This window comes from Euphorbia lathyris, chromosome 10, assembly GCF_963576675.1.
Source record: "Euphorbia lathyris chromosome 10, ddEupLath1.1, whole genome shotgun sequence".
In the NCBI taxonomy this organism is placed as follows: domain Eukaryota; kingdom Viridiplantae; phylum Streptophyta; class Magnoliopsida; order Malpighiales; family Euphorbiaceae; genus Euphorbia; species Euphorbia lathyris.
Window position 1 is genome coordinate 69,589,590 of NC_088919.1, and position 72,089 is coordinate 69,661,678.

General features: G+C 37.3%; 1 non-coding gene across 1 annotated transcript; it reads left to right on the forward strand.

Moving 5' to 3' along the window:
• Positions 1-17,068: 17,068 nt before the first annotated feature.
• Positions 17,069-17,175, forward strand: LOC136210057 (small nucleolar RNA R71). The gene has a single exon (XR_010677768.1). It is a non-coding gene; the product is annotated as a small nucleolar RNA R71 (small nucleolar RNA).
• Positions 17,176-72,089: the final 54,914 nt, after the last annotated feature.

Genomic DNA, 72,089 nt, shown 5'->3' on the forward strand with positions numbered 1-72,089 from the left:
TTTGGGAGAAAGAGGAATCGAATGGTTGACGACGTTCTTCAACAAAATTTGGAGAAACAATAAGATGCCATCAGAATGGAGGAAAAGTATCTTAATACCTTTGTATAAGAACAAAGGCGATGTCCAAGATTGTGCCAACTACCGGGGAATCAAATTAATGAGTCACACTATGAAACTTTGGGAGCGAGTGATCGAACAAAGACTAAGGAGGACGGTGAAGATCTCGGAAAACCAGTTTGGCTTTATGCGGGGAAGATCAACTATGGAAGCCATCCATCTAATGAAACAATTAATGGAGCACTATCGAAATAAGAAGAAAGACTTGCATATGGTTTTCATTAACTTGGAGAAAGCATATGATAAGTTACCAAGGGAAGTACTTTGGTGGGCCTTGATAAGGAAAGGCATTTCGCGGAAATATATTGACATCATAAAGGACATGTATGAGGGAGCATGAATGAGTGTACGTACTAGTGTTAGGAAGACTGAAGAGTTTCCTATTACGATTGGAGTGCATCAAGGTTCCGCACTAAGCCCATTTCTTTTTGCCATCGTTATGGATGAACTAACAAGTTCACTTCAAGATGGTATACCATGGTGCATGCTGTTTGCAGATGATATTGTGTTGGTTGATGAGACGAAAAAAGGAGTGGAGAGGAAGTTGGAACTATGGAGACAAACTCTAGAATCAAGAGGCTTTAAGTTGAGCCGAAGTAAGACAGAATATTTGGAGTGTAAGTTTAGCGGCCATAGGAGTAGGGAGGCAGAGACAATCACCCTAGATGGGAGAGTTATTCAGGCCTCGGATTGCTTCCGGTATTTAGGATCTATTATCCAAACGGATGGAGAAGTAGATGGAGATGTTGCTCATAGGATTAAAGCTGGTTGGTCGAAGTGGAAGAGTGCTACGGGTTTCCTTTGTGACCCCGGTATGCCTAATAGATTGAAGGGAAAATTCTACGGGACGGCAATTAGACCAGCATTGTTATATGGTACGGAGTGTTGGGCAGTGAAACACTGCCACATCCATAAGATGTTGGTGGCGGAGATGCGTATGTTGAGATGGATGTGTGGTCATACGAGAACAGATCAGGTGAGCAATGAAATAATTAGGACAAAAGTAGGGGTCACATCTATTGAGAATAAAATCAGAGAAAACCGACTAAGGTGGTTTGACCATGTGAGACGTAGAGCGCTTGATGCGCCGGTTAGGAGAACCGAAGAGTGTCAAAGGGATGTAGTGGTGAGGGGTAGGGGAAGACCTAAGCAAACTTAGAGGAGGGTGCTCGAGAGTGATATGAGTTTACTGGGAATTGAGGAAAATATGGTAGTGGATAGGACGGAGTGGAGGGAGCGAATTTGTATCGCTGACACGACTTGATTTCACGGTTTTATATGATGGTTCATATTAGCCGATCCCGAATCATTTTGGGACTAAGGCTTTGTTGTTGTTGTATACTTTTTCAACAAAACAAAGACAAAGAGAAACCAAAACCATTAATTTTAAGAACAAAGCATGTAGTCTAACTAGACTAGACTAGGAAATAACAGTCATTGTCTAATAAGGAAGTACGACCTTATCAAAATTGATCTAAATTTGAAGTTTATAACATTATGTCCAAGTTTGGATCCCATGTGATCTCCACCTAAAACTAGTACTTTCTATAAACATGCAACAACACAGTGGCTTTATAACATTTAGAGAGAGGTATCAAAATAGGTCTATGATTTTTAAGAAAGCATCAATTTAGGTTCCACTATCAAATAGTACTAATATAGGCTTAATGTTTAAAAAATGGAATTAATTTAGGCCTTGAGAACGGATTGAACACTACGTTCCTATTACTGCTTTAAGTTCTGATTTCTCATTCCATCCACAATTGATAGAACTTAAAGGAGTAAGATCAATGATGTACGTTCAAAGTTCAGTTTGATTCATATTCTTTCTTATGCAGAACCTAACCTTGTCGGCTCTCTGATGCTTTGGGCACTTGAATTTTTATTTATATGAGTATAATAGCACCTTACAAAATAAATGTGTGAAATTCGTTGAGGTTTTTTAAACTCAATTTAAAGCCTTCAAAACAAGAATCAATTCATTTGTGAAATTTTCTCCCATTCCTTTAGATGAATTTTCTTCTTTGAACAAGTGTTTCAAGATGAACAAAGCCGTGTCGAAATCCCTCTTGCAATTTCTTTAGGCATTCCAGTTTGCCTTTTGAAGGAACAAACAAACTGATAAGCTTTTACCTAACACACTGTAATTCTTATCCGAGATTAATATAAAAACGGTAAATAATTTATTAATCCTCTACTTTTTACCTAACACACTAGCTTTTGTCAATATTAAGCTTTTATTTCAATTGGTTGCTTGATATGGTATCAGAACCATAATATTCCATGTTGATGCTGCTGCTCCTATTAGTGTCACCTACCAAATTATTTCTGCCTCAGAGGATGTGTTAAACATCTCATAACTGCTTCTAAACCTGCTTCTTTCTAATTATTTAACTTGTGTCCTTTTATAGAAGACATTAACTTATGTAAATATTCCTTTTCACCCAGATCACAAGTCACGGAAATAATTATATAGAACACATTAACTTATGCAAGAAACTCCAACAATATTATGAAAACAAAACATAACATTTCCTTTAGGAGGATGATTTTGAAGACAAAAACATTGAATAACAAAACAAAAACAACATGATATGAGAAAAATCCAGATAAGCCCTCATCATAATATAGCTATTCATGGAGAGAAATTTGGTGGCCATGGAAACCCGGCCAGCTCACTTCCAGAAGGGAAAAATCCAGAAAATCCTTCCTCAGTTGCACTTGAAGAAATGGTGGTAGGAAGTTGAATTGGTTCAAACCCTAACGGATTTACATTGGAAGAACTACCTTCAAAATCTCTAGAAGTAACCCCGATTCCAAAATTTGGTGGCCATGGAAGCTTGGCTACCTCACTTCTAGAAGGGAAAAATCCAGATAACCCTTCCTCAGTTGCACTCGAGGAAACGATGGTAGGAAGCTGAATTGGTTCAAACCCTAACGGATTTACATTGGAAGAACTACCTCCAAAATCTCTAGGAGTAACCCCAATTCCAAAATTTGGAAGCCGGGCCACCTCACTTCCAGAAGGGAAAAATCCAGATAACCCTTCCTCAGTTGCTCTCGAGGAAATGGTCGTCGGAAGCTGAATTGGTTCAAACCCTAACGGATTTACATTGGAAGTACTACCTCCAAAAATTTTAGGAGTAACCCCAATTCCAAAATTTGGTGGCCGTCCAAGCCTGGCCACCTCACTTCCTGAAGGGAAAAATCCAGATAACCCTTGCTGAGTTGTGCTTGAGGAAACGACCCTAGGAAGCTGAATTGGTTCAAACCCTAACCGATTTACATTGGAAGAACTACCTCCAAAATCTCTAGGAGTAACCCCAATTCCAAATTTTGGTAGCCATGGAAGCTTGGCCACCTCACTTCCAGAAGGGAAAAATTCAGATAACCCTTCCTCAGTTGCACTTGGGGAAAGGGTCGTAGGAAGTTGAATTGGTTCAAACCCTAAGGGATTTACATTGGAAGAACTACCTCCAAAATCTCCAGGAGTAAGCCCAATTCCAAAAGGGTTCGGATTAGGTGGAGTCATAATTGGAAGATCCAAATAAAAATTTCCTCCAGAGAGTCCAGGACCAAGAGCTCCCACATCACCTCCTCCGCCTCCAAAACACGGCGGAGGTGGAGGAGGAGTACGAGGAGGAGCCCTAGAACCCGAACCACTTCCTCTAGCAACACTATTACTATTTCGCAGCATATCCAAAAACCACTGATCCCACATCATGGAATCAGTAGGGTTAGCCCTAATTACACCACTTCCTCCTTGTTGAACACTCTCAAAGCTAGGAGGCAGCGGCGGCAGCAGCGGTGGAGGAGACCTAAATACACCAGCTCCTTGTTGAGCCCTCTCTTCAAGGCTAGGAGGCGGCAGAGCCAGCTCAGTCCCTGGCTACACCACCGGAACAAGAGGAATGGTTTGTTGAACATAACAAAATCTCTTCTTAATGTCTTCCATTCTTTCCTCAATTAACCGAGTTAAATACAAAGTTTCATCAAGCTGTAAACAGTTATAATCAAATTCTTGGAGATTCAGCTTATTCATGAGAAAAGACAATTCACCTTCTCTATTCTTCTTGGCATCCTTGTCTATAAGTTCCCCAATTTTTCCCATTCTCTCCTTCAAGAAACTTTCTTGGTTCATCATTTTTTTGCACCTCTCCAATTCAGGGATGCTTAGGAACTTTGCTAAGATCTCCTTCAGCTCCAGCCGGGACGGCCAAATCATCGGCTGAGTTTCATCTGGGCTGTAAATAATCATACATGCTTTTACACCACAAAGAGTGGTTAGCTCCTCTACTTTCTTACACGCCCCCACGCTTCTGTTCTTCAGGAAAGTTTTTCTTGCTCTGGCATTAGCTATCCACGTTAGCTTCACCTTCTTTCTTGTCATTGTTGATATGCTCTCTATTTTCTAATTACTTCACTTTCTTCTGTGCACACTGAAACCTAGCTTTGGTTATTGTTATACTAGAATGAAGATAATGACTCTAATAAAATATTATTTTTTTAGGGAAATTCAGTTAGAAAATCTCTGTCAACATTCAGACACATTTGGCCTCTTTTTGGTATGTAAGGTTTTATCTTTCTGGATTACATTACAGATTCTTTAGTCAAACAATGTTTATTTTTGGCAATGATACTTGAGTAATTTGTGTTTTTACTAGCTGGGACAGATCTGATGCTTTAATTGCTAGCTGGGCTGCCATTTGATGTATGTTTCCAGATAATTTCTGCAAACCAGTTCCAGTTCAAGGTCAGATCCCAAAGGAGCTAGCAGACCCTCCTTCTAGGGGTAGGCGAACCCATTGAACCACTCATTCTGTGTTTTACTCTATCGTATGCAGTTCGATTTAAAAATTTGCCGAGCTTAAACACGGCGAAACTTAGCTCGAAAGCTCATGAACTGGCTCAGTATAAGGTAATGAACCAGCTCGTAAATAAGCTTGGTTTGGATTTTTTTTAATAATAATATTTTTATGAAGAGGAATATAAAACAATGTAGTTTTATGTAAATTTTAGTTTTGTAGGTTCCAAAACTATATGGTTTTGTATTAAAAAAAATGTCAAATGAATATAATCAATTAAAATAATTAATGAGTTGTTCTTGGCGAATCATGAACAAAAGTTCATGAATAAACTCATACCCAGCTCACGAATTGGATGTTGAGCTTGTCAATAATAATTGAGTAATATTTACTTATGTTTTTTTAGTGAAACAATATTATCATTTGCCAATAATAATTGAGTAATATTTACGTATGTTTTTTTACAATTTTTAAGTTGAAATAATGTTATCCTATTCCAATTGTAATTTAGAAATTCTATTACAGTGGTAATACATCTATTGATGAATTGGTGTCATTTCTTTTAACACAAGGTGGTATATGCATCTCCCTTTTTGTTAGTTGTGTGTATTGTACAAGGAATACAATAGAAGGTCTCTTGAAAATTAGAGAAACTTTATTATCACTTAGTGGCGTAACAATAACGTGTGGCAGAGCTGGGATTGAGATTAGGAGAAGGGGCTCTGATCCTCTAATCATTCGATTGTTTCCGTCATCGAACATGTCACGTATTTAGAATTTGGGATTTATAATTTATATTTTGGAATTTAGAATTTTATTTAAATAAATAATTGAAAATATATAATTAATAAATTACACATGGTAATATTAGTATTTAAAATATTTCTGATAATTATGAAAAATAATAGTTTACATTTTTGCTGTTATCTAAAGAGAACGGTAAAAATCCATGGACATGTATGAGGACGGTAAAAATTGAGAGCCTCCCATTAGAGGAAGTAAAATATTAGTATTTAATATCAATCATCTTCTAATGGGGTTGTATATATCTATTTTTTTTTGGTTGAGTGTATTGCACAAGGAGTACAATAAAAGGTCTCGTGAGAATTAGAGAAACTTTAGTATCAACTGAGCAGCGTAACAATGACATGCGACCGAGCTGGGATTTGAGATTAGGAGGCTCCAATCCTCTAATCATTACGTATTTTTTGTCATGGAACACGTCACATATTTTAGAATTTAGGATTTATAATGTATATTTTAGAATTTAGAATTTTATTTCAATAATTAATTGACAAATGTGTAATTCATAAATTACACATAATAATATTTTATTTAAAATCTTTCTGATAATTATGAAAATTAATAGTTTGGATTTTTGGTATTATGTGAAGAGAACCAGCTATTTATCTAGGATAGGTGAAAGTCTATAATATTATATTTTACATTGAAAATTTTATTTAAAAGGTTATTTTCATATGTTTTTGTTTATTGATTTTTATTTCTCACACGTTGAAGATATTCCATTTATGCATAATATAAATATAAAATTAATATTAATATTAAAAACAAAATAAGAACTAATCCTACTAAATCTGTGGTATTAATATTTTCCTAATATATAACTCATCATTTCCTATAATTTATGCACTCAACCTAACATAAGCTAAAAAAAATTCATATATATTAATATTAAAAAGTTCATAATGGTAAGAAATCAAGAAGTTGGCATTTTGTTTTTTTTAATAATAAAAATTTACTATAATAAAAAATAATAATAATAAATTACAATATCTGTGTTTCTCACATTTATTTATATGGCTTAATACATTACGAGCTTTCTGAACTTGACCAAAATAATAGATTCGCTCTCTGAACTTTGCAAGTGTCTCACCAGCTCATTAAACTTGCTTATTTCATATCACATGCTCCCTAAACTTGTCCATAAAAGTAGATTAGCTCCTTAAACTTTGCAAGTGTCTCACCAACTCCATAAACTTGCTTATTCTATAACAACTAAATAAAAAAACTTATTAAACTTAAATTCTAAAAATACGTCTTCATGTATTCGAGAGGTAATTTTTTTTCGGTTCTCCTACCTTTCAACCTATTATAAGAGTTAGTGTTGCAGGTTTGAAACATTGAATGGATGAGGATCGAGAGTTAGTATTATGATTTTTGTACTTAGTTTTTACATAATAAGCAAGTTTGGGGAGTTGGTGAGACACTTGCAATGTTTAGGGAGCTAATCTACTTTTGTAGACAAGTTTAGGGAGCTAGTGATACGAAATAAGCAAGGAGCTGGTGAGACACTTGCAAATTTGAAGGAGCCAATCTACTATTTTAGACAAGAGCAGAGAGCTCGTTATGTATTATGCCTATTTATAATTTACCATCTTATCATATGAAGTATCATATTAATGTAAAGATAAATTAATTTATTCATTTTTTAGGTCAATCTATTATGTTGTCGGTATCGATAGATTCATTTTTTTTAAAAGATTGTTAATATAATTAAAATATTTTTTTCGTTATGTGCACGTATTATACACATACCTGTTTTATATTTGACCTTTTAAGAAAATAAATATTAATATTTATAATTATGTACATATACCATTCAAATATGATTTTTTATTTCTATTTTCAAGAAAAAGTATTAACTATAAATAATGTACTATATAATATGCAGTATTATATTTGAGAAAAGATAAATACGTTTTTCAAATTTATAAGATTGATTAATGATATTGTCGTTGATAGATTCACTTTTTAAGACGTCATAAATAAAATTAAAATGTTGTCGTTATATTTACACATATCATACAAATAATTTCACACCTTTTAAGAAAAACAAATATTACATCTTATCTTTTTGTACATGTATGAATGCAAATATAATATGAAGTATTATATTAGTAAAAAGATATATCATGAAGCATTTTAATTATTTTTAAGAAACATTGTAAACTACTAAATTTAATTAGCAGAGTTGAGAAAGGTGTATAATGTAAAGTATGAAAATATGGATTGTTGGGATTTTGCAGACTAATATATATAGATCCAACTGAAGCGATGAGCCCAACTGCAGCGATCCACCTTTTTGGGCAATTAGGGTTTCAGACACTTAGGGTTTCTTGAGCAGTATAATGTAACCTCTTTTTCTGTAATCCGTATCTCTTTCATTATAGTGAAATATCCTAGCTTGGTGGTGCCCCCAGACGTAGTCATTCATATTGAGTGGCGAACTGGGTAAACAATTCTTGTGTGATTGCTTTTGTTTTTTGTTTATCGTAATCATATTTTATTCCTAACAATCTTATAACATTTCTTCTATTTGTCCATGTGGCATAACCTTTATATACCGTCATTCACCTTGATTTAGAGGCCTTACTCGTGACACATGTCCTACCCCCCCCCCCCCTCTCAATTTCCTAATTTCTTTAAGGCTTCATTCAGTTGGGAAGCTCTCAAGTTGAAAATCGAGTAAAGATTGTTGATCATTCTAGTGAGGATCGGAGTAGAAACAAATAACTGAAGCCAAATCCTTAATGATGACATAGATATGATGGCATGTGTATTACTTGATCTCTTCTCTATGGTAGGTGATAAGTCCATTAGTACCATAATGACTTAATTTTAGAAATGTGGAATTCTTTTTAGATGTCCCTTCCGGACACCATGGTTCTCATTAGATATGATGCCATGTATTGATTGAAAATATATTTTTTTTTTATGAGGAGCACATAAATGAAGGGATTTCGGTTTACAAGTGGTGCCCTTTTAATAACTCTAATTCAATTAGTACCACAACCTCGTTATATTTTGGGTCGACATACTTTTTCAACAAAACAAAACAAAGATAAAGACAAACCAAAACCATTAATTTTAAGGACAAAGAATGTAGTCTAACTAGACTAGACTAGGAAATAACAGTCATTGTCTAATAAGGAAGTACGGCCTTATCAAAATTGATCTAAATTTGAAGTTTATAACATTATGTCCAAGTTTGGATCCCATGTGATCTCCACCTAAAACTAATACTTTCTATAAACATGCAACAACACAGTGGCTTTATACTTTCTATAAACATGTATCAAATAGTAGTAATATAGGTTTAATCTTTAAAAAATGGTATTAATTTAGGCCTCGAGAACTGATTGAACACTACATTCCTATTACTGCTTTAGGTTCTGATTTCTCATTCCATCTACAATTGATAGAACTTAAAGGAGTAAGATCAATGATATATCTTGTTCGGTTATCGAGACCTAAATTGGTACATTTTTTAAACCTTAAACCTGTATTAATGCTATTTTATAAGTGGAACCTAAATTAATATTTCCCTAAAAACTATAAGCCTATTTTGATACCTTATCCCTAACGTTTCTTATGTTCATTTTCTGAATTTGGAAATATCAAATTCAGTTTGATTCATATTCTTTCTTATGCAGAACCTAACCTTGTGGGCTGTCTGAAGCTTTGGGCAATTGAATTTTTATTTATATGAGTATAATAGCACCTTACAAAATAAATGTGTGAAATTTGTTGAGGTTTTTTAAACTCAATTTACAAGAATCAATTCATTTGCCAAATTTGCTCCCACTCATAGTGTCGAAATCCCTCTTGCAATTTCTTTAGGCATTCCAGTTTGCCTTTTGAAGGAACAAACAAACTGATAAGTTTATCTACCATCCATACACTGTAATTCTTATCGGAGATTAATATAAAAACGGTAAATAATTTATTAATCCCCTACTTTTTACCTAACACACTAGCTTTTGTCGATATTAAGCTTTTATTTCAATTGGTTGCTTGATATGGTATCAGAACCATGATATTCCATGTTGATGCTGCTGCTCGTATTAGTGTCACATACCAAATTATTTGTGCCTCAGAGGATGTGTTAAACATCTCATAACTGCTTCTAAACCTGCTGGAACTTAGTTGTATCTTTCTAATTATTTAACTTGTGTCCTTTTATAGCACATAAGGCGAAAAGAACTATATAGAAGACATTAACTTATGTAAATATTCCTTTTCACCCAGATCACAAGTCACGGAAATAATTATATAGAACACATTAACTTATGCAAGAAACTCCAACAATATTATGAAAACAAAACATAGCATTTCCTTTAGGAGGATGATTTTGAAGACAAAAACATTGAATAACAAAACAAAAACAACATGATATGAGAAAAATCCAGATAAGCCCTGATCATAATATAGGTATTCATGGAGAGAAATTTGGTGGCCATGGAAACCCGGCCAGCTCACTTCCAGAAGGGAAAAATCCAGAAAATCCTTCCTCTGTTGCACTCGAAGAAATGGTGGTAGGAAGCTGAATTGGTTCAAACCCTAAGGGATTTACATTGGAAGAACTACCTCCAAAATCTGTAGAAGTAACCCCAATTCCAAAATTTGGTGGCCATGGAAGCCTGGCTACCTCACTTCCAGAAGGGAAAAATCCAGATAACCCTTCCTCAGCTGCACTCGAGGAAACGGTGGTAGGAAGATGAATTGGTTCAAACCGTAACGGATTTAAATTGGAAGAACTACCTCCCAAATCTCTAGGAGTAACCCCAATTCCAAAATTTGGAAGCCTGGCCACCTCACTTCCAGAAGGGAAAAATCCAGATAATCCTTCCTCAGTTGCTCTCCAGGTGGTCGGAAGCTGAATTGGTTCAAACCCTAACGGATTTACATTGGAAGTACTATCTCCAAAAATTTTAGGAGTAACCCCAATTCCAAAATTTGGTGGCCGTGGAAGCCTGGCCACCTCACTTCCCGAAGGGAAAAATCCAGATAACCCTTGCTGAGTTGCGCTTGAGGAAACGACCCCATGAAGCTCAATTGGTTCAAACCCTAACCCATTTACATTGGAAGAACTACCTCCAAAATCTCTAGGAGTAACCCCAATTCCAAAATTTGGTAGCCATGGAAGCTTGGCTACCTCACTTCCAGAAGGGAAAAATCCAGATAACCCTTCCTCAGTTGCACTTGGGGGAAGGGTGGTAGGAAGTTGAATTGGTTCAAACCCTAAGGGATTTACATTGGAAGAACAACCTCCAAAATCTCCAGGAGTAAGCCGAATTCCAAAATGGTTCGGATTAGGTGGAGTCATAATTGGAAATTCAAAATAAAAATTTCCTCCAGAGAGTCCAGGACCAAGAGCTCCCACATCACCTCCTCCGCCTCCAAAACGCGGATAAGGTGGAGGAGGAGTACGAGGTGGAGCTCCAGAACCCGAACCACTTCCTCCAGCAACATTATCACTGTTTCTCACCATATCCAAAAACCACTGATCCCACGTCATGGAATCAGTAGGGTTAGCCCTAATTACTCCACTTCCTCCTAGTTGAACACTCTCAAAGCTAGGAGGCAGCGGCGGCAGCAGCGGTGGCGGAGGCTTAAATACACCAGCTCCTTGTTGAGCCCTCTCTTCAAAGCTAGGAGGCGGAGGGGGCGGCAGAGCCAGCTCAGTCCCTGGCTGCACCACCGGAACAAGAGGAATGGTTTGTTGAACGTAACAAAATCTCTTCTTAATGTCTTCCATTCTTTCCTCAATTAACCAAGTTAAATACAGAGTTTCATCAGGCTGCAAACAGTTATAATCAAATTCTCGGAGATTCAGCTTATTCATGAGAAAAGACAATTCACCTTCTCTATTCTTCTTGGCATCCTTGTCTATAAGTTCCCCAATTTTTCTCATTCTCTCCTTCAAGAAACTTTCTTGGGTCATCATTTTTTTGCACCTCTCCAATTCAGGGATGCTTAGGTACTTGGCTAAGATCTCCTTCACCTCGGGCCGGGACGGCCAGATCATCGGCTGAGTTTCATCTGGGCTGTAAATAATCATAAATGCTTTTACACCACAAAGAGTGGTTAGCTCCTCTACTTTCTTACACGCCCCCACGCTTCTGTTCTTCAGGCAAGTTTTTCTTGCTCTGGCATTAGCTATCCACGTTAGCTTCACCTTCTTTCTTGTCATTCTTGATATGCTCTCTCTTTTCTAATTACTTCACTTTCTTCTGTGCACTGAAACCTAGCTTTGGTTATTGTTATAGTAGAATGAAGATAATGACTCTAATAAAATATTATTTTTTTAGGGAAATTCAGTTAGAAACTATCTGTCAATATTCAGAAACATTTGTCCTCTTTTTGGTATGTAAGGTTTTATCTTTCTGGATTACATTACAGATTCTTTAGTCAAACGATGTTTATTTTTGGCAATGATACTTGAGTAATTTGTGTTTTTACTAGCTGGGACAGCATCTGATGCTTTAATTGCTAGTTGGGGTGCCATTTGATGTATGTTTCCAGATAATTTCTGCAAACCAGTTCCAGTTCAAGGTCAGATCCCAAAGGACCTAGCGCACCCTCCTTCTAGGGGTAGGCGAACCCATTGAACCACTCATTCGGTGTTTTACTCTATTGTATCTGGTTCCATTTATAACTGAGCCGAGATTAAACACGGTGAAACTTAGCTCGAAAATTGGTGAACAGGCTCAGTTATAAGGTAATGAACATGTTCACTGAGCAAGTTTGGTTCCATTTTTTTTAATAATAATATTTTTATAAAAAAACTATAAAACAATGTAGTTTTATGTAAATTTTAGTTTTGTAGGTTCCAAAACTATATGTTTTTGTGTTAAAAAATGTCAAATCAATATAATCAATTAACATAATTAATGAGTTGTTCGCGATCGAATCATGATAAAAAATAACGAGTTTCTCACAATGAAAGCTCATAAACAAGCTCGTAAACTGAATGTTGAGCTCAACCTTGAGCTGGTCAATTTTCTAAGGAGCTGAGCATGAGCATACCAAACTTAGCTAGACGCGATTACAACCTTATCTTTTACATTTTTTACTTGTTTTTTTACAATTTTTTTTAGTAAAACACTGTCATCCATAATCCATTCCATTGCCTATGAAAATTGAGTAATCGGTTTAATTGTGATTTTTTAGTGAAACAATGTTGTCCTTTGCCAATAATAATAATTGAGAAATTGGTTTACTTGTATTTTTTACAATTTTTTAGTTGAAATAATGTTATCCTTTATCAATTATAATTGAGAAATTTTATTATAATGGCTATACACCTACTCATATTAGTGTCATTTATTCATTTTTATTTTTATCACCAATCATCTTTTAACGAGGTGGTATATATTCTTTTTTTTTATGGAGTGTATTACATATTGAATATAATAAAAGGTCTCCTGAAAATTAGAGAAATTTTAGTATACGCTGAGCGGCATAACGATGACGTGTAGAGGAGCCATGATTTCATATTATGGGATAATTTTAGTCGTGTAGTGGGGTGGCCAGAGAGAAGTGAAATGAAAAAAAAAGAAAGGGTTTCGACTTCAGAACACATAGAAGAGAAGAGGGGGCTTAATTTTGGTGGATGCAGCAACATATTCAAAGTTTTGCTATAGAGCAGGGGGATTCGGTCCTCCAACGCTGGGCTGCCTCTATCATTGGATATACCTAGGGCTGTCAATTAGTTGGGGATTCCCCATTTCCATTGAAGACCCACCCCGATAGGGACGGGGTGGGAATGGTTTGTATATTATCCCCACAGGGTCGGGGCGAGGATGGTTTGTATATTATCCCGGACAGTTAGGGACGGAGCAGTGATGGTTATAAGTGTCTATCCCGGTCCCCATCCCCTTCCCCGTCCCCATCCCCGAATGTCCCCAATGGGGATCCCCAACGAATCCTCAACTAAATACCCGAATATAGAAACAAAACTAATATACATATATATATATATATTATTAATTTATTTTGGACTTGTTTTTAGTTTATGCTTTGAATCTTTGTTTGCTCGTAGTTTATTACTTTAAAAAATTATATACTACAAATTGATGTTTTACAAGAAAAAAAAAGTAAAAAACTTAAACGGGGATGAGAATTCTCCGCACGGATGGAGACTCGTCGCCAGGCGGGATGGTAGCCAAATTTTCTCCATTTGTAATTCGGGGACGGGAACGGGAATCCTCGATAGACCAGTGATCAGTGATGGTTAATGCAATCCCCGCCCGACCCCTTTTACAACCCTAGATGTACCATATCAATAATTTTTTAACGGATCACATATTTTAAAATTTAGAGTTTATTCTTTAGGTTTAGAATTTATGTTTTAGAATTTAAGGGAGTTAGAGAAGAAAAGCTGCTAATTTTCATCTTCTTTCTTTGCCTTTTTCTTTTTATCAATCTTTCTATATTTTGTTGATCTACTTCGAGGAGGACCAAGGATCTTCCTTCTTCCTTCTGACAGGGTTAGATTTCTATATTTTTATTGCTTTTTTAGTCTGTGTTCATATATTTCATCGGAACTCTCCTTATCCATCTGATTGTATCTGCTCTCTATTATTCTTTCGTTTATGCTTTTTTCGGATTTAGCAAGAGCGGAAATGGTTTATCTTATCCGTAGATCAATAAATCTACGTGGTTGCAACAAAAAAAGACTCAGATCCAAATGTTCGGAACGGTCTAAAGAATGAAGTTTGGATTGCATATGTCTTTCTACTGATTTGGATTACCGAGAAATATATTGTTGTTTTGTGTTTTTTATGCCTTTTATGGGTTCTTTTTGCTCTTTGTAGTCATTTTCATCTTTTCGTGGAACCGATTGAACTAAAAGCTCGAACTGATAGTTAAGGCACAATCATATATCTTATATTTATCTTTGACAGACATAACAATGACGTGTGGCGGAGCTGGGATTGAAATTAGGAGAAGGGGCTCCGATCCTCTAATCATTCGATTGTTTCCGTCATCGAAAATGTCACGTATTTAGAATTTAGGATTTATAATTTATATTTTGGAATTTATAATTTTATTTAAATAAATAATTGAAAATATATAATTAATAAATTACACATGGTAATATTAGTATTTAAAATCTTTCTGATAATTATGAAAAATAATAGTTTTGATTTTTCCTGTTATCTCCCAACTATATATATATATTTAGGGTAGGTGAAAATTCATAACATCTTTAAAATTATTTAAAAGGTTATTTCTTCATATGTTTTTATTTATTGATTTTTATTTCTCACATTGAAGTTATTCCATTTATGCATAATATAAATATAAATATTAAATTAATATTAAAAACAAAATAACATAATAAAATTAAGAACTAGTCCTACTAAATTTGTGATATTAATATTTTCGTAATATACAACTCATCATTTCCTAATAATTTCTGCACTCAACCTAACATAAGCTTAAAAATTCATACATATTAACAAGTTCAAAATAGTAGGAAATTAGGAAGTTGGCATTCTTCTTGGACTTGTGTTAATTTGTTAGAGATAATAATAGGTAGAGAATCGCCTTCGCCTAAGAAAGCGTACCTCAAATGACTTGGTAATTCTTTAAGTTCTAATTTAGGTGGAACTACAATTGAAGGCGGAACTGGTCCATCTTCTCGAATCAAAGGTTCTGGGTCCTTATCTTCTAGTTCCTCACTCATTATAGGTTCTATTATTTCTTCTTTTTGAACAATGTCATTTACACATTCTTCAATTAAATCAAGTTTCATACAAGCGAAATCTTCCATAGGATATTTCATCGCTTGGTTCATATCAAACTCAATCTTATCATCTCCTATTCGTAAAACTACTTTCCCTTCCGACACATCAACTAGAGCACGTCCCGTGTTCATGAACGGTCTACCAAAGATTAGCGGACAATTCACATCATAAGAAAAATCTATAATAACGAAATCGGTAGGAAAAATAAATTTGTCAACTTTAACTAAAACATCCTCAATTATACCATATGGTCTTTTAGTGGTTTGATCCGCTAATTGTAAAACCATATTGGTACGTTTGATGTCTTCTTCTAAGCCTAACTTATTAAAAATAGATAATGGCATCAAGTTAATGCTTGCTCCTAAATCACAAAGACAACTCGGGAATTCTATATCGCCCAATTTACACGGAATGGTAAAACATCCGGGATCTTTGAGTTTTGTGGGAAAATTGCTTGACACAATCGAACTGCAATCTTCAGTTAGTGAAATGGATGAAATTCCTTCCCAACTGATTTTCTTTGAAATTAAATCTTTGAGGAATTTACCATAATTGGGAATTTGCGTAATTGCATCCATAAATGTCAAATTAATATGCAAATTTTTAAGTTTGTCTAAAAATGTTAAAAGTTATTTGTCATAGTCCTTATTGCGGACTTTGTGTGGAAAAGGTGGTTTGGGTACAAAAGTTTTTGTACTAGAGTCAATCGGTGCATCTTTTTGTTTTAATGTATCTTCTTTGGACTTTGATAAATCAGTTCCAGATAAAGTCGAATTTCCGGGCATTTCCGGGCCTAAGTAGTTTTTCCCTGAACGAAGAGTGATAGCCTTAACATGCTCTTTCGGATTTTCTTTCGTATGGCTTGGAAGACTTCCCTCTTTGCGGGATGGAATTGATTTAGCGAGTTGTCCAATTTGAATCTCCAGATTATGGATGCTAGATGATTGGTTTTTAATAAGCTGATCGAATTTGTTCTCGATCCGTTTAAAACCATCGTCGTGATTACTTATTTTTCCGCTCATCGCATCAATGAATTTGTCGATTTTAGAAGATAAAGTGCTAATCGAATCTCTTGATTGATTTTGATAATTAATAGTACGATTTTGATTAGCATTAACATTATTGTTGTCTCTCCAGTTAAAGTTAGGATGATTTCTCCATCCAGGATTATATGTATTGGAATAAGGGTTATTATTTTGGTTTTGCCCTTGGACAAAATTTACCTGTTCAATTTCACTCATACCTTCGTAATCCACATCTGTTTGGATTGGTTGACCATTAGGATCACACGGTGCCATAAACCTATCAATTTTGTGCGACAAGGCAGAAAATTGGGCTTGCAACATCGCTACTGGATCAAGATTCACTATACCTTTAACTGATGATGTAGTTGAGGATGATGGTTTCGCTACTGGTATGTGTCCACGTTCCGCGGGCCACATACTGTTGTTGATTGCCATTTCCTCCAAAAGTCCTCTGTCTTGGGCAGATGTTTTCTTCATGAATAACCCTCCAGACATAGCGTTCAATGAATCTCTAGTTGTAGGATTTAGTCCATTATAAAATGTTTGCATTAAAAGTTCAGCGGGCAATTGGTGGTGTGGGCATAAACGTTGAAGTTCTTTAAAACGTTCCCAAGCCTCATAAAGAGTTTCACTATCATTTTGAGAAAAAGATGTTAACTCTTTAATGACTCTTGCGGTTTTTGCTAAAGGGAAAAATTTTGATAAAAATGCTTGGGCTAATTGCTCCCAAGTCTCAATTGATGCGGCTGGCATAGAAGTTAACCATTCTTTAGCTCAATCCTTCAAGGTAAAAGGAAAAAGGCGAAGTTTGATTGCTTCTGCAGTTACATCAGTAATTTTAAAAGTGTCACAAATTTCTAAGAAATTTGTCAAATGGGTATTGGGATTTTCATTAGGTAACCCGTAAAACGTTACATTATTTTGTAACATATTAAGCAACGCAGGCTTAATTTCAAAATGATGTGCATTAATTTGGGGTCTAACTATACTATTTGTTACACCGGCCACTCCTGGCCTAGTGTAATCCATAAGTGTGGCCATAGCTTCTGGCTCGGTAATTTTAGTTTTTATTGGGGTTTGGTTTTTCTTTTTCTTTTCTTTCTTGTTCTTTTTAAGAGTTCTTTCAATTTCTGGGTCAATAGGATCTGGTGACGTGCCCGAACTTCGAGAACTGCGCATGAACTTGAAATTTCGCACGAACAGAAACTACCTACAAAACAGAATTTGAAAAAATAAATATGTTAGTAATTGAAAAATAATTAAAAATATAAAAGTTTGAATAAGTATGAATAAACCTAGATTCGTAATAAAACACGAAAAATTTAAAATTTTGTCAAAAATTTTGGCGTTCCCCGGCAACGGCGCCAAAAACTTGTTGAGCGATTCCCGCAAGTGCACGGTATACGCTTGTAGTAATAAAAGATATCGATCCCACAGGGAACGTTTTTCAACAAAAACTTATTTATAATCGGTTAAATTTACTTTAAGGTTTATAATATAGAAAATCGTTTAATCGGTTTTGGTTTTGAAATTGCTAGAATAAGAATTAGATTAGAGTATGAAGATGTTAGAAGATATCTGATTTAAGAATGAATTTGCAAAAACAGGAACGTTTTAGTACTTTGGAAAAGTAAACAAGTATATTTGTTTGCATTAAGCAAAGAAAACAACTTTAAACTTTGTACGAATTATAAAGATGAAATAAATGACGGAACCTCTAATTAATTGGCTTTGAACGCGACAAAACCCTTTCGGGATAAATTGCCCAGAATCAAATTAAAACTCTTTCGAGATAATAATTTGCCTAAGTGTTCAACAAAGTTTCCTTGTAAAGATTTTTGATTAAATACGTTTTAATGAAAACACCAGCAGTCACTTTAGTGGATTGGTTACCATAAGCGCTGCATAAAAATCTATCGAATAAAACGGACTTTATTAGATGAAATATAAATTGATACAAGTTTACAGAGAACATGGAGTATTGAATTCTTCGACGGCGTGCAAGTGAACGGGTTGTCAATCCTTTCCTTGGGTTTCGTTAGAGTTTGTCAGGCTCAGGGGCGAATCCTCTACTCAATCTTCTACTGTGTCGGTCCACTACCAAAATGAAAACTAAACTGGAACAATGTCTAAACGTTACTGAATTTGTTATTATTTAGTAAACAATGTGTGTACATCATATTGCTTTTGAACAGAATCGAAATCTAACTTCTGAATCACTTGATTCGGAATTTCTGCATAAATTCTATACTAATCTCTTTCTTCTACACATATACCATTCTATTTCAACTCTCCATCAACTCTTTATTTATAGATGTTGAAGAGTCTTGATTGAAGTGTCGTGTCCATTGTGAAGGATCGTGTCCGTTGTGAAGGATCGTGTCCGCTGCGAAAGGACGTCTTTATCCACCCGAACGATCGCGTTTCGTCGAAAACGAAAGTGTGTAACTAGGCTTCTAAAATCTCCTGCTCGTACCGAGAATGGGGGAGCATCAATTTGTACTTCGGACGAAGGGAATGAGGGGCTAAGGGACGCGTGTCACGTCCGTGAATAGTGGGTGCCGCGGTCACGGCACGGAGCATTTTTCACTTCTTTGGCTCTCGTTCGTGTCCTCGACTTGGCGTTATTAATTTTCGTCGTCTTTGACTCCATTTGTAGGGCTTTTCTTCTATTTTTGAGCTCTTTTTACTCCTATTTGGATTTTACCAAATATTTATGTATCTTGCACGAAAGAAACATATTCGAGAGTAAAAGTATTTTAAATAGTTATAAATATCATAAATTCGTAGCAATATTGATGTAATTATTGATGATATTTTAGGTATATTTTGGGCTTAACAATTAGGCCTATTGATAATTTACCATCTTATCATATGAAGTATCATATTAATAAAAAGATAAATTAGTTTATTCATTTTTTAGGTCAATCTATTATGTTGTCGGTATCGATAGATTCATTTTTTTAAAAGATTGTTAATATAATTAAAATATTTTTTTCATTATGCGAACATATTATACACATACCTGTTTTACTATTTAACCTTTTAAGAAAATAAATATTAATATTTATAATTATGTACATATACCATTCAAATATGATTTTTTTTTTCTATTTTCAAGAAAAAGTATTAACAATAAATAATGTACTATATAATATGCAGTATTATATTAGAGAAAAGATAAATACGTTTTTCAATTTTATAAGATTGATTAATGATGTTGTCGTTGATAGATTCACTTTTTAAGACGTCATAAACAAAATTAAAATGTTGTCGTTATATTTACACATATTATACAAGTAATTGCACACCTTTTAAGAAAAACAAATATTACATCTTATCTTTTTGTACATGTATGAACGCAAATATAATATGAAGTATTATATTAGTGAAAAGATAGATCATGAAGTATTTTAATTATTTTTAAGAAACATTGTAAACTACTAAATTTAATTAGCAGAGTTGAGAAAGGTGAATAATGTAAAGTATGAAAATATGGATTGTTGGGCTTTTGCAAACTAATATATATAGGCCCAACTGAAGCGATGAGCCCAACTGCAGTGATCCGATTTATAATCATTCTCATCTGTGAGATGACTTGCGTCTGAAAATCCTTCTATTTTCAGATCACCTTCTCCGTACACTAGGAACATATCTTTAGTTCTTCTCAAGTACTTAAGAATGTTCTTGATGGCAATCCAATGCTCGTCTCCCGGATTCCCTTGGTAACGACTCGTTACAGATAACGCGAACGCTACGTCAGGTCTAGTGCATAGCATAGCATACATAATCGAACCGATTGTGCTGGCGTACGGGACTACAGCCATGCGTCGTTTATCATCATCGGTTTTAGGACATTGATGATTGTTTAACTTTACTCCATGTAACATGGGTAAGTTACCTCGTTTCGATTCAAGCATGCTAAACCGATTTAGCACATTTTCAATGTATGTAGCCTGTGAAAGACCAAGCAGTCTTCTCGATCTATCTCTATAGATCTTTATACCAAGTATATAAGCTGCTTCACCAAGGTCTTTCATTGAGAAGTTACCAGATAACCATACTTTCACTGACTGTAAGAGAGCAACGTCATTTCCCATTAATAATATATCGTCCACATATAGTATGAGAAATGCTATAGAGCTCCCACTTGCTTTCTTGTAAATGCAAGCTTCTTCGCAATTTTGTTCAAAACCAAATTGTCTTATGGTTTCGTCAAAACGCTTATTCCAGCTTCTAGATGCTTGTTTAAGTCCATAAATGGATCTCTGAAGTTTGCAAACTTTATTTGCATCATTCGATATGAAACCTTCAGGCTGCATCATATTTACATCCTCAAGCAGGTTTCCGTTTAGGAAAGCTGTTTTCACATCCATTTGCCAAATCTCATAATCGTAGTGAGCGGCAATTGCAAGCATGATTCTGATTGATTTGGACATAGCCACAGGAGAGAAAGTTTCATCATAATCAATTCCTTGATTCTGACGATATCCTTTCGCTACTAGCCTAGCTTTGTAGGTGCTAACCTTTCCATCCATGTTTGTCTTCCTTTTGAAGATCCACCTGCACCCAATGGGTATTATCCCTTCGGGTGGATCAACCAAAGTCCACACTTGGTTAGTATACATGGAATCCATTTCAGAATCCATGGCCTCAAGCCATGCTTTAGAATCTGGACTAGTAAGAGCCTCTTCGTAGTTTTCGGGTTCGTCGTCTAACACGGGAACCTCATTATCATCTCCCACTAGAAAACCATATCTAACTGGGAGTTCACGAACTCTTTGTGATCTACGAATAGATGGCACTGGAGTCTCATCTAATGGGACTCCTTCAGGTACCTCAACCGCCTCTATTGTTTCAGTCGGTGTTTCTTCTTCTTGAACTTCGTCAAGTTCAATCATGCTTCCCTTTTGTGTTTCTTCGAGAAACTCTTTCTCTAAGAAGGTTGCGTGCTTGGATACGATTACTTTCTGATCATCTGGATGATAGAAGTAATATCCCATAGTTTTCTTAGGGTATCCAATGAAGAAACATTTATCAGATTTCGAATCTAGTTTGTCGGACGCAATGCGTTTGACAAAGGCTGAACAACCCCATACTCTCATAAATGAAAACACGGGTTTCCTACTAACGAACAATTCATATGGTGTGGAACTAGCGGATTTAGTTGGTACTCGATTTAGGGTGAAGAGGGAAGTTTCTAAGGCATAGCCCCAAGAACGTCTTTGGAAGTAAGGCCATGCTCATCATGGATCGTACCATATCTAATAGGGTATGGTTTCTCCTCTCGGACACACCATTGTGTTGTGGTGTATAGGGAGGTGTCCATTGTGAGCATATCCCACATTCAGTTAGATAATTCAGAAAATCATCTGAAAGATATTCGCCACCTCGATTAGATCGAAGCGTCTTTATTTTCTTTCCTAATTGATTTTCTACTTCATTCTTGAAGCATTTGAATTTCTTAAAAGCTTCTGACTTGTGCTTCATCAAGTAGATGTAACCATATCGGGTATAGTCATCTATGAAGCTTATGAAGAATCTGAATCCTCCTCTTGCTTGGACTGACATAGGACCACATACATCTGAATGAATGAGTCCTAGAGTGTCTGATACACGCTCACCTTTATTGCTAAAGGGTGTCTTTGTCATTTTACCTTTTAAACATGATTCGCATGTTTCCAATGATTCGGGATTGATTGGATCGATAAGCCCATCTGAATGTAGCTTTAGCATGCATCTCTTGTTTATATGGCCTAAACGATAATGCCACAAGTAAGTTGAATTATCTAGCTTATGTCTTTTGGTATCAATTGCGAAAACAGAAATTTTGTCATCTAACACATAAATCCCATTTTGTGATATTCCTGAAAAATAGAAGATCGAATCTCTATAAAAATCGCAACGTTTGTCTTTTATTGAAATATGAAAACCATCGTCAACGAGACGGCTAATAGAAATAATATTTCTAGATATTCCTGGAATATCCTTAGGCTGTATCCGGTATCAAATACCAAAAGATTCAGACTGTGAAATTTCAATATAAAACATACCAGATGTTGAAGTCCCGGCTTCTTCCCCTTTCGAGGAAGGCTAGGTACACCAACAGTTTCTTTTCCAATGCCCGTCTTCACTACAGAAGTGACACTCTCCTTTGGGCTTCTTCACTTCCTTTCCCTTATCTTTGTAGGGCACAACTTTCTTACCTTTCTTGGGATAATTAGGATTGGGATAGCTCCCTTTCCTTTTCTTTGATCCCTCAATGACAAGAGCCGGTATGGCTTTGTCTTTCTTCATATTTGGCTCAACTGACTTGAGCATATTTGCAAGCTCTTCAAGAGAGGTTTGCAAGTCATTCATCTGATAGTTCATAATGAACTGTGAATAACTTTCTGGGAGGGATTGAAGAATTAAGTCTATACTTAATTCGTTATCCATCGCAAATCCAATACTAGAAAGTTTGGTAATGTAGCCAATCATCTTGACACAATGTGTCATTACAGATGTGCCCTCTTGCATCCTACTACGATATAGCAACTTGGATATCTCGCAGCGTTCGCACCTGGTTTGTTTCCCAAACAATTCCTTTATGTGCATGATGATGGAATAGGCATCCATTTCCTCATGTTGCCTTTGTAATTCCGGTGTCATCGATGCAAGTATGATGCATTCGGCATCATCATCATCAGCCTTATACTTCTGGTAAGCATCAATTTCCTCAATGGGAGCATCATCAGCAGGGAGAGGGGGTATCAATGTATCAAGTACATACCTTATTTTATCGAACTTCAAAACAATTTTGAGGTTACGAAACCAGTCGGTGAAGTTTGAACCATTCAATTTGTTATCGGTAAGAATGTTTTGCAGATTGGTTTTAGTCATGATTATAAGAGTGGGTTTAATAAAACCTTGAGATGTGAGAAAGAGTAAACGTATGTTATTCATTTGCTTAAAGTATATCAATCTAAAATTATAGGTCTTTTAGTTTATTTTAGATTGCTCCCACTATTTTGCCAAATTAATAGCCCTCCATATTAATTCGAAGAATTTCACAAATCCTTTAGTGAGCTAGGATCCTAACTCCTGAGATTTCTCCTTGAGTTTACTCAACAAGCTAGTCTCATTCATTAGGTAGATTCATGTAATCAATCACATCTTTAATGTGATTCCTAGGTTATTGGGTTACTAACCACATTAGTAACTAATATGCTATTCATATTAATCCCAACCGTCTTGCCCATTAGTTTATGACAACATGAGTTTACTCATCCAATTATCACAATCTAATTTAAGTATTACCCCATATTCATGAAAAATGATTTTCGATAATTCAGGTGTTACCGAAAGGACCCCGAGCTTGAGTTTACTCAACAACCCAAAGGCCCTCAGCACTGCCGGCTGAATTATAATATTAGGGAGGGGCAACCGATTTTAATAACTTGTTTATTTACTTAACTTTTTAATGAGGGATTTTATTTTAGGTCTCATAATTTAACTTAGTCTTGATTTGCTTTAGCATACATCAGACACATACATTCGCATACATTGGCGTTATGGACATATCATCTAAATTATTCCGTCGAGCCAGAGACGGAATAAAAGGGCAAACCTAAGGAAATACTAACTATTACATATTTCTCTTTAGGTCATCCTTCTTCTCCATGGCGCCTTGAAATTAAATATTAATTTCTATACTACTAAAGAAAACTTCAATTGAATTGAAGGGAATCAGATGAGAAGAGAAATTACAATAGATAGTAGAAAGGCAGGACTCGCAGACCCTATTTCAAAAATACCAAAAGACTAAAGAGGGTCCAAATATGTCCATAACTCCAAACATGCATAGACTCAATTAAATAACTTTAATTCGTTGATTACATAACTATCTTATGTAATATTTATGTTAATCACATTAACATATCAAATTAACTTTCATCCAATTTTACTTCTAATAGTTTCGTATCTTTTATATTAATCTTTAGATTAATATAACTATACAAAACTTTAATTATGCACGTCCCAATTATTTTGATTTTAATTCATTTAACATTTTGATTTACAAATTGGTAAAACAAACTTTTAAAGAAATTTTCATTCGATAATCAAAACCGAAAACTATCAATTTCTGAAACATATATATTTAAATATAAAAACGATTTTAAATATATATATATATATATCAGTTCTAAAACGGTTTTAAAACGATTTTCAGAAAATAGGAAAAACTACTATAGATTTTCGTTTTATCTTTAGAATTAATAAAACTGATTTTATCAATCTAACTATAAAACTAATAGATTTCGTTATAATGATTATCAACCAAAATAATTAGGAACATACACATTTCGTTCATCAAGTTTTTGACAAAAACTTGATGGACGAAATGTGTCTCGTGCAAAACTAAGGGCAAGTGCACCCCATCGTGATCAAGTAATAAAGAATAAGTAGAGTATCGTTCCCACGAGGATTGTGTTTATAGCTATTGATTTTTGTGAATTTCTATTATCTAAGCAATCAAAACTTGAATTGGTTGTGATATTAAACTAATAAATTTAAAACAATTAAATGAAGTAAGCAAGGAAATAAATTGAGTTTAAATATGATGTAAATCACTAGAGCAAGGCTTCACCTAACCTAATATATATAATCAACTCAACAATCCTATCCAAGTTCTTAGTTTTAATCTAAAGACGGTGATTATTTCCTAAAGTAATTAACCAAGCTTTGGTCTAGTCAAGATTAATCCTATTTCACATACAATTATCCTAGCTTTGGCCCAGTCAAGAATAAAGGTATAATGAAAGCATTAAGTTCTCTGAAATAACCCCAAAGTTAAGTCGTAAAACTAAACCCTGAAAAACCGCACCGCATAGACACATGTCTAAACTATGTAGTTCCATTAATTATCTTAGTGTCGGTCAACCAAAATCATTAATTGTAATTTAGCTAAATATTGATCAGATATCTAACTAGGAAATTAAGCTCCATAGTTTAATTCTCTATTTAATAAATTATGAATTTGAAATTGGATTGCAAGTAAATCATCTACTTCGATTAGGATCCGCCATAGCTCTAGCTATGGAGGAATTAGCTCATGGTAGATGGAAAGAAAACAAGAAATTTAATAGAAAACAAACAAGAAAACATAATTAAATAAAAGAAAAGAAAAGATGAAGGAGAATAAACTTTGAAATAGAACTAGAATCAGTTACAAAGGTAGAACGAAAATGAACAAAAAGAAAACTACAAAAAGTCTAAAAGAGAGCTAAAAAGATGTGGTGAGGCCTGTTCCATGTTTGTTCCAGGTCTGGTTTCATGCTTCCCAATGTAGGTATTTATAGTTGCACATGTCTTCATGCATTCATTGTAACCTCCAACTTTAATGCTATTAAAGAGAAGATTAATGGAGGATTGAATTCTTTGCTCTAACTTCTTAAACATATGGAGAGTTGAATTCTTCTTTGTAACTTTTTAACTTTCATGTAATTAAATGGAGCATTGAGTAGTGTAACTCCTTCTTGAGCATTCAAAAGACTCTTTAACTTTCATAATATTCCTTGGATAGTTATTTTAGGAATTTATGACAATAAGGATTTATTTAAAGAGTCATGAGTCTTCATTCTTCAACTGCTACGAGGTCACCAACTAGAAGGAGTTCTAACTGTACAACTTTATTTACTTGAATAATGATTCCATAATTGCATTTTTGCCCCAAATAATACCTAAAAACATATGGAACAAGCATTAGTTCTTGAAACACAAAACTAAACATAAAACAATTAAAAAAATATAAAAAACTATCTTAACATGTATGATTATTATAATTAAAATATATTAAAAACTATATGAAAATGCAAGATAACACATACGCATAATCTATTTTAATTAACAATTAATTAAAACTTATTTATCTTTAGAATCAATTAATCAAAACAATTTGTTAATTAATCATAACTATAAATATTTATTCAATCATATTGAAAAACTTCTAAACTTTCATATATGAAATAACGGATTTAACGATGACTCTGATACCACTGTTGGAAATTAGGCTAAGGTATAGCAGCGGAAATATAAAAATTTTAACCTATTTCCATAAACCACAAGATCCGTTAACCGTTATTTCATATAAAGAGGGATAAGAAGAAATACCTTTTAGAAGTTCTATCTACCGTTGCAAACGAAGTGCCCACAACTTCAAAAGAGATAGAAACTGTCTACCAATCTGCCCCTATCCGAAACAGACCTTCCAGACCTCCGAACGACAATCCCTTCGGTGGAAACGTGGAAGAATATGTCTAGAAGCTCCTGTCCAAAAATCGCGACGATCCGACGGTTCAATCTCCGGGAATCCGCGAAATCGTGAACTGACCTGATATAGGAGTAGTAAAACGAATTTCTCCCTTTTGTTTGTTTTTCTTCTTTGAGTTCCCAAACGCGAAATAAAACACGGGAAGATTAATTTGGAATCAACTGTTGAATAGCAACCAAAGTAGATTGCCTCTAACTAATCAACACAAGATCAAGGATAAAAGAAATAGATGAAAATCAATTCATCAAACGAAGCCGTAGAGAAATCTCGTCCTCGAACTAGGGGTGTCGAATTTTCTCTCTCTTGGACTAGGTGAATTTCAAAAATCACAAGTAGGGTATGGCTTGCTTGGATTTCTAAAATCTCAAGGGAAGGGGTATTTATAATCTCTTGTATCTAATCCCTAGTTAGATAGAATTAGGTTACTGAATAGGAATTTCATTCGGAATAGAATTCCTAATTATTATCTCACTATATATCTAATATATTAAGGATAATAATAATAACCTTATTGGATAATAATAGGAGTATATTAATCTAATTAAAACTCCTAACTTAATTATCTCTTAATTAATTTAATTCATATTCCTAATCTAATTAGGATTAACAAAATCAAATTAATTATTCATGTATATCACTACATGAATTTCGACCCCCTTATGTCCATAGGCCTTATTGGGCTCAATTGGGCTTCTATCAATTAATTAACATCTATCTCTCTTTTAGGTTTCAAGTCTTATGTATGATCCATTAGGTTCTTATTGCTTCTAGCAGTATGCAACGTTATTAAATTAATTTTCAAAGAATTATATTTAATCTTTGCATAACGGAATGATGTACAGAGTATGTGATTAGCAAGTCCGTAATCATTCCCCTAGAGCTATAAGAAGACAGGTTGATTCTGTCGTTAACCTTTCCGTATTAGTTACAGTATAATTCGATCCTTTATCAACTACATCCTTGAACTGAATCTTATGACTATGGGTGATGTCAAGTCACATATAGCGAGACGTTTGTTTTACTTGTACAGGTCGAGTCAACTCAAAAAGATAGGTTAAGTGAAATCTGTATTTCTTACTCTTAAGCTATCACCTTGCAAGGATTTAGAGTCGAGTCTTCCACAAGCGATCCATGGATGTATCTCCCATTTATCGGGAGTGATAAATGCTCAATCCAATATATAATGACTCCGCAATTACTTCCTGTGATACCCAACGTCTACTGTTCACATCCCAGAGTCATATCTGTTAAGGATCGTGTTACACCAGAGTCAAAGCATCACATTCTGTAACCCAGAATACCAATTAATATTCCTTTGAGTCTGAGGATTAGTTATACCTATTAATACCAATGAGATGAACATGTGACAAGGATGAATCTACCCATCCTGTTATCTCAAATCGGATCCCCAATCCTAATGAACAACGTTTCATCGGATCTATGTAACTGTCCAGATATCTGTATATATGAAGCTTGTGAGATCAGCTTTCTGTCGGACAGAAGACATTGTTACATACAAGTCTCAACAGTGATATGTCAATCCCAAACATATCACTTGACTTGGGGTGGTTTTAAGTTTATCAGTTTACTATAAAGTTTTGTCTCACTTCATGCTTGTATGAACACTTTATAATCACTTTAAATAAACTTACGGATTTCCTTTTATTAGACTTTATTTAGTGCTTAAAAGGGATTGCCTTTATATAGTTATAAAACATATATCTCATTAAACAAATGATATAAAGAACAATTCATTTACATTAAGTTTGTATCCTAGAACAATTGTCTATAGGACACTAAACCCCAACATGGTTTACCTTATACTTGCCAGAAGAAGGTGGTTCAGTTATTGGGTTGGAGCAAACCCGGGGAAGGGACTGTGAAATTGAATACTGATGGCTCCTGTCATTCGGATGGAAGGATCGTGGTTGGTGGAGTCTTGAGAAACGCAGGAGGTGCTTGGGTGTCTGGCTTTGCTCAGAACCTAGGAGTGGGTTCTTCCTTCACTGCTGAGCTCTGGGGAATATTCTCTAGGCTTAGGCTCGCTGAGAACCTGGGGTTAAAAAGGTTGATTGTGGAATCCGACAACCTTGAAGCTGTGAAAATTATCTCTGATAATAAGTCCTCATGTTTAGGCAGCCAAAATTTACTTAAAGGGATCAAAAGGCTTTGTTCTTCCTTTGATTCCATCAGTTTTGGGCATGTGTTCAGAGAGCATAACTGGGTTGCCGACCGCCTTGCTGCTGAGGGCCATGAGAGGATGCTTGGGATCTCTACCTTCTCGTCGCCTCCGGACTTCTTTTATTCTTTACTTTCTGCTGATCAAGTGGGGGTTAGCTTTCCTAGGCTAATCCCGGGTTAATTCTTCTGGTTTTTGTTTTTCTTCTTTCTTTGCCTACTAAAAAAAAATAAGCAAGTTTGGGCAGTTGGTGAGACAATTGCAAAGTTTAGGGAGTTAATCTACTTTTGTGGACAAGTTTAGGGAGCTAGTGATACGAAATAAGCAAGTATAAGGAGCTGGTGAGATACTTGCAAATTTGAGAGAGCCAATCTACTATTTAGACAAGTTCAGAGAGCTCGTTATGTATTAGGCCTATTTATAATTTACCATCTTATCATATGAAGTATCATATTAATAAAAAGATAAATTAGTTTATTCATTTTTTAGGTCAATCTATTATGTTGTCGGTATCGATAGATTCATTTTTTTAAAAGATTGTTAATATAATTAAAATATTTTTTTCGTTATGTGAACATATTATACACATACCTGTTTTACTATTTAACCTTTTAAGAAAATAAATATTAATATTTATAATTATGTACATATACCATTCAAATATGATTTTTTTTTTCTATTTTCAAGAAAAAGTATTAACAATAAATAATGTACTATATAATATGCAGTATTATATTAGAGAAAAGATAAATACGTTTTTCAATTTTATAAGATTGATTAATGATGTTGTCGTTGATAGATTCACTTTTTAAGACGTCATAAACAAAATTAAAATGTTGTCGTTATATTTACACATATTATACAAGTAATTGCACACCTTTTAAGAAAAACAAATATTACATCTTATCTTTTTGTACATGTATGAACGCAAATATAATATGAAGTATTATATTAGTGAAAAGATAGATCATGAAGTATTTTAATTATTTTTAAGAAACATTGTAAACTACTAAATTTAATTAGCAGAGTTGAGAAAGGTGAATAATGTAAAGTATGAAAATATGGATTGTTGGGCTTTTGCAAACTAATATATATAGGCCCAAGCGATGAGCCCAACTGCAGTGATCCAACTTTTTGGGCCATTAGGGTTTTGGAAGGTTAGGGTTTCTTGAGCAGTATAAATGTAACCTTTTACTTTGTAATCCGTATCTCTTTCATTATAGTGAAATATCCTGGCTTGCTAGTACCCGCAGACGTAGTCATTCATATTGAGTGGGGAACTGGGTAAACAATTCTTGTGTGATTGCTTTTGTTTTTCGTTTATTATAATCATATTTTATTCCTAACAATCTTATAACATTTCTTCTATTTGTCAATGTGGCGTAACCTTTATATACCCTCATTCACCTTGATTTAGAGGCCTTACTCGTGACACATGTCCTTACTTCCTCTAATGGGAACGTATGTCTACCTTTGTATATTTGGGTGTTATCAGATGCGTACCCCCGTCCCCTTTCAATTTCCTAATTTCCTTAAGGCTTCATTCAGTTGGGAGGCTCTGGAGTTGAAAATCGAGTAAAGATTGTTGATCATTCTAGTGAGGATCTTAGTAGAAACAAATAATTGAAGCCAAATCCTTAATGATGATATAGATATGAGGGCATGTGTATTACTTGATCTTTTCTCTATGGTAGGTGATAAGTCCATTAGTACCATAATGACTTAATTTTAGAAATGTGGAATTCTTTTTATATGTCCCTTCCACACACCATTGTTCTCATTAGATATGATGCCATGTATTGATTGAAAGGATTTTTTTTTATGAGGCGCACATAAATAAAGGGATTTGGGTTTACAAGTGGTGCCCTTTTAATAACTCTAATTCAATTAGTACCACAACCTCGTTATATTTTGGGTCGACATACTTTTTCAACAAAACAAAGACAAAGAGAAACCAAAACCATTAATTTTAAGAACAGAGCATGTAGTCTAACTAGACTAGACTAGGAAATAACAGTCATTGTCTAATAAGTAAGTACGGCCTTATCAAAATTGATCTAAATTTGAAGTTTATAACATTATGTCCAAGTTTGGATCCCATGTGATCTCCACCTAAAGCTAATACTTTCTATAAACATGTAACAACACAGTGGATTTATAACATTTAGAGAGGTATCAAAATAGGTCTATGATTTTTAAGAAAGTATCAATTTAGGTTCCACGTATCAAATAGTACTAATATAGGATTAATGTTTAAAAAATGGTATTAATTTAGGCCTCGGATTGAACACTACATTCCTATCTACAATTGATAGAACTTAAAGGAGTAAGATCAATGATGTATCTTGTTCCCTTATCGAGACCTAAATTGGTACATTTTTTAAACCTTAAACCTGTATTAGTGCTATTTTATAAGTGGAACCTAAATTGATATTTTCCTAAAAACCAAAAGCCTATTTTGATACCTTATGTTCATTTTCCGAATTCGGAAATATCAAAGTTTAGTTTGATTCATATTCTTTCTAATGGAGAACCTAACCTTGTGGGCTGTCTGAAGCTTCGGGCACCTGAATTTTTATTTATATGAGTATAATAACACTAGTTAATTGTACATTTAGTTTTATCTTCTTCCAACTGTGCCATTTTTCCTTACAAAATAAATGTGTGAAATTAGTTGAGGTCTTTTAAACTCAATTTAAAGCCTTCAAAACAAGATTCAATTCATTTTCCTTACAAAATAAATGTGTGAAATTCCTTTAGATGTGTTTTCTTCTTTAGGTATATCTTTGAACATGTGTCGAAATCCCTCTTGCAATTTCTTTAGGCATTCCAGTTTGCCTTTTGAAGAAACAAACAACCTGATAAGTTTATCTACCATCCATACACTGTAATTCTTATAGATTAACATAAAAAGGGTAAATAATTTATTAATCTCCTACTTTTTACCTAACATACTAGCTTTTGCCAATATTAAACTTTTATTTCAATTGGTTGCTTGATATGGTATTAGAACCATGGTACTCCATGTTGATGCTGCTGCTTGTATTAGTGTCACATACCAAATTATTTGTGCCTGAGAGGATGTTGTTTAATTGGAAAACTATACATCTGAGACAATCCTCTCCTTTAAAATACCTTTTGAGTTGAGTTATGCTTTGTTTACCCTTCTCAGCTACCTTTTTCTCATAACTGCTTCTAAACTTGCTGGAACTTAGTTGTATCTTTCTAATTATTTAACTAATGTAAATATTCCTTTTCACCCAGATCACAAGTCACCGAAATAACTATATAGAACACATTAATTTATGTTGTCATATGAAATAAAAGAAGCAAGAAACTCCAACAATATTATGAAAACAAAACATAGCATTTCCTTTAGGAGGATGATTTTGAAGACAAAAACATTGAATAACAAAACAAAAACAACATGATATGAGAAAAATCCATGAAATCCCTAATCATAATATAGCTATTCATGGAGAGAAATTTGGTGGCCATGAAAGCCCGGCCAGCTCACTTCCAGAAGGGAAAAATCCAGAAAATCCTTCCTCAGTTGCACTAGAAGAAACCGTGGTAGGAAGCTGAATTTGTTCAAATCCTAACGGATTTACATTGGAAGAACTACCTCCAAAATCTCTAGAAGTAACCCCAATTCCAAAATTTGGTGGCCATGGAAGCCTGGCTACCGCACTTCCAGAAGGGAAAAACCCAGATAGCCCTTCCTCAGCTGCACTCGAGGAAACGGTGGTAGGAAGCTGAATTGGTTCAAACCCTAACAGATTTACATTGGAAGAACTACCTCCAAAATCTCTAGGAGTAACCTCAATTCCAAAATTTGGAAGCCGGGCTACCTCACTTCCAGAAGGGAAAATTCTAAATAACCCTTGCTCAGTTGCTCTTGAGGAAATGGTCGTCGGAAGCTGAATTGGTTCAAACCCTAACGGATTTGCATTGGAAGAACTACCTCCAAAATCTCTAGGAGTAACCCCAATTCCAAAATTTGGTGGCCATGGAAGCCTGGCCACCTCACTTCTAGAAGGGAAAAATCCAGATAAGTTTTCCTCAGATGGGCTCGAGGAAATGGTCCCAGGAAGCTAAATTGGTTCAAACCCTAACGGATTTACATTAGAAGAACTACCTCCAAAATCTCCAGGAGTAACCCCAATTCCAAAATTTGGTGGCCATGGAAGCCGGGCCACCTTACTTCCAGAATGAAAAAATCCACATAACCCTTCCTTAGTTGTGCTCGAGGAAACCGTTCCAGGACGCTGAATTGGTTCAAACCCTAACGGATTTACATTGGAAGAACTACCTCCATAATCTCTAGAGGTAACCCCAATCCCAAAATTTTATGGCCGTGGAAGCATGACCACCTCACTTCCAGAAGGGCAAAATCCAGATAACGCTTCCTTAGTTGCACTTGGAGAAAGGGTCGTAGGAAGCTGAATTGGTTCCAACCCTAACGGATTTACATTTGAAGAACTACCTCCAATATCTCTAGGAGTAATCCCAATTCCAAAAGGGTTCGGATTAGGTGGAGTCATAATTGGAAGATCAAAATAAAGATTTCCTCTAGAGAGTCCAGGACCAAGAGCTCCCACATCACCTCCTCCGCCTCCAAAATGCAGCGGAGGTGGAGGAGGAGTACGAGGAGAGCCCCAGAACCCGAGCCACTTCCTCCAGCAACATTATCGCTGTTCTTCAACATATCCAAAAACCACTGATCCCACATCATGGGATCAGTAAGGTTAGCCCAAATTACACCACTTCCTCCTTGTTGAACCATCTCAACGCTAGGAGGCAGAGGCGATGGGGGAGGCCTAAATACACCAGCTCCTTGTTGAGGCCTCTCTTCAAAGCTAGGAGGAGGAGGGGGCGGCAGAGCCAGCTCAGTCCCTGGCTGCACCACCGGAACAAGAGGAATGGTTTGTTGAACGTAACAAAATCTCTTCATAATGTCTTCCATCTTTCCTCAATTAGCTATAAATTTTGTACTATATAATATACACTATTATATTAGTGAAAAGATAAATCGGGTTTTCAATTTTATAAGATTGATTAATGATATTGTCGTTGATAAATTCACTACAGTAACAGATTCACTTTTTAAGAGATCATAAATAAAATTAAAATGTTGCCATTATATTTACACATATCATATAAGTAATTTCACACCTTTTAAGAAAACAAATGTTACATTTTATCTTTTTGTACATGTATCGACGCGAATATAATTTTTTAGTTATTTTAAAGAAATATTATAAACTAAAATTATATTAGTGAAAAGAGATTAGTATATCAATTTCGTACGTGATGTGAGTAAATTTATGCAAAATCTTCTTACTTTAACTAAAGCTCCTTTTATACATAATATGAGACAAACAAACCGGAAATTTAATTAGTAGAGTAAGGAGAGGTGAATAATGTAAAGAAATTAGGGATTTTGTGCAACCATTGTTTCTTATTAGATATGATGCAATGTATCGATTAAAAGGTTTTTTTTTACGAGGAGCACATAAATGAACAAATTTGGGTTTTCGAGTGGTGCCCTTTTAGTGGCTCCTGTTAAATACATTGTTTTACTTTCCTACACATGCCTCAATTTCCTAAATTCTTTAAAGCTTCATTTAGTTGGAGGCTCCGGAGTTGAAAATCGAGGAAAGATCGTTGATCATTCTAGTGCGTATCAGAGTAGAAATAAATTGTTGAAACACCTTTCCACATAATTTTGATTTGACAAAATTGTTTAAGTAAATACATATTCTAAACACACTAAGTTTAAATGCTTTGTTTTATTCTACTTGTGTTTGTTCAATGTTGAGTTATAAATGTTATAAGTCATAAGGATTGGAAGGCCCAAGCCCAATACGGAAGCCAAGGCCCAAGTCAAACAACTCAGTACACTCGGTCCGCGTATGTCAAGACGTTGCCGTTTTGAAACAAAACGCAACTCAGCAAACGGAAGGATCTAGAAGACCTTCGGGAACAACTTCAAGATGAAGCTGCTGAGTAGTCTCAACAAACGTACAAGACAGCAGCTGGCGAAGGAAAACTTCCAGACAAAGTGTTTCCTCTTTTGGCAAAGTTCAGACGACACAGTATGCTGTCCAGTTGACCTTACCATAAAAGGAGAGACCATCTGCTGAGCTGACCGAGGACAGAAGATACACGATTGTGATTGGCCAAGAGCTCTGAGCAAGTTAGGATGACAACGACATATAGCCGTTTCCCTCCAACGGTTATTTCGAAATTCGAAATGACCGATGCCCAGACGTCTCTATAAATAGTGCCATCACAAGCTTCATTCCACACAGAACTTGATCAAGCAGTTACGCTGACCAAATTTCTACACAAGTTCTGCAAGCAAGAAGCAAATCAAATCTTACACTATAATTTCTTATATTTGTGTAAAAGTCTAGAGTGATTGTTAAATCGTCTAAAGTGTCTTAGCACATCTTTGTATTAGGACAAAACACTTATCATTTCTAGAGATAGAAAGGAGAGGCTGAGTACTCGGTTTTAAGTACTCAGCGTGAGATTAGGATTGAGTAGAAGTATAGAGGAAGGTACTCTTGTCATACTCAATTGTTGATATTGTAAAGGGTTTGAGGCTCTACCTTTAAAGAGCTCAGTAGAGGATTTGAAATCTCGAAACGTGTTCCGGGGACAGGACGTAGGCTTAGAAGAAGCCGAACCTGGATAAATCTGCTGAGTGAAGTATTTCTTACCTTTAACTCCTTATTTATATTGCTTGCTTTAAATAATCAAAACTGACCAAGTAAAGAGGTCAAATTGAGTTGTGCGCGTTGAACGTCTGAGCTCAGGAATAGACTCTAAGTGCTATCTCATGACTCAAGCTAAGAAACTGACCTAGTCACCTGTTGACTAAGCCAGTATCTTGCTGTTTACTCAGCGCCGCTGTTCAAACCCCCCCCCCCCCCCTTGGAACTATACTTGCAAACTTACAAGGGACCAACATAAATAACTGAAGCCAAATCCCTTAATGATGACAAAGACATGATGGCATATGTAGAACTTGATCTCTTCTCTATAGGGTGTGTGCAAGCAAGCATTGGGTATCACATAAAGTAATTGCAGGGAAGTTAATGTTAGATTGAACATTCGTTACTCTTAATAGATAGGAGATATATCCATGGTCTATTGTGGAGAATTAACTAGAAATCCTCGCAAGGTGATAAGATTAAGAGTTAAGTGGCTATCCATTTAGAGTTCATTCTACATGGACAATAAAACAGAGTCGTCTCATTATATGTAATTTGACATATTCCATAGTTACTGATTCGTCTAAGGATATATATAGCTGATGAAGGATTGAATTATATTGGACCTAATACGGAAAGATAAACGCCAGTATCAACCTGGCTTCTTATGGCTCTAGGGAATGTTTATAGTTCTGCTAGTAACATTCTTCGAACTCATTCCGTTATATATTTTAGTTGAAATTAATGTGGTTGAATTAATTCTAATAAATATATACTGCTAGTAACGGTCAGAACCTATTGGGTCGCACATAGGACTTGAAATCGGAGGATGAAATAGTAATTGGGAGGGTGGAAAATGAGGGGACCCGAAATATATGTATAGTGGGGATTAATTAATTTAATTGATAATTATAACCAAATTATAGTTATAGTTACATTAACTTATTATGTGATAATATTAATTAGAAGATTTAATGTGATTATATCTCTAATTAAATTAATTTCCTAACATAAATAAGGGAGAATTACAAAACTAGCACCTTTTAAGGTGTTACCTCCTCTCTAACCTTATTATAACGTTGTCTTCCCCCCCCCCATTTTCCTCTTTTTCTCGCGCGCGCTCTCGCTCTCTCTCTCTCTCTAAAGAACAAATCAATTTACAGACAACGATCTACAATCAATCCCACTCATCATTTCCTATATTAATATTTTCCTAACATAAACTTTAAAAATTGATACATATTAACAAGTTCAAAATGCTAAGAAATTAGAAAGTTGGCATTTTGTTTTTTTTTAATAATGAAAATTTACTACAATAGAGTTCAAAAAAATAAAATTTACTACAATAAAAAATAATAATAAAAAATTACAATACCCATGTTTGCCACACTTATTTATAATTTACCATCTTATCATATGGAGTATCATATTTATTAAAAGATAAATTAGTTTATTAATTTTTAAGATCGATCTATTATGTTGTTGGTATCAACAGATTCACCTTTTTAAAAGATTGTAAATATAATTAAAATATTTTTCGTTATGTGCACGTATTATACAAATATCGGTTTTACTATTTTACCTTTTAAGAAAATAAATATAAATATTTATAAGTATTAACTATAAATTTTGTATTATATAGTATGCAGTATTATATTAGTGAAAAGATAAATACGTTTTTCAATTTTATAAGATTGATTAATGATATTGTCACTGATAGATTAAGTGTGACAATAGATTCACTTTTTAAGAGATCCTAAATAAAATTAAAATGTTACCGTTATATTTACACATATCATACAAGTAATTTCACACCTTTTAGGGAAACAAAATATTACATCTTATCTTTTTGTACATGTACGGATGCGAATATATAATTTCTTAGTTATCTTTAAGAAACATTGTAAACTAAAATTTATGTATTTTATAATATGAAGTATTATATTAGTGAAAAGATAGATGAGTGTATCAATTTTTTAAATGATGTGAGTAAATCAATGCAAAATATTCTTACTTTAACTAAGGTTAGGGAACATGGATCCTACTTTAATACTAAATTTAATTAGCAGAGTAGAGAAAGGTGAATAATGTAAAGTATGCAAATATGGATTTTGTGCAGGAAATGTATATCTATTGATAGGGTGTCAGTGGAAAATCAAATAGTCTAGAAGATTTCACCCCTTAGTCCAACTCACTGGCACATGCCATCTACCGACAGTCTGTGTGCCAAAATTGTCATCCAGTGATTCCAAGAATGGAATCGGGGACGTATGTTAGTGTAATTTTATAACACTTCTTCTATTTTGTCCATGTGGCGTTACCTTTATATGCCCTCATTCACCTTGATTTAGAGGCTCTATTAGTGACACATGTCCTTACTTCCTCTAATGCGAACGTATATCTACCTTTGTATATTTGGGTGTTATCAGATGCCTCCCCCCCTCAATTTCCTAAGTTCTTTAAGGCTTCTTTCAGTTGTGAGGCTTCAGAGTTGAAAATCGAGGAAAGATCAATGATCATTTTAGTGAGGATCGGAGTAGAAACAAATAACTGAAGCCAAATCCCTTGATGACAGAGATATGATGGCATGTGTATAACTTGATCTCTTCTCTATGGTATGTTATAAGTCCATTAGTACCATAAAGAACTAATTTTAGAAGCGTGTAATTCTTCTTAGATGTCCCTTCCAGACACCATCGTTTCTCATTAGATATGATGCCATGTATAGATTGAAAGGATTTTTTATGAGGAGCATATAAATGAAGGGATTTGGGTTTTCGAGTGGTGCCCTTTTGATGACTCACATTCAATTAGTTCCATAATATGGTATCATAGCCTATTGGACCAAACGGTCAAGGGTTCCAATATGACAACCCCATATACTAGTTTGGGTTGACATACTGTTTCAACAAAACAAAGACAAAGAAAAACCAAAACCTACACTAATTCTAAGAGCAAGTCATGTAGTCTAACTACGCTAGGAAATAAGAGTCCTTGTATAATAAGGAAGTACGGCCTTAACAAAATTGATCTAAATTTGAACTTTATAACATTATGTCCAAGTTTGGCTCCCATGTGACCTCCACCTAAAACTAATACTTTCTATAAACATGCAACAACATAGTGGCTTTATAACATCTAGGGATAAGATACTAAAATAGGCTCATGGATTTTTAGATATGGTGCATGGTTCCCCATTTTTAATGAAGATGAGGAACGAAGATATTTACAGTTTTGTTATGTACTTTTCTGTGGCATGATGTATATGGACGAGTTCTTAAACGATGAACTCGGGATTAGCGAAGACATGAATCGCTACCTTACAAACTTAGGATGGACCAAGTTTTCATCCATGTGATTCCCAGTTATTGGCAATTGGATAGTAGAGTTCTTTTCGACAGTATGTTTCGTCAACAAACGACGAGTTCGCCTCAGTTTCCATAACAGTGGAAAAGAATACACATTCGGATATCCCGAATTGCATGAATGGTTTGGATTTCCACCAAGGGATACAACACAATACCATCCTGGTAGAGATATGACATCCAGAGATATTTGGAGAATGTTGACAGGATTCTGGAGATTTAATCCACGTCTTGCTTTCAACAAGTCTATTAATTCGAACTCGCTGCGACACAAATTTGTATGTTTTAGGAGATATATTTCAGGGAAATACTCTGAATTCATCAAAGATTTTGATGGAGGGTTTGATAACCGCCTCTCGTTCGAAGAACAAGATGGTTGGGTATGGGAGTATAATCTGTGGAATAATTTTAGGTGTCAAGGGCACGATTTCAGTTCCTTGGAATGAGAATGAATTATACCCCGTCCTAAACTTCGAGTTCTTAGAAAATGAAGGGATCGTCAAACGCGTTTTTCGTCTTGGTCCACGGTTTCTTTCTCTAGAAGAAAGACAAGTTTTTATTCAAGCCAAGATAAACCGGGGCAATGCACGACGAATTCCCATTCATAGGGATGATTTTTAGTTTAAATTATGTTTGATTATATAAAGTATGGTTGTGTAATGTATATATGTTTGATGTTTTTAATTATATAATTAATGTACATATGTTTTTTATTTAATAAAGTTTTAATTCCTTTATTTTATTTTTGGTTAAGGTAAAACCTTTAGGTTAGCCTTAAATTTAATTTTTCCGTTTTGATTTTTAAAGTTTCAGGGATTAAATAGCATTCATGGAACATAAATATAAGAAGAAATCGATTTTTCCAACTTGAAATTGTCAAAAAATACAGATTTTGGGGTTACAGGTCCAGAATCTCCGTAGGGATTTTTAAAATCTCTAAACGAACAACGAAGCAGGAGTTTCTGGAAGAAATTTTCTTCCTGAAAAGTAGAGATTCTAGAAATCTCGATCGCGACACGCGATAAATGCACCAAAATATTGCATCGTTTCCTATTCCAACTCTAAATTATAACATTTTCTTCTTCCATATTAATTACCCACCAATCATACCTATACATCACCTCCTTCTTTCACCAATCAACATCCTTTTACTCTTCCCCAAACAGAGATTTTTCATCTTCCCCATATATCTGTCCATATTCATCATCTTTTCCACACTCAAACCCTAACCTTATCCCACCATTATTCTTATTTTCTCTCATCTCTCTACTTTCTCAACCAAATTTCAAGCCAAAATGCTTAGACAAAAGAGAGTTGCACATAAAACACAAGCCACTCAAGCCAATCGATTACGAGTCCAATATGGAGTGACTTTCGACATTGAGACGGATGTGGAAGGACGTCGCTATAGGCATTTTTCTAGGAACAAGATGGAGTTCACAGATAAGTGCTTTCTCCTTCTCCGAGCGAATTGATGAGTTTTTAACCATTCTTAGTTGGAAGAAATTTTCAAGCATGCGTTTTCCGTGCATTGAGCCGGATATTGTGGAATTTTTGGTCACTTTGAATTATGATAAGAAGCATGATAAAGGTATAAGATTTGAAGTTGGCTATGAAGAAATGGGTGAATGGTTCGGTTTTCCTACTCAAGATTTTTATCACAAGCCGAAATTTTTTAACACCCACACGGTTTAGAACTTTTGGATGTTTTTCGTCCAAAGAACACTTCATGTAAATTGATTAAGGATAATTGTGTCTTTTATTTTCACAAATTTTTATCCTATTCCCTATTTTGTAGAGTTGTAGGGTCGAAAGTGCAAAGTCGTGATTTGTTTGTGCTTGATTGCATTTTTAAGAATTTGAAGATTGATAGTATTAGAATGATTTTTGATAATTTGCACCGAGCTTCCATTTCCCATAATAGGCAAGTTTCTATGGGTAATTTAATTACCGGAATTGTTTTGGGAGCACAGGGCAAATTAGCGGATTTTCAAAACCTTCCTCATAATTTTGGATTACCTCTCTTGGATATTTCCGCACTTCAAAGGGAAAATTTAGTGCTTAAGCTAGGACCAGCTGCATTTAAGTCATATGAGGATACAACTAGGAGTCTATTTGCTAGTTCGGGTGGTGGTGCTTCGAGTTCCCATGGTGTAGGTACACAAGAGGGTGATGATGATGATGAAGAAGATGAAGAGGAGGAAAATGTTGGAGGGCAAGAGCATGAGCATGAAGAAGAAGAGCCACGAGTGAATGTTGGGGCTAATGTTGAAGATAATGTAGGTTGGCAACGGGTTTTAGATCAAGTGAATGCGAACAACCGTTAAATGAATTTGAGGTTGGATAAAGTTGTTGTGGACAATCGACAAACGAGTTCAAGGATCACTGCGGTGGATGCAAACATCCATAGTTTAAGGAGGGAGCACACGTCCATTAGACGTCGGCTATTTTCGTTTTTCCGTCGTCAATGGGTCGTGACTACACCATCTCCACCGGGTACACCTCCACATGAATATGTTTTATCTTTTCATTATATGCTCATTTATTGTTTATTCTTATTATGTTTGGTACAATATTTTAATTTTATGTTTAATGTGTTTGGCACAATTTTCTCTATTTTATTTCGTTTGTTTGAATTCGTACTCTATTTTATTTTATGAAATTATCAATTTTTGCACCTATGAGGACATGGTCCAATTTAAGTGTGGGCGGCGATATTTCATATTTATCGTTATTTTCGAGTACGAATGAATGCGAATGAATATTTATATTTAAGTACAAATGCATGTCTATATATTATGCTTACATAAAATGTAATTTTCATTATATGTAAGTTATGCACAAAAATAAAATTTTCATTATAATAAAGTTTTAACATAAAAATTTCATAAGTTTTTAACTTAAATATTTCATATGCTTAAAAAAATTCAAATTTTAATAACATACTAACATATGTTTATTTTAAGATTATCATTATTGTTAAAAATAGTAAAATTTCTATACAATCAATTTAAAGTTTGAATATTTTTACAAATCTCCGAAACGATTTTATAAAGAAACCGTCCCGAGTGAATGTATATAAGTAAAATTTCTTTATTTCAATCTTTATTTTATATTATGCCAAACATGATAAATATAATTCTTATTTATATTTTTCGATTAGGTTTATAGGCATTAATCAAACTAACATTTTTAGCTTTTTGCTCAGTTTGATTTCGTCTTACTTTAAAATCAATTGAAGTTTTTAAGGAAACTATAGATGTAATACATGTTGAATTTTAAGTCAATAGAGGATGAATGTGCTATTTTTCTTTCCCATTTAAAATTTTTGTTTTATAACTCGTGTTAATTAAGTATTCGTATTCTTTACTTTTGGCCACGATTGCGACCACCCTTATCACGATTGAGGTATGAAAGGGAAGAAAAGTTAGTAAAATGATACTTTTGGCCACGATTGCGACCACCTTATCACAATCGAGATATGAAAGGAACGTTAAAATAAAACAAAATAACGTGTTTAAAGTTTAAAGTAACGATTGCGTCCACCCATGGCATGGTCGGAACCTCTTAAACGGACACAAACAACTTAATAAATGTATATAAAGTCACGGACGAGACCACCCTTATCACGGGCGTGACTAGCAAATAGAATAACGAAAACCTAAGTTCATATTAATTCATGTTTATATAAATAGTAGTTTAGGTTTGGGAAAGGAAATTTTGTACTTTGAAATGCCTTGAGACAACAACAAACAACAACAACAAAGCCTTAGTCCCGAAATGATTCGGGGTCGGCTAACATGAACCATCATATAAAACCGTGAAAATCAAGTCGTGTCAGCGACACAGATTCGCTCCCTCCACTCCGTCCTATCCACTACCATATTTTCCTCAATTCCCAGTAAACTCATATCACTCTCGATCACCCTCCTCCAAGTTTGCTTAGGTCTTCCCCTACCCCTCACCACTACATCCCTTTGCCACTCTTCGGTTCTCCTAACCGGCGCATCAAGCGCTATACGTCTCACATGGCCAAACCACCTTAGTCGGTTTTCTCTCATTTTATTCTCAATAGATGTGACCCCTACTTTTGTCCTAATTATTTCATTACGCACCCGGTCCTTTCTCGTATGACCACACATCCATCTCAACATACGCATCTCCGCCACCGACATCTTATGGATGTGGTAGTGTTTCACTGCCCAACACTCCATACCATATAACAATGCTGGTCTAATTGCCGTCCGGTAGAATTTTCCCTTCAATCTATTAGGCATGCCGGGATCACAAAAACATGCGAGACGTAGAGCGCTTCAATATAAAAATGCCTTGAGACGAAAGAATAAAAAACATGCGTGCTTACACCCGTCCTGAATGCTTCAATATAAAAATTGAAATACAAGACGGATGATATATCACTTTTACACTAGCTAGTTTGATGTTTTGCCTATAAATTGACCTTGTAAGATTTATCTTTCGGTTTAACTAATTTAAAAAGGATATGTTGAAATAGGTTCTATTTTTATAAAAGATTGATTGAAGGATAGATTCACTGAAATTTTGCTCGGGGCTAGAAAAAGCTTAAGGGGTAAATTTCATCAATGGTGTACAACTTTTGGTTCATTTCACACTTTGGTGTACAACCTTCAATTTGTCTTAGTAATATGCACGACCTTATAGGTGACCTCCCACTTTGGTGTATAGCAGGTCAAAATGACCGGTCAACGCCTGGTCAACGTGCCACCTCAGTATTTTTCACCTACCTATTAAAAAAAGTGGGACCCACCTCTTATACAATTACTAAAAATACCCTTATCCTTTATGTAATTACAAAACTACCCTCATCCCCTTCCTTGCAACCCCTCTCTCTATCTTTCCCTTTCTCTCTCTAAACAACTTTCAATCTCTCTCTAACTTTCAAATTTAAGAACAAATTTGACAATCCTTGATTCAATTAAGCTCAAGTCACTTTTCCTATTAATAATCCAATTATCAGGTCACCAATTGAAATTGAAATGGCACTTTACAGCTTTTGCAAACCATAATATAACATTTTCAAAACTGTTACTGCTCGACCAACACAAACAAAAAAAAGTGCATAATCTACTATTTAAATCAAATTAGGATTATAAAAAAAACAAAACAAATTAGGGTTTTACACTTAGGCAGACTGCTAGAAATTTAAAGGATAAATCGTGATAACTGAAGACTTCTCAGTGGAAAGAATCACAATTAGCGTGCTGATTGATGACAGAATATAGAGAGGAGTTCTAAGAAGTAGCTATTGATAGGAGTTCAATGAGTTGGTCTTTAGTGAAGGGTTGGACGAGGGTTGCGACATCGACCGAGTCGGAATCGAATTGGAAATAAAAAGCACTAGCAGAATTTATATGGGAAGTTATGGGATGAGAAAAATGAGTGATAACGGTGGTGGTGGAGGTGGGGTAGCGGTGATGGGTGGTGAGGAGGGGAGAGTTTTCTTCTTGATTTTCTGGGTTTTAGGATGTGATGTTGTGTAGAGTTGGTGTCTGGGTTGTTCAGTTAGAGAGAGATTGAAAGTTGTTTAGAGAGAGAAAGGGAAAGATAGAGAGAGGGGTTGCAAGGAAGGGGATGAGGGTAGTTTTGTAATTACATAAAGGATAAGGGTATTTTTAGTAATTGTATAAGAGGTGGGTCCCACTTTTTTTAATAGGTAGGTGAAAAATGCTGAAGTGGCACGTTGACCAGGCGTTGACCGATCATTTTGACCTGCTATACACCAAAGTGGGAGGTCACATATAAGGTCGTACATATTACTGAGACAAATTGAAGGTTGTACACCAAAGTGTGAAATGAACCAAAGGTTGTACACCATTGATGAAATTTACCCAAAGCTTAAGTGTAGGAGATTTGATAAGCCCAAAATATACCTAAAATAACATCAATAATTACGTCAGTTTCATATTAAAAACATGTTAATTATATTCTTTTTTAATACTTTTACGTTTATATTTGTTTCTATTGTGCAAGGTACTAAATTATTTGGAAAAATCCAAATAGGAGCTAAAATGGAGCAAAAACGAGAGAGAAATCACATTTACAAGTTAAAAGACACATACGATTCAGAGGCCGCACCGGAAGGACTTGGGAATGATCTTGGAACAGAGACAAAAGTCTCTGTCGCGACCGAGATTCCCAATATCTTAGTCGCAACACGCATTTTTCCGTGAAAGAAACGCGAATTCGTGCTTAAAATCCCTTAATCCAAAGACGCGATCGACATTTCCATAATCTCGACAGAAACAGCAAGATTACAGAACACATTTTACATGTTTTCAATTCAAAACAACGCGTCTATTCATCCAGATATAAACCACTCTTCACCAGAGGACACGACACTTTAACAAGACTCTTCATCAGCTATAAATATAGGATTCATTTCAGCATTCAAGAGAGTTAGATAGTTAGAGATTCTAGTTTGTAATTTCGTAAAGCATACTTGTTATACACAAGTTGTTCAATTAGTTAGATACAAACACAAATATTGTTGTTTAAAGTTCGAGTATTGTTCTAAGTCAAGTTTACACTCTGTAGAAGACGGACCAGTTTCTATTTTGAGGATTCAACGAGAAGAACCAATGCAGGAGGCGCCTAGGGTCTGATAAGCCTACAAAGTTGAGGAAAGGATTCACAACCCAAAACTCAATTAGTTAAATGATATCCAAGCTTCTTCTTTTCTATTGACTTGTGACGATTCATAACAAATTAATAAATTATCTTTTCAATGCAATTCATTTCTACTGTTGTTATTTTTAAGTCTGATCTAGCGATATTCTTAAAAGTAATATACTTGGTGTTTTCATAAAAAACCTTTTTACACAAATCATATTTCCATGAAAACTTTGTTGATCACTTAAGCAAAGTAGGATTTATATTTGGTATCTGCGAGACCACGATTTATCAAATATAGAACACCAATTTGATTAAGGTATGTAATCTTAGACCGATCAGGGAAAGATTGTCTACAGTTCAAAGCCTAGTAATTGAATTCATCGATAAATTGTTACACACTGATAATCTAATCAAAGTTATAAGTTGTTTTCTTGCTTTGTGTATACAAGTCTTGAATTTTACTTATTGAAACTACAGATATCAGAAACGATTACAAGAGGTTTTTCACAAGGGGAAGAAGAAGGGTTTCGATACATATGAAGAGAGGAGAGGGACGACCCTTGGATTTCTTCTCTTGGAAGTACAAATGACACTAATTAAGACTTTAAAGTCTCACTTACACGGAAGCCACAAAGGTCAGGGGCACATGCGTCCTTTTGTCCTAGCCAGGGGCGTTTTTGTCAATTCTGGATTATTAGCACCTTCTAGAATAGCCTCCACAAATCAACAATGTTCCTTACCACACCCAACCATATTCCAAGCTCATCCTCACCATTGATCACTATCATCCACGATCAACGGTTCAGAATCGGACACCTGTTTTATCCTTTCCTTGTCCATTAAGTTTACTTGATGAACAAACCTAGATCAAAGTATAAATGTAATAGTTAGTAACACTTTTATTTTTAATGAGAATTCTAAATATTCAAGGAATTTTTACCTCATTCAATTAATATGGTATCAGAGCAAATCTGAATTTTCTTTTCTGAGTAAGCACAAATGGCTGCCCCCATAATCAATACCGGCAGCCCCTATCATCTTCCTCCGAATGAAACTTCGGCCCTGTCCCTCATTTCACAGGAACTCTTCGGATCTAATTACCACCAATGGTCTCGGGCTGTCAAGGTTGCTCTTATGTCCAAAAACAAGTTTGCGTTTGTTGACGGAACTATCAAGGCACCGGCTTTGGATGACCCAATGTACAACCAATGGGAGAGGTGCAACAATATGGTTATCTCATGGATAAACCATGCTATCTCGCCCTCCATTGCTCGAAGTGTTATGTGGCTGGAGAAAGCAGAACAGATATGGGCCGATCTGAAGGAGCATTTTGCTCAGGCAGACTCGTTGAGGATCGTGGAGCTCCGACGAGAAATCCACAGCCTGAAACAAGGTAATGGAAGTGTCACTGAATACTATACCAATATGAAAATACTCTATAATGAGTTATTGAATCTGCGACCCATGCCGTAATGTACCTGTCGGACGGTGTGCGGCTGAAGTGCCTTCAAGATCTTGAGAGATCAGCAGGACGCGGATCAAGTGATTACATTCTTGCAAGGATTGAATGAATCCTATTCCACAGTATGCTCCCAAATACTCCTCATGGAGCCGTTGCCCTCGCTCAACAAGGTTTATGCCTTATCTATTCAACATGAACGACAGATTGGCTTTGTACCTGTCAAACAAACAGAGGGAAATGAAAGCAACCCGTTTGCAGGCTTTACACAAGGAAGGCAGAACAACAATCGCAACAACTCGAGGTATGCAAACAAGAAAACAAATGGGCAAAATACATCCTTGTGCAGTTATTGTGGAAATACAGGACATACTGAAGATATCTGTTTCAAGAAACACGGCTATCCACCGAACTATGGAAATAGAAACAGGGGAAATCCTTTCAGAACCAACCAACCCAAGGCCAACTCAGTAGTTAATCAGGGCAGAGACAATGGGGATTCAGGTGAAGAGGACAATAGGCAGGTAAATGCAGAACCGTTCACTCTAACCAAAGACCAGTATCAAACGCTAGTCGCCTTATTGCCACTGAGCCATACAGGAAAGGCCCTAGCCTCAGGCAGCAGCGTCAACACCTTTGTCAAGGGAGACAGTTTTGGTAAACTCCTAAACCCTAATATTGCGCCATCATGTTGGATAATAGACACTGGGGCCACGGACCACATCATTTGTGACACAAAACTATATACCTAATGCAGCAAAATAGAAAAATGTTGGGTAAATCTGCCTAATGGTGAGAGGGTAAAGGCAGAACATGTTGGTACTGTGGTTTTAAGCCCACAACTCACTTTGCAAAATGTTTTATGCATACCTGCTTTCGATTACAACCTCATATCGACTAGCAAATTACTTGATACCGGTGAATTATGCATCGTGATAACTGGGTTTGTGTGTGTAATACAGGACACAACAACTGGGAAGAGGATTGGCTTGGCTAGGGAACATGAAGGCCTCTACTATTTAGATTATCCATTGCCTAGTAGTCTTTGTTCTGTTTTTTCAATTAAAGCAAATGTATGGCATCAACGTTTTGGCCATCCCTCTTACGAGAGGATGAAGGGCCTCAACCTACCTTGTAATGACTTTGATTCATCTAAAGCAATTCCATGTGACATTTGTCAAAGAGCTAAACAGAAAAAGACTCAATTTTCAAACAGCCATAGCATAGCAAAACAATGCTTTGACTTAATACACGTAGACATATGGGGTCCAGCAACAGAATCACATTCTAGCAAGCGTTATTTCCTAACCATACTTGATGACCATAGCAGGTATACATGGGTAACACTAATGCAAATGAAAGGGGAAGCAAGCACAACATTACAACAGTTCTGCATATATGTTAAACGACAATTTAGCAAAGATGTAAAGGTGGTTAGAATGGACAATGGCCCTGAGTTCATCATGAAGGATTTCTATAACACAAATGGAATCATACATCAGACATCATGCCCAGAAACACCACAATAGAACGGAAGAGTGGAAAGGAAGCATCAAGACATTATGAATACTACGAGGGCCCTCATGTTTCAAAGTTCATTGCCCAAAGAATTCTGGCCAGAGGCTGTCAGTCACGCAGTCTATCTCAAAAATAGGTTGCCTTCGGCACCAATCCTAGGGCAGACACCTTATCAAAGGGTGTATGGAGAGAAAAGCAACATAGAAGACCTCAAAGTGTTTGGGCGCTTGGCCTATGCGTCATCACTAGACAGACATAAGAGCAAATTTACAGAAAGGGCAATCAAATGCATGTTCATGGGATACAGACTTGGCACAAAGGGTTTCAGACTCTTAAATTTAAACACTAACATGTTCTTCTTTTCCAGGCATGTTAAGTTTTTTTAGCAGTGCTTTCCTTTTTCGGAAGCCAATCCAGGAGCAAAGAATTTTTGCAGTGAAGAAGAGCTAGACTCCTTGCACATTGCAACCATGACAGACGATAAGGATGAGACCTCAGACACCGAGACACAAACTGAAATACAAGACATCATGCAGCATGTAGACGCAATATAGACAGAAAATCATGAATTCACAGAAGCACACTTCACAAATGATCAGACAACCAGAGAGAGGCCACAAAGAACCAAACGAACACCAACTTATCTCAAGGATTATCACTTAGCTTTAATACAAGGTTCGTCATTGCCCTATCTCACTAATTCCCTGCATGGCCTTTCAAAGCACCTTTCATATGAGAAACTTTCCCCAGCCAAAAGAATTTTCTCTCTTAACCTTGTCTGTCACAAAGAACCTGCAACATACCATGAAGCAAAATTAGATCACAGTTGGGTCAAAGCCATGGAAAATGAGCTCGCGGCTCTAGAAGCAAATCAAACATGGAGTCTAGTCACCTTACCTGAAGGAAAGCGACCCATAGGGTGCAGATGGGTTTATAAAGTCAAGCATAAGGCAGACGGAAGCATCTCAAGGTACAAGGCTAGGCTCGTGGAAAAAGGGTATACTCAGCAGGAGGGAGTTGACTTCACAGCTATTTTCGCACCTGTTGCAAAGTTTACAACAATTAGAATGCTTCTAACCTTGGCTATAAACAAAGATTGGCACATACACCAGCTAGATATTGACAACGCTTACTTACACGGGGATCTAAGTGAAGACGTCTACATGGTCCTGCCTCCAGGGATTGAACCACAACACGACAAACAAGTCTGTAAGCTCAATAAGGCTCTATATGGGCTTCGACAAGCTGGACGACAGTGGAACACCAAGCTCACGACGACCATCAAACAAATGGGTTTTACCCAATCCATAGCTGATCCTTCCTTATTTACCAAAATAGAGGCAGGACACACGACCGCCCAATATGGTATATGTTGATGATGTCATATTGGCAGGAAGTGACATGCATGCGATTTCAGCGGTCAAGAGGCACCTGAACGACACCTTTAGCATCAAGGATATGGGCACCATCCATTACTTCCTTGGGTTTGAATTTTCTCGCAGCAAGCATGGCCTCCACATGTCACAAAGGAAATACACGTTAGAGCTGTTACAAGAAATGGGGTTCGTCGACTGTAAACTAGCCTCGCCCCGGCATTACCAAATCACAAAGCCAGTCAAAATGTGACACTATTACCAAACAACACATCATACAGACAACTTATTGGCAAACTACTTTATCTTACGCATACAAGACCAGACCTTTCCTTCATAGTAAACCAACTATCACAACACCTTGTACAGCCAACAACAGAAGACCAAAATAGAGCTCAGATGGTGTTACATTACCTTAAGGGGACGGTTGGCCTAGGTCTTTTCTTTCCGGTCATCAACGATCTCCAGCTACAAGCTTTTACGGACTCTGACTGGGAAAATTGCACAGAAACCCGAAGATCGGTGACTGGGTATGTGGTTTTCCTCGGATCCGCCTTAATCTCATGGAGATCAAAGAAACAAAACATAGTATCACGTTCCTCGTCAGAAGAAGAGTACCGCGCCATAGCCTCCACTTCTTGCGAGCTTCATCGGCTCACAAATCTCCTTCGAGATCTTCACTCACCACCGGACCCCGCCTCCCTTCTCTTCTGTGACAACATATCGGCCATGCATAAAGCCCAGAATCCCGTTTTCCATGAGAGGACGAAACATATAGACATCGATTGTCACGTTGTCCGCGAAAGAGTTCAAGCCGGCCTCATCCGCCTCATGCCCATCCCGTCGGCCTTATGGCTCGCCGATTTGTTTACTAAGGCGCAACACTCACCACAGCTAAGATTTCTCTTGAGCAAACTAGGCTTGAAGAACCAGTATCAAGTCTAGTTTGAGGGGGAATATTGAAACTACAGATATCATAAACGATTACAGGAGGTTTTTCACAAGGGGAAGAAGAAGGGTTTCTATACAGATGAAGAGAGGAGAGGGACGACCCTTGGATTTCTTCTCTTGGAAGTACAAATGACACTAATTAAGACTTTAAAGTCTCACTTACATGGAAGCCACAAAGGTCAGGGGCACATGCGTCCTTTCGCCCTATCCAGGGGCGTTTTTGTCAATTCCGGATTATTAGCACCTTCTAGAATAGCCTCCACAAATCAACAATGTTCCTTACCACACCCAACCATATTCCAAGCTCATCCTCACCATTGATCACTATCATCCACGATCAATGGTTCATAATCGGATACCTGTTTTATCCTTTCCTTGTCCATTAAGTTTGCTTGATGAACAAACCTAGATCAAAGTATAAATGTAATAGTTAGTAACACTTTTATTTTTAATGAGAATTCTAAATATTCAAGGAATTTTTACCTCATTCAATTAATATTACTTGTTCCTAAACATAATTTCTGCAATTGTAATCTAAACTATTGACAGAATTGGATTCTGAATCCATAACCATTTAATCTATCCTAAACCAATAAACGATTTTTCTATTAACCTAGATAAAACGAATTCAATCAAAATAAATAAGTTTTTATATATCAAAGAGTTCCATGTGGGTTCGATATCTTTTTATTACTACAAGCGAAAGTCGTGCACTTGCGGAAATCATTCAACAACCTAATACGGAAAGGTAAAACGTCAGTATCAACTTGGCTTTTTATTACTCTGGGCGAATGCCTACGATTCTGCTAGTAACAGTCCTCGAATTCATTTCGTTATATATTAAGTTGAAATTAATCAGGTTGAATTAATTCCAATAAATTTATACGGCTAGCAGCGGTAAGAATCTAATGAGTCACACATGAGACTTGGAATCGGAGGAAGGAATTGTAATTTAGAGGGTATATACATATGGGCCGAAATTTATATATTAATAGGGATAGAATAATTTAATTAATAATTGTAATTGGATTATGATTGTAAATTAAATTATGTGATTATGTGATAATGTTAATTAGGAGTTTTAATGTGATGATAATTCTAATTAATTATCCTTTAACAGAAATTAATATCTAATTGGATTAAGATCATTATCTAATTATATTACGATATGATTTAAGATAATGATGTATATTTAATTAATTATCTAATTAGTAATCCTATTCTGATATGATTTAAGATAATGATGTATATTTAATTAATTATCTAATTAGTAATCCTATTCTGAATTGGATTCTAATTTAATTAATTCACTAATACAACTAGGGTTTGGATTTGAGAAGGCTATAAATAACCCTTCTACCATATGAATTTCGGCCATGCTAAGTATTGGAGGCTAGGAATTCTTCCGATATCATCCCGTCTAAATTACTCTTTCGTTTATGCTCTCTTTGATCTCGTGTCGATTCCTTTAGAGGCAATCAATTTAGATTGTTATTCATTGGTTGATTACTAACCATTTTATTTTCTATTGATTTCATTGTTCATGAAATATGGTTAAGAAGTTGTGGGCACTTCATTTGCAACGATAGATTGATCTTCAGAAAAGGTACACTTGTTTAATTTCTCTTTGTATGAAATAACGATTAACGGATCTTGGGTAAATTTCATCAATGGTGTACAACCTTTGGCCTATTTCACACTTTGGTGTACAACCTTCAATTTGTCTCACTAATATATACGAATTTATAGGTGACCTCCCACTTTAGTATATGGCAGGTTAAAATAACCGGTCAACTCCAGTCAATGCGCCACATCATCCTTTTTCTATCTCTCTCATTTAAAAAGTGGGACCCCTAAAATTGAAATGTCTAAATTACCCTTATTGATTTTCCCTCCTAATTAACTAAAAAATGAATTGTGGGACCACTAATTAAAAATTACTTTTACACCCTTTTATTTTTCACTAATTAACATACTTTCTTCCTCCTCCTCCAACTTCTCTCTCCCACTCCCTCTCTCTAAGTCATCTGTCTATGTCAATTTTGAAGAAAAAATATGGGGGTTGAAGAACAAATCTGTCGATTTTGCTCACTCACGGGAACATTTCGAGTTCTCTATTCACATTTCTTTCTGACATTCTATTTCGAGTTCTTTATCAATCTTGAACTCGATTTTGCTTCAACGTCAGAAGAACCCTTCCATCTTTTTCCAAAAAGAATTTTCTAGAAATGAAATTAGGAAGGATCTATTCAAACATGTAAAATATCTTATATATCCATAAACTATGGGTCGGCTACTCCTGTATGCCCAGATCAAAGAGTCCCCACTAGGTGAATATCACGATTTCAATTAGTTTGGTTATTTGATTCATTATATCTTTATAATTTGAAAACTCTTTTATTTCCTTTTTTCTTTTTAAAAAAGAATGATGGGATCTTGGTTAGGCTTGACTCCCTAATCTCTGATCTATATTATGAATAAAGAAAGTATTGTTTAAATTGAGTTTACAGAAAAAATTGAAAAAATAGGATTTATAGAAAGAGAAAAAGAAGCATTAATTAAATCAAAAGAAAAATGAAGGCACGAGATTCATAGATGCTAATAAAGAACACAGAAAACTTGCATGACAATTTTTTGTGAGATTCACGTGAATCTCACAAAATTCCCTGCTCTTTAGTTAGATGAAGTCAGAAAGAGAAAAGATGAAAAGAAACTATGGAGAGAGAAGAGCAATAAAGATATTTTAGATATTTTAATTTTAGGGTCCCATATTTTTAAATGGGAGAGATGAAAAAAAGGATGATGTGGCATGTTGACTGGCGTTGACCGGTCATTTTAACAGGTTATATACCAAAGTTGGAGGTCACCTATAAGTTCGTACATAGCAGTGAGACAAATTGAAGGTTGTATATCAAAATATGAAATAGGCCAAAGGTTGTACACTATTGATGAACTTTATCCACGAATCTTGGAAAGGAAAATAGATAAAATAGATAAAAAAAATTATATTTCCGTTGCGTCTTGGTTTGTCTATTTTCATTCACATTATATGTAACTTGACATATTCCATAGTTACATATTCGTCTAAGGATATAGCTAATGAATGATCGAATTATATTGGACCTAATACGGAAAGATGAGTGTCAGTATCAACCTGGCTTTTTATCACTCTGGGGAATGTTTACAGGTCTGCTAGTAATATTCTTCAAACTCATTCCGTTATATATTTAGTTGAAATTAATCTGGTTGAATTAATTCCAATAAATATATACGGCTAATAGCGGTAAGAACCTATTGGATCGCACATAGGACTTGGAATCGGATGACGAAATAGTAATTGAGAGGGTGGAGAATGATGGGCCCCGAAATATATGTATATATAGTGAGGATTAATTAAATTAATTGATAATTATAATCAGATTATAATTATAGTCAAATTAACTTATTATGTGATCTCAATTTTATTTTGGGGCCTGACAAATCGAATGTTTAGAGACGGAAGAATTGATCGATGACCTAACCCTGCGATGGCGTCTTCTTCCTCGGTGGCCGGCGACGAGCCGTTCACCATTGCGCATCTCTTTGATCGGAATTCATTTGCTCGATACTCTAAACATGTTGCAGCTCCTAGGCAGCCCGAGTCGCGCAACTCTCCGCGCTCCTTTGTGGAAGCTATGAAAGGCTCGTCTTCCTCTACGACAATCCTTGCGCCTTACCTTCCGATGGTAACTGAAGAGGGAGGCTTCATAGCAGTCAAAATACCTCAAGAAATATATGAGGAAAGGATCAAATATGTGTAGCATTCTGTAATTGGTAGAGTTACTCTGAACAAGAGAGATAGGCCATGGAGGCATGCAGAGCTTAAACAGAAATTGAATCAGGTATGGAAACGAAACCTTGACTGGAATTTGATTTCTCTTGGGAAAAGGTTTTACCAAATAATTATGCCTGATGCTAAAGCACTCTAGTACGTTTGGGGACTTGGTGTTGTTTCGCTAAAACCAGGCATAATTATGTTTTCGCCCTGGATGCCTGGATTTAATCCGGAGCTACACAAATCCACCTCTGCACAGGTCTGGGTTAGGCTATATAATCTTCCATGGGAATTCTGGGACACCAGAATCATAGCTAGCATAGCTAGAGCAGTTGGGGTTCCCATCCGATTTGACCAAAATACGGTAAATGGCGAATTTGGGCACTACGCCAGAGTGCTAATTGATGTTGAGCTGACCAAGGAAGTCCAATCTAAGCTCCGAATTGACACTGATAATCATAAACAGTGGGTTTACCTAGAGTATGAGAATCTCCCAATGCTTTGTAATACTTGCTCGGCTATTGGGCATTCGTCGACGCAGTGTAGGAGGAATATTGTCGAACAGCAGCGGGTTCAGAAAGGAAAACAATAGAATTTGCCAAGACCTAGGCGACGGGTCCAATTTGAACATAACAATGGTAATGATTCTCATAAGGAAGATGTGAATTTGAATAAAGAGAATGTCCAGAGTGCTGAAGGTGATAAAGACCGGCTGAGCAATCCTCTGCAGATGGTTCTTCACCAAGCTCAGGCCCTAGGAACTGCAAATGACAGAAACTGGGCGGAGTGGGGTGATTGCAGCGAAGAAGGAAGTCGCTCAATCTCTGATTTAGAGGGATTTGCTTTGACAGTAGCGGCTACTCTGCCCAAAGAGGTAAATTTCCTAACTGATTCGCCTGAATGGACTCAAATTGTCAATAGATCAAACAACAGAGTGTTGGGAAATAGTAATGAATATGCAGCTGAAGGGAGCGACTGGATTACAGCTAGGAAAAAGCCAAAGGCCAGAAAGCTTAAAGGCAAAGTTAGTAACACCTGAAAATCTTGTACTGGAACTGTAGGGGAATCCATAACAGGGGTACCCAAAGAGCGCTCAGGCTTATCTGCAGTTCGAATAATCCTAACCTTGTTTGTATCTCTGAACCAATGGTGGACTTTGATAAAATTTCGGCTTTCTTCTGGAACTCTATTGGTTTATATTTAATCTCACAAAATTCCAACAATTCCATTTGGTTATTTTCGAAGATTGGAATAAGCAATAGATGTGCTATCATTCTCAGTCACGAGCAGCATATCACTATCAGATACAATCTAGCTGCGGAATGCTTTCAGATTAGCTTTGTATATGGTAATAATAGTGCTGGTATAAGAAGAATCTTATGGGACTCTATTCTTGGTATTTCTGACTGTGATAAAAAGCTCGTTTTGGGAGATTTTAATGCAGTTATAGATGCTCATGAGAAAACTGGGAGAAGTCCCTCTGAAAGCAGTTGTCACGACTTTCGGGATTTCATTCGGAATGGTGGCCTGAATGAGGTGGAGAGCACTGGTTTATAGTTTACCTGGTCGAATGGCAGAATGGGGGATAATCATGTTGAATGTAAGCTTGATAGGGCTTTGGTAAATGACAATTTTATTGACAGATGGGACAGAGTTAATTGTTCAGTCTTACCTCGCAACAAGTCTGATCACTCCCCAATCATCCTCAATTGTACTTTTGGCATTGCCCGCAAAGGGAGATTCCATTTCCTCTCTATGTGGACCACGCATGACTCTATTCACAAGCTCATTAGTGATCACTGGGCTTCCTGCAACATCTCTTTGCCGCCAGCTCAGCTTCTGTGCCATAAGCTAAAGACTCTCAGGCCTAAGCTCAAGACTTGGAACAAAGATGTTTTTGGCTTGGTGGATACAAATATTGCAACTGCCATGGTCAAACTGGAAGAGATTCAAGCCAAGATTTCCAGGGAGGGTCTCAGCGACACTTCCTTTGCTCAAGAGGCGGATGTGCAGCAGGACCTGGATCTTCAGCTGTATAGACAGGAAATGCTCCTAAGGGATAAAAGCAGAGAAAAATGGCTAACTTCAGGGGATAGAAACTCAGCCTTCTTTCACCGATCAACCAAAATTCGAAAGGTCCAATCTTCCTTGAATAGTCTTTTGATCAACGACATGCTTGTGCAGGATGAAGATGTTATATCACAGCATGTTGTCAGCTATTATAAATCGCTCTTCACTGGTGATCTTCGGCATATCAATTATGACGTTGTCAACTCTGTTATCCCTCGTAGGGTGACGGATGAGGATAATGGCACTCTTACCGGGAAACCCTCGAATTCTGAGATTAGAAATGCTATCTTTAACATGAACAAAGATAGTTCTCCGGGGCCTGACGGATTTGGAGGTGTGTTTTATCAGCACTTTTGGGACATTATTGGGCCTGATGTCTGCCAGATGGTCAACTCATTCTTTGATACTGGATATATGCTGCCTGGTTTAAATTCTAGCATCATTGCACTTATACCCAAGGTTGAGGGAGCCAATGAGATTCAGCATTTTAGGCCTGTTGCAATGGGAAATTTTAACTACAAGATCATTCCAAGAATTATCTCTAACAGGCTTGCACCTATTGCCTCCAAGATAATTTCTGAAAATCAATTTGGGTTCATAGTTGGAAGGAATATTCACCATTGCATTGCTGCTGCTTCTGAAGGTGTAAATTTGCTTAAAAAGAAGTGTTTTGGGGGAAACATGGCGTTGAAAATTGATATCAGAAAAGCCTTTGACACTTTAGACTATAATTTCCTTCTTGCTGTGCTGGACGCTTTTGGATTTTCCCTGAGGTTCAGAAACTAGATTCTGGAAATTCTGAGATCAGCCAGAATTTCAATTTCTTTGGGTGGTGGAATCAAGGGTTTCTTTGGATGCTCTTGCGGAGTCCGTCAGGGCGATCCTCTATCTTCTACGCTGTTTGGAATTGCTGAGGATTTCCTTGGCAGATGGATAACTAAGCAGGTTGTTGATGGTAATCTTGACCCTATGATTTATGCTAAGAGTGATGCCTTTCCCTCTCATCTTTTGTATGCAGATGATATGATGATCTAATGTCGCGCCTCGGTCAAAATATGAACTGTATCAGGGACTTGTTTACCCTCTATGAAGCTAATTCTGTCCAAGCCGTTAACTGGGAGAAATCACAAGCCATCTATGGGAATTTCATTTGTGCGGCTCGCAAAATTCGACTTTCTGACAGACTTGGCATCAGAATTGCCTCGCTTCCCTTTAACTATTTAGGCGTTCCCTTGTTCCAGGGGGCACCTAGGGCCAGATTTCTTCAGCCGCTTGTTGATAAGTTCTTAGGCAAGTTCAGCATATGGAGAGGTAAAACTTTATCGTTCGCTGGCCGGCTAACGCTGGTCAATTCCTCGCTCACTGGTACTTTTGTGAACTCTTTCCTTTTGTACAAATGGCCTGCTGCCTTACTTTCACGGATCAACAAAGCTGTTCGTAACTTCCTTTGGACAGGAGATAGGGACAAAAGAAAGTTTATTTATGTTCTGTGGAGAACCTGCTGTCAGAAAACAATCAATGGATGTTTGGGAATAAAAAATTTTAAGCTATTTAATCTAGCTCTAATTGCAAAATTCTGCTGGGAACTTCTCTAGGGTAAGAGCTTTGTGGAATCTCTGATTAGGATTCGATTCCTGGTGTAGGTGCCGCGGCCTCGCCCCGGCGGACTGGGGGGTGGACATCGTTGACGACAGATGCTGCGATTGGCGCCGAAAGCAACCAATCGCGGAATCAAGGTGCTCGGCAGGGCCAGAGCTCGGAGTATGGAAGAGTCGCCACCCACGAATGGGAAATGAACACCGATCCCTTGCGGGAGACCGGTGAGGGTTCGGGAAACTTAGGTACGAGCTGAGAAGGTAAATTACAGGATCAGTCCAATAGTTTTCAGATTTATTAAAATACTTCAAATCTAATCTAATCTATCATTTTGGGTCTCCGAACTACCCAAATTGGATCATAGTCTATAACGGAGACTCTTAAAACGATGTTTTATTTCAAAACGTTATTCGTAAATATTTTTAAAACCTATATTTACAATGTTTTAATCCCGAACTACCCTTAAATCGGGTCATGGTTTGTGTTGGAATTTTAAAACGAGGTTTTTTATTTCAAAACAAAAACCGAACGTTCATTTAATACGAGACGGGAATTAAGTAAATACGAAAAAATAAATAAATGTGCTAAATAAATAAATAACTAACTAAATAGATAAATAAAAACTACTACCTAAACAAATAAATAAATAAATAAATAAAACGAGTCTAGTTCCTCGGATAATACCTCAAGATCGCTATCTGCGGCCAATGTCGGTTGATTCCACGAGTTATGATTTTTTTGGTAAAATATTTAACTTTTAGGAATTTTTTATTTTTTTTAGGAAAAAAAATATTTTTCCCAAAAAATTCACTCTCTCTCTAAAAAATGTTTTAGAGTGAGAAGCTCTCCAAAAAATCCCCTCTCCCTAATGCATGGGGATCCGTGCCTTTTATAGGCACGGATCCCAAAGTTGGACGTGCGTCCAACGGGGGGTTGGGCGGACGCCCAACAACAAGTTGGGCGACGCCCAACAAGCGTTGGGCAGACGCCCAATGCAGGTTGCGCGATGACCAACAGGCGCTGGGCGGACGCCCAGCGCACGTTGGACGACACCCAACCTTGAGTTGGGCGACGCCCAACAGGCGCTGGGCGGACGCCCAGCGCAAGTTGGGCGCGCGCCCAACTGCCGTTGGGCGTGCGCCCCGGGCTGTTGGGCGTGCGCCCAACTGCCGTCGGCCATGTGCCTGACGCGGCTGGGCACTCGCCCAACACCGCGGGGCGCTCTCCCCATGCCGTCCACTTGCCGGTACGCATTTCTTCGGGGTCGTCTCGTTTTTTTTATTTTTAATTTTTTATTATTGGAATCAACCGCTCTAACCGTCTGCCATGGGTTTTCGTCACAGGTCCTCCGACTCAGTGTCTATAGTTGCCCCTACTTTCCTATTTTAACAGTGACATGTGTGCTTTTTCGAAAAAACTTTTTCGCGAATGCGACACATGCAATGGAAAACATATTAAAGTAAAAGACACATATAGAGTGGGAGGAGAAATACATGATCTCCATGTCGCAAGTTCCTTCCTCATCTTCCGTCTCTTCATCGACCGTCTTCCCGTAGCTTTTCCTAACGACCCTAGTTTCTAAATCAACCGCAGGTAAAACAGCTCTCTCTAGCAACCCTGGTCTCTAAATCGACCGCAGGTAAAATGGCTCTCTCTAGCAACCCTGGTCTCTAAATCGACCGCTGGTAAAATGGCTCTCTCTAGCAACCCTGGTCTCTAAATCGACCGCAGGTAAAATGACTCTTTCTAGCGACACTGGTCTCTAAATCGACCGAATGTAAAATGGCTCTCTCTAGCAACCTTGGTCTCTAAATCGACCGCAGGTAAAATGGCTCTCTCTAGCAACCTTGGTCTCTAAATCGACCGCAAGTAAAATGGCTCTCTCTAGCAACCCTGGACTCTAAATCGACCGCAGGTAAAATGGCTCTCTCTAGCAACCCTGGACTCTAAATCGACCGCAGGTAAAATGGCTCTTTCTAGCAACCCTGGTCTCTAAATCGACCACAGGTAAAATGGCTCTCTCTAGCAACCCTGGTCTCTAAATCGACCGCAGGTAAAATGGCTCTTTCTAGCGACCCTGGTCTCTAAATCGACCGTAGGTAAAATGGCTCTCTCCAACAACATTGGTCTCTAAATCGACCGCATGTAAAATGGCTCTTTCTAGCGACCCTGGTCTCTAAATCGACCGCAGGTAAAATGGCTCTTTCTAGCTACCCTGGTCTCTAAATCGACCGTAGGTGAAATGGCTCTCTCTAGCAACCTTGGTCTCTAAATCGACCGCAGGTAAAATGGCTCTTTCTAGCGACCCTGTTCTCTAAATCGACCGCAGGTAAAATGGCTCTTTCTAGCGACCATGGTCTCTAAATCGACCGCAGGTAAAATGGCTCTTTCTAACGACCCTGGTCTCTAAATCGACCGTAGGTAAAATGGCTCTCTCTAGCAACCTTGGTCTCTAAATCGACCGCAGGTAAAATGGCTCTCTCTAGCAACCTTGGTCTCTAAATCGACCGCAGGTAAGATGGCTCTCTTTAACGATTCTGAATTTCAAGACACTATCGTCTGCATTTTTTACTAGAGTTACTGTCTCGTGTACTGAAGTCGTTGATAGGAATGTCCTTATCCTTTCGTCTGGAACATTTTAGGCTAAAAATTATTTTTCTGTTGACTGTTGTCTATATTTTGACTGGTGTCACTGTTCTGTAAATTTTGGCTGTCATCTGGAGTTATCTCTTTGGGGTATTGGCCACCGCCTGGCTGAAACAGACTGCAAATCGGAGGTCTGTGCACCCGGTAATTAATTATTTACTTTTTACATTTATGTCACGTCGTACCTTTTTCCTTTATTACGACAATGCCATTCCCTTTCCTTATAAAAGGGTGGTGGGGTTCATTTCAACCCCACACCTTCTCTCCCTTTTTCTCTCTCTCTCACTAACATTAGAGTATTCTCGTGATGGGGTCGAGTAGATACGATGGCACAAAGGGTATGGAGGTGGTTTTCGAGGACTTTGCTAGAGTGGTTCCTTTCTAGAACCCTGATTCTGACCTGAGTCGGACCAATGTTAACCGGGTAAGCAACTCCTTATTTTTATTTGTCAAGACTTCTAAGTTTTAGCAACCCATTTGAACGTTATTTGCATGCTAACCTTTAAACTGGTTATAAGCCTTTTAGTTAGAAAACACGAACTCTTATGCATGTGAGCAATACTTTACGATTTTTGGAAAGAATGTGAACTTTATACATGTGAATAGTAAAAACGCGAACAATGCATGCGAATAGTAAAAAACGTGAATAGTGTACGTGAATAGTAAAAACGCGAATAGTGCACGTGAATAGTAAAAACATGAATAGTAAACGTGAATAGTGTACGTGAATAGTAAAACCGTGAATAGTGCACGTGAATAGCAAAAACGTGAATACTAAAAACGTGAATAGTGCACGTGAATAGTAAAAAATGAATGATACTAAACCATCCTTAAAAACTCGTATAGGCTTAAGCTCTTCACAAGCACGCGAGAAAGTGGAACCCCAAAGAATAATGAATCAAATTAAACCCTAAACAAATGACCCTATGGACGAAACTCTAGAGAATGACTATCTTAACAACAAGAACTTGCTAGGTTAAATTTAGACGAAATTTAAAGAACGACTAGGTAAACTGAATTTCTATCAGAAGTGAGGCCCTTAAGGAATAATGACTTTGGCTTAGTCCCACTCTCACTTGTACTATTCCTTCTAGGTTATTGGCATTACTGGATCTACCAAGGGCATCCACTCCTGGTATGCCTTGCTTCCCACGGCGGTTAGAGCCCGTGTGCGAGGGTTGGGTTTCGAGCCTTTTATTCTGGCGCTGCCCCGTGCCAATGGTGTGTGCGACAAGCGTGGCTTACGCGCCCTTTGCGAGAGGTGGGTGGATTCGACTCACACCTTTCACCTTCCGTTCGGGGAGATGACGATCTCGCCCTACGACTTTTCCCTACTGACCGGATTACGAGGCGGTGGCACTCCGGTCCCCCTTCGCTACGATATGGTGCGTCCCAGGGTCGACCCTGATGAGGTGGCTGCATTGGCTGGTCCCGGAGTCTGCATAGGCGCCGGGTCTACATCGGCGAAGTTCATCACCACCTTCAGCCTGCTGAGTCGTCGAGACTTCTGTGATCGAGACGATACAGATCGGGCCACCCATAGTTTCCTCCTGTACACCTTAGACGAGACGGTTTTTCGAACCAAGAGCGGGACCATTGTAGACACCGAGTCGGAGGACCTCTGACGAAAACCTGAAAACAAGACGGTTAAAGCGATTGATTCCGGAAGTTTCGAAAAAATAAAATAAATAGTTACAGTGGGTCGCTGCTGTGATGTGCGTAGTGCGAGTGCTTAGCGGCGACCGACGCGTGTTCGACGACAGTCGGACACCCGCTCGACGACACAAAGCGCGCGCTCGACGCTCGGTGGTCACAACACATGGACGCCCGACGGCGCAGAACGCGAGCCCGACGGTCACGACATGTGAGCGCCCGACGGCGCGGAACGCGAGCTCGACGACCGCGGGGGCATGCACGCCCGACGGTGCGAGACGCGCCCCAGTGGCCGTTGGGCGAGCGCCCAACCGCGTCGGGCGGATGCCCAACGACAGTTGGGCACGCGCGCCCAACCTCGCGTTGGGCGCTCGCCCAACGCTATTGGGCGACCGCCCAACAATGTTGGGCGGTTGCCCAACGCGAGGTTGGGCGGCCGCCCAACAATGTTGGGCGGTAGCCCAACGCCAGGTTGGGCGGCCGCCCAACATGCTTTGGGCGACGCCCGATTTTACTCGGGCGTCGCCCATTGGTCCGGGGACCCGTTTGCCTATAAAAGGCACGGATCCCCATGCATTTGAGTGGTGGAGAATTTTGGAGCCTTTCTCACTCTAAACATTTTTAGAGAGAGAAAGTGATTATTTTTGAGAAAAATATTTTTTTTTCTCAAAAAAAATTCCGAATTTCCCAAAGTTAAATTTTTACTAAAAAACACAAAAAACCGGAAAATCACGACTCGTGGAATCAATCGGCTTCGACTGTCAGATACCGAACTTGAGGTATTATCCGAGGACTAGACTCGTTTTATTTTATTTTATTTATTTCTTTTCCTTTATTTATTTTTATGTTATAATCTTATTTATTTTGTCATTTATTTATTTATCATGTTTTATTTAATTTTTCGTATTTATTTAATTCCCGTCTCGTGTTGAATAAAATTCGGTTTTGTTTTAAAATAAAAAACCTCGTTTTGATATCCCAATACGAACCGTGATCCGATAAAAAGGTAGTTCGGGTGTTAGAAACGTTGTAATTATAAGTTTTAATTTAAAAGAATTTCCGAATAATTTTTTAAAATCAAAACGTTGTTTTAGGAATTTCCGTTATTGACTATGATCCATTTTTGGTAGTTCGGAAATCCAAAACGATTGAATTAGACTTAATTTAAAGCTTTTGAATAAATCTGGAAACAATTGGAGTGCTGCTGTAATTTTCCGTTTCTGTCACTAATTGCTGTTTACCAACGGATTTTTCGTCGGTAAATCTGCCAAAACGTAAAAAATGCCATTTCAGTCCATTTTTCTTAACTTTTAAGTTTTTAATCCTTAATATATATATGTATAGTTATGTAATATATATTTTCAAACCATTTTAGATATTTAGTGTATATAATTATTTAGGATGTTTGTATATCATTTTTTATTCAATTTTTTAAGCATAGGTATATGTATATATATATTCTCTTTTTTTATTCATTTGAGTTATATTAGATTCTATTTTAAAAGGTTATTTATTTGGGCATTTTGGAAACTAATTAGTAAGTATTAGTATATGGATATATGTTATTTTTGGTATTTAAAACTATATTAGTTATGTATATATGTAGTTTTGGGACATTTGGGTTATTTTATTAAATGAAATTATTTTGGATAAATGTTATTTTCTTATTTATGAAGTTTATTTGCTATTTTCACCTCTTTTAAAGTATAAATATATTGTACCTAGTATTTTCATATATGTATAGTTTCTTTTTTATTAACTCTTATTTTCATATTCTCTTTTTGATTTGAATGTATATATATATGCTTAAATTATTTTCTTTATTCTTTTGGACCATTTATGGGTCCATGTTTCAAATGGGCTTTATTTGGGAGTGAATCTTGGTTTAAATGGGTTTATTATTGTAATTATAATAGGTAAAGAGTCCATTAAATAAAAGGAGAAAATAAATCACAAAAAGAGAGTTTTCAATTTAATTATTTAAACTAATGAATTTTTAGAGGTTCCTAATGTAAATAAATATAGTTGTTTTGTTAATATTTCAAATCGTTTTCAAAACACCACGTTTTAAAACCTTAATCCGTTCCAAAGGCGGATTAAGTGAACCTTGTAATTAAAATCATTTTCATTGTGAATAATCGAATATTTTGAACCATTTTCTCAAAAGAATTTGTACAAAATAAAATGGACTTGTATGTTTAACCACGTTTTCTTACTAAAGGTTTTTTATCTCAAACATTTTCAAACACTTGAGTCGTTCCAACGGCGATTCGAGTAAACTTCACCAATCGGGGTTTTAAAACGCACCTAAATCGTTCCAACGGCGATTAAGGTGCGAACCACGTAAATAAACTCGTTTTGGGGGGAAATAAGTTAGCATAGAATAAACACACAGCATGACATTTAAATAAAGTTGTAAATAAATCACTTCTTTCTTCCCCCTTCTCTGTGTATGTATAACATAAATGGGTGATTCTTTACTAATGTGGCTTTTCAATAATATATGCTCAAAACGGTTTCCAAAAAGAGAAAGAAAAGGTTTCAAATGAATTTTAAACTTAAAGAAGTATACGATTAGTCCGTTATCGCCTAACATGCTGAGTAGGAGGCCGGTGGTTCATAACCGGGCGATGTCGGGGTGCCTAGTAGCCTTTCTCCAGAAAGGAGCTAGCCTTCTCGGCTCGTACCTAAGTTTCCCGAACCCACACCGGTCTCCCGCAAGGGATCGGTGTTCATTTTCCCATTCGTGGGTGGCGACTCTTCCATATCTCCGAGCTCCGGTCCTACCGAGCAGCTTGATTCCACGATTGGTTGCTTTCAACGCCAATCACCGCTTACGTCGCCATGAGGTTGTCCACCCCCCGGTCCGCCCGGGAGATTAGGCCGCGGCACCTCGTCTAACAAGTGGCGACTCTGTTGGGGAGGCGAGAAATTTGATTCCGGAAGGCGTGTATTAAGCCCTTAACGGGGACGGATCGTTTTACTTCTTTTCGTATGCATTCATGTGCATTATTGCAAACCCTTTGGGTAATTTCCGCGAAACCTCTAGCGAGAGTCCATTCGTCGCTCGAAAGAGGCTAGTGTAAGTTCCCCCTTACAGTAAGGCGCCAAAGGGTCCCCATCCATTCATTAGGGGCGAATTTGTGCGGTCCTGTGAGGTCCCGCGGTCAGCCGTGTCAGCATATAGTAGCCTTAGAAGTTTCCATAGAATTACCCGTTACTATTTTTGATATGATAAATGAATCAATTCGTGTTTTCAAACCGCCACGATACGTGTCTAATCCTAAAGTAGGTAAAGAAAATGAGACGATGTGTTAATATATACTCGTGAATCGACATACTAATTACCCTAAAACATCGAAACAATTTGAACTAAAGACGACTTAGTCATCTCATATGAATGAACATGTGCGACCCGCCTTGTCCCTTTCGGTGTCCCGACGAAGGCACATGTTCAGGAAATGTGTTATGACGTAAGCACGTATTAATATGAATCGGTTCGGTGTTAAGGATAGTTACATCTCGATACAAAAGACTATATTAACAGTAGCCGTTATTCACATTCTTTAAATAAGTTAGGATAAAACGAGATCATGACGAAACGAAAACGAAGAACATTTCTGTTTCGAACGACCTTGTCGTAACGTAAAAAGTTTCGCACAAGTAGCCCGTCCCTTCCGAATAAAAGACGAGCTTTTACGTTATGCCCCGTGTCGTTTTTAAGAGAAATGGACGTGTCCGCGGAAGTGACTAAGAAAAGAAAAGCGAAAAATGAACTAAACGACCAAAATCATTCCGAATTTACGATATATGTCAATCCCGAGCGTAGTTAAAGAAAATAAACCAATGCCGTTGAATACGTTCCTCGAACGAGTGTATACCCCGTTTAAAATCTCGAAGCCGAATCAAGCCAACCCATATAATTGCGCCATATGGACGAGACTGCGGGTTTTGACTAACGACTCGATCATTTCGACCGTTACCAAAATTGTAAGAAATATGGCCCGATATACGTGTTTGCTTAAGTCGTGCATAAAGGAAAGAGAACGGTGATGTCCTCGCTTTGAATAAGCATGCGATTCAACGAAACGTTCATTTTCTATAACCACACTAAGAGGATATATCCCGTAGATTGGGAAGAACAACGAACTGTTGCTAGCCGAAAGGTTACCGTGCGCTTAAAATAAGACTCGCCGTCTTTTCGTGTAGCAAAATGAGCAAACGAATCCTCGACGCTAAGAACAAACACGTTACGCGATGAGTCCGTTCCCTAAAATAAAATCCCAAAAGTGATTCCATCACTAAATAAACGCATGGTTACGTCTCTCGATAGATCCAAAAAGATCCCGTTGTAATCCAAAAATCGAGACACGAATCCACGTGAATAAAAAGGGAATGAGTCATTTGCAATAACAAACGATTGGAATAGAAGAATAACTCGTACCACGTTTAAAAACCGAGATGTGCTCAAAGGGAGTCAAAACCCGAATTAATGCGTCTCGCGAAAGGACAAAAGACGAGTTATTCTGAAAGGACAATCCAACTTGGTCGATTTCTTAGTCACTGAACGTGGATACGTCAAAAACGAATTGTATTATCTGATGGGTGATTTAATTTTCCGCAATAATCGACGGCATCACGCGTCCCCTGAACCGCAATGTGAGCCAAAAACCAAAATCCTAGGAAAGAGACCTGGACCAACGAGTGTGTGGAGGAATAAGGGTGGAAGAGAGATGTTGTGATACGTGTAATTAGACTAACATTTGTTCTTCTTATCTTATATATCCGTAAATAAATAAACGCACACACCACGAATCATGCATATAAAATCATGCATACATACTAATGGATACCGTTCACGCAGACGTCATCATTAAGCGGTTGTGGTTTCGCGAGAGTAATCGGCTTGTTAGACAGTTTGATCAGCTACGAGTAGACAGTTCCGAATCAGTAGTTGTGGCTTCTGAATCATCTTCATCCGGGTATACTCAGTCTTCCGTCAATATGTCTGCAACCGACGAGAAAGTGGCTGAATTGGAAAATTCTGTGAACAATATCAATGATCAGCTGGCCGCAATCTTGGCCCAGCTAGCTGAGTTAGCACTGAAGGACAACAAGAGTGGTAGTAAGCGTGCTCAGAATGAGGTGAACGGTGGCCCTCGCTTTGGGAATGAGGAGGATTATCAGGATTATATCCAAAAACAGTTAGAGAAAGAGAAAGCTAAGGAAGAGGAGTGGAAGCAACACATCACGCAGGAAGTGCAGGATCTACGTGGGGGAAGTCCCGGGAGTCAGGACTTTTATAACTTGAAGAATTGTTTATCGGCAACGGCTTTGCCTTTGAAATTCCGGCTCCCTTACATGAAAAAGTTCGATGGAACGGGAGATCCCACCGCTCACATGAATCAGTATGTTGTGGTGATGAAGCACACGATCCTGATGGAGGATCAGGTCCTAGGGCTGTTTAACACCTACTTAGAGGGGCTGCCCTCACATGGTTTCATGCATTGCCGATGGTAACGAAGAGGGATTGGAAGGAATTAGCGAAGTCATTCATCGCTCAGTATAGCTTCAATACCATGCTTGAGGTCACTTTGAAGGAACTTGAGAGCACTAAGTAGAAGACTGGGGAATCCTTTTCCGATTTTGTAAGAAGGTGGAGGGCCAAGGCCGCGGTTATGAAACAGAAGCCGCTTGAGCAAGATCAGATTCGAATGGTAGTCGGCAACACATTGCCGTATATTAAGAATGAGCTGCGGTACATGCCTTTTACCGATTTCAACCAAATGTATAGCTGTGCCTTGACAGTTGAGGGGGATGGAGAACCGAAAAAGGCGTATACCAAGTGGACGAAGTCTGGATATAGTGCCGGAGGGCCAAGCGCGGGTGCAGAATCTGCAGCAGTGAAAGTGCTTTATCTTAATGCTATCGAAAAGAGGCAGTTCGCCAAATTTGATCAGACCTATGCAAAAGTTTTCGAACGATTGCAGAAGAAGGGGTTGTTGAAGGCTCTTACTCCTTATAACAAAGATCCACCCACTCAGCAGATACAAGCTAGGGGGTACTGCGAGTTCCACAGCAGTTATGGGCATACTATTGAGAACTGTGAGAGGTTGAAGCACGAGATCCAAGATTTGATTGAGGAGAAGAAGATAGCTGATCCTTCGTCAGCGAACCCTTCCACTAGGCGTAATCCATTGCCTAATCATAGGGTGAGCATGATCGGAGTCGGTCTGAAAGAAAATGTAGTGATGGAATCCTTCGAGGAAAATGAAGAGGAGTTGTTGGACTCCGATGAGAAAATGAATGTGGGGAATGGTTTATACGTGTCTGTTTTGGAGGAAGAGCCAACGGAAGAGGTGTTGGACGATAGAACTAAAACTGAGGAAACCGAGGAAGTATCATCTCGGAGGATCATGCCTGTGTTGAAATTGTTTAGTGGGATAGAAGACCCCGAAGCTCATTTGTATGGATACGTGTGTGCTATGTTTGGGGAGCCATACAAAGTGGAAAAAGTCGCTCCATGGTTCTATCTTTCGCTGGTGGGCGAACCTTTGAGGTGGTTTCAATCGCTACCTGACTCGACTAAGCATGATTGGTCACTGATGTCAAGCTTGTTTTTGATGAAGTATCGAAGAGACAAAACACAGGCAAGGGAATATAGCGCGATGCAAATTGGGCCTATCAAACGTCCGTTTCCGACTGTCAGCAAGTATAATGAAGGGAAGGACCCCATGGAGCACTTGCATTTTTATCTGTCGGCTATGGGTCCTCTAGGTTTCAAAGAGGGGGAGATCACGAGCTTGTTTTGCAACTCACTGGCAGGAGAGTCACTAGTGTGGTACATGTCTCTTCCAATGCACGTTAAAGCAGATTGGGCAAAAATGACTAAGAGATTCATCAAGAAATACGCCGCGCGGGAATGTCCAGAGGAAATGCCTGTATTACCCGAAGAGGAGACACCGGAAGCAGTAACAGCCATGTCTAAGTATAAGGGAAATGAGAATCCCATTGATCACATAAACCGTTTCCGTGCCTACATGTTTGACGTGGGACTCTACCGAAGTGAGTTAGTCCAGCATTTTCCAAAGACACTCATAGGAGAAGCTTTGATGTGGCACCGAATGCTCTCGGCAAAGACAAAAGGGGACTGGGGATCCCTCATGGAGGCCTTTGTGCAGAGGTATGAGATGTACATTCCGTGGACAGGGTCGTTGGAAGATTTAGAAAGGATCAGGCAATTCCCCGAGGAACCATTTGTGGATTATGCTAGAAGATGGAGGTTCAAGTATGCCTCGTGTCGGGTCACCTTGAGTGATCAGGAGCAACTCATGTGCATCCGGAAGGGTGCTATTCCACTCGTGGCTAGAAGAATGAATGGAGTGTTCCTCAAGGACTATGAAGAACTGATAGGCTGGGCTCGGTATGGATCGTCGGACCCTTCCTACATAAATCCGAATATCCCTCACATAATGGATCTGATGGTCGTGGACGTTTGGGGAAGTTCCTCCGACGAGGAAGGTATCAATCAGAGGGTTCCAATCAACATCTGGGATGAGTCTGATGATGAGTCAGAAGTGGCTACTAGCACAGAAGGGAAGATCCTGCCAAGATTTGAGATCTTTGATGATGTTGCCGACTGGGGCAGTGGAAAAGCGAGCTGCTTTGTCGAGGAGATTATGATACTGGATTTGAATGCCGAGGAGCAAGTCATCACCATTGAAGCAACTGCAGGAGCGGGAGATGAGCCTAGTACCTCCAAAATTCATGAGAAGTCCGAAGACCCTGATGATGAAAATTGTATTACTGCTTTGTTTGAATCAGATGATGTAATCACCCATGCTATCAATGAAATGAATTCTGACTTTGCTTACTTGCTTGATGTCGATCATGATCATTCCATGCATTCTCATTCATATAACATGCCTACATTTGAAATCAATGCAATAGAAATGTCAACTTTCAATCTTGGTACGGATGAAAATCCTAAACTTATACAAATTGCTCAAGAATTAACTATTGAAGAGAGAAAAGAATTCGAGAGAATAATTAAAAAATACGAAATTGTATTCGCATGGACATACGAAGACATGCCGGGAATTGATCAATCTATCGTAACTCACCGCATTCCAACTTACCCCGAAGCAAAGCCCGTAAAGCAGAAGCTCCGACGTATGAGACCAGAATGGGCAGATAAGATCAGAGAGGAGGTGAAGAAGCAGTTAGAAGCAGGATTCATCGAAGTGATCGACTATCCCCCTTGGGTCGCAAATGTGGTGCCAATCGCAAAAAAGGACGGCAAAGTAAGGATGTGCGTTGATTATAGAGATCTTAATAAGGCATGCCCCAAGGATGAGTTCGCATTGCCTCATATCGACGTATTGATCGACAGTGCAGCGTCAAGCGTCTTACACACGAATGTGGATGGTTTCATGGGCTACATGCAAGTTCAGATGGCCGAAAAGCACAAAGCAAAAACCTCGTTCACAACCGAGTGGGGGACATACTGTTACAGAGTAATGCCGTTTGGTTTGAAAAATGCCGGGGCAACTTACCAGCGAATGGCCACAGCACTGTTCCATGATATGATACACAAAGAGGTAGAAGTCTACGTGGACGATATGATGGTCAAATCAGAGACAAGAGAAGGGCATTTTGCCGCACTCGAGAAGTTTTTGGCCCGAATTGCGGAATTCAAGCTAAGGTTAAATCCGAAGAAGTGCTTTTTCGGCGTCTCGTCGGGGAAAATCTTAGGCTATGTAATCGGAAATAAGGGAATCGAGGTGGATCCTGATAAAGTGAAGGCTATCAAGGAGATGCCAGCGCCGAGAAATGAGAAGGAAGTGAGAGGGTTTCTGGGGCAGGTTCAGTATATCAGTCGGTTCATAGCGAGACTCACCGCAATCTGCGAGCCAATCTTTAAGTTGCTAAGGAAAGACCAACCCGCTACTTGGAATGATAAGTGTCCGCAAGCTTTGGAGAGTGTCCGGAACTATTTGTCTAATCCGCCAGTGCTGAGACCGCCTAAACTGGGAAAGCCGCTTCTCCTCTATGTAGCAATTGAGGAGCGATCTATTGGGGCAATGTGGCTCAAGAGGGAGACACCGGTGTGGAGCACGCGGTGTATTATTTGAGTAAGAAATTCCTGGAGTACGAGCTCAAGTACAACATGATCGAAAAGACATGTGTGGCAGTAGTATGGTTGACAAAGAAACTGCGGCACTATTTCCAATCGTATAAAGTGATCATTATTTCTCGGATGGACCCCGTGAAGTAT